At 39.1% G+C, this 70,476-nt stretch overlaps 6 protein-coding genes and 2 long non-coding RNA genes across 10 annotated transcripts in view; 4 read left to right on the plus strand and 4 right to left on the minus strand.

Moving 5' to 3' along the window:
• LOC110063029 (uncharacterized) overlaps positions 1-14,096 on the plus strand; it is a 15,375-nt gene extending 1,279 nt beyond the window's left edge. Inside the window, exons 2-8 of the mRNA XM_020769983.2 lie at positions 347-651; positions 2,099-2,236; positions 2,936-3,061; positions 5,309-5,505; positions 6,287-6,415; positions 6,925-7,080; positions 13,048-14,096. Of these exons, the coding sequence (XP_020625642.1) occupies positions 347-651; positions 2,099-2,236; positions 2,936-3,061; positions 5,309-5,505; positions 6,287-6,415; positions 6,925-7,080; positions 13,048-13,224 (1,228 nt within the window). The 3' untranslated portion in view covers positions 13,225-14,096. The remainder of the gene's footprint in view (positions 1-346; positions 652-2,098; positions 2,237-2,935; positions 3,062-5,308; positions 5,506-6,286; positions 6,416-6,924; positions 7,081-13,047) is intronic.
• A 900-nt stretch (positions 14,097-14,996) lies between these two features.
• On the plus strand, positions 14,997-25,825 carry LOC110063036 (uncharacterized). The gene is made up of 5 exons (XM_020769990.2): positions 14,997-15,119; positions 17,503-17,562; positions 19,371-19,663; positions 20,841-21,075; positions 22,754-25,825. Exons 2-5 carry the CDS (start codon positions 17,532-17,534, stop codon positions 25,132-25,134), a joined length of 2,940 nt encoding a protein of 979 aa, XP_020625649.2. The 5' UTR covers positions 14,997-15,119; positions 17,503-17,531; the 3' UTR covers positions 25,135-25,825.
• Positions 25,826-25,901: 76 nt separating this feature from the next.
• On the minus strand, positions 25,902-30,803 carry LOC110063021 (galactose-3-O-sulfotransferase 2-like). The gene is made up of 4 exons (XM_089282344.1): positions 30,488-30,803; positions 29,365-29,616; positions 27,843-28,287; positions 25,902-27,239 (listed from the first exon to the last, which is right to left on the minus strand). The coding sequence occupies exons 1-4, from the start codon at positions 30,649-30,651 to the stop codon at positions 26,550-26,552; spliced, it is 1,551 nt and encodes a 516-aa protein (XP_089138470.1). The 5' UTR covers positions 30,652-30,803; the 3' UTR covers positions 25,902-26,549.
• A 685-nt stretch (positions 30,804-31,488) lies between these two features.
• Positions 31,489-35,716, minus strand: LOC110063037 (uncharacterized). Its single transcript, XR_002298187.2, has 2 exons — positions 34,857-35,716; positions 31,489-32,435 (listed from the first exon to the last, which is right to left on the minus strand). It is a non-coding gene; the product is annotated as an uncharacterized LOC110063037 (long non-coding RNA).
• Positions 35,717-38,589: 2,873 nt separating this feature from the next.
• LOC149116612 (uncharacterized) lies at positions 38,590-39,370 on the plus strand. Its single transcript, XR_016205407.1, has 2 exons — positions 38,590-38,873; positions 39,196-39,370. It is a non-coding gene; the product is annotated as an uncharacterized LOC149116612 (long non-coding RNA).
• An 11,952-nt stretch (positions 39,371-51,322) lies between these two features.
• On the minus strand, positions 51,323-53,804 carry LOC110063034 (adenosine receptor A3-like). The gene is made up of 2 exons (XM_020769988.2): positions 53,698-53,804; positions 51,323-53,574 (listed from the first exon to the last, which is right to left on the minus strand). The coding sequence occupies exon 2, from the start codon at positions 53,340-53,342 to the stop codon at positions 52,425-52,427; it is 918 nt and encodes a 305-aa protein (XP_020625647.1). The 5' UTR covers positions 53,343-53,574; positions 53,698-53,804; the 3' UTR covers positions 51,323-52,424.
• Positions 53,805-57,113: 3,309 nt separating this feature from the next.
• On the minus strand, positions 57,114-69,788 carry LOC149116613 (uncharacterized). 3 transcript variants are annotated; one of them, XM_089282348.1, is made up of 5 exons: positions 69,590-69,788; positions 69,262-69,327; positions 65,652-65,702; positions 61,105-61,170; positions 57,114-58,534 (listed from the first exon to the last, which is right to left on the minus strand). In XM_089282348.1, the coding sequence occupies exons 1-5, from the start codon at positions 69,698-69,700 to the stop codon at positions 58,403-58,405; spliced, it is 426 nt and encodes a 141-aa protein (XP_089138474.1). In that variant the 5' UTR covers positions 69,701-69,788; the 3' UTR covers positions 57,114-58,402. The 3 variants fall into 3 exon arrangements, with proteins under 3 accessions (XP_089138474.1, XP_089138472.1, XP_089138473.1); XM_089282346.1 differs by having other exon boundaries at positions 65,637-65,702; XM_089282347.1 differs by having other exon boundaries at positions 61,120-61,170; positions 65,637-65,702; positions 69,590-69,787.
• A 296-nt stretch (positions 69,789-70,084) lies between these two features.
• LOC149116614 (uncharacterized) overlaps positions 70,085-70,476 on the plus strand; it is a 3,952-nt gene continuing 3,560 nt past the window's right edge. Inside the window, exon 1 of the mRNA XM_089282345.1 lies at positions 70,085-70,432. Coding sequence (XP_089138471.1) covers positions 70,085-70,432 — 348 coding nt within the window. The remainder of the gene's footprint in view (positions 70,433-70,476) is intronic.

The following is a 70,476-nucleotide window of genomic DNA, read 5'->3' on the forward strand; positions in this document are numbered from 1 at the left end:
GTATTATCGTTTGTCTCACGATGTAGTCACTTGAGATGTAGATCGCGACGTTTCGACTGCTTACTGCTAGTCTTCTTCAGGCGATAAGGTCGACTGATTGCACGGTATCATTTATATCACAAAGGTCGGCAAGTGACTACATCGTGAGACAAACGATAAAACACTTTGTTATTGCATCTACCACGATGAATAACAACAACCTTTTCCTCGACATAGACGTTTAAGTTTTTCAGACAACGCGCTCTTTCCAACTCTCACCAAACTATAATAACAGTCTTAACAAGCCTGTTGTTGACTGAATGCAAAAAGGATATATCGAATTATAAATCATTGAATGTTGTTTCAGATTGAAAACATCCCCGGAAGACAGCGAAATATTTGATGCTCAAATTCGTCCTGCGGGGGAGTATAGTCGGTTTTTTGTGCAGTCTCGCACACTTGGGGCCGAGCGGAAGACGTTTGGAGGGGACTCGTGGAGAGTGTACCTTGAAGGACCTTCGTATCTTGCAGGCACCGTCTTCGATCATAATAATGGAGTGTATGAAGTGTTGTTCCTGATCATGGAGCCTGGGGTGTACAAAATCAACATGATTCTAGATTATACGCTGTGTGATGGAGTGATTGATCCTCCAATGGATTGGTTCAAAAATGGTAAAGTAGTACTTTTTTATCTTCATTAAGTGTAGAACAGTCACGGACGGCAAATGAAGGTCAAGTCCTCGGAAGAGGGGGGGCCACTCCCTCACGAAAAGGACAGGGGTGCTCGTCGTGCCTTTTAGGGGTTAAAAAAGCGGGTTTGGTGCCTCTTAGGGTGTTCAGCTTCAAAAGGTCCACAGCGGGGGCTTTCGTGGTAACTTTGAGGATATTGAGCCGAAAGAGTCAATGTCAGTCAATGTATTGTTTTAGACTTGGTAAATCTTTGGGTGAATAAAATTTCAAGCCACGCCCACAAAACAAGATCTTGTCACTTTTAAAGCATTCTTTTCAAAATTTCCGACGCATGTCCTCCTCCTTTTTATCTTGGAGTTCCCCGGTTAATCAAGTATTCCCTTGGAAATATCAACAAAGCTAGAGCTTTCAAACATAGTTAATAGAGGGGACTGGTTATGAAGTCCGGCAAACATTAAAGGAGCAAACAAAGATGTCAAGATTTATGTTGGAAGGCCCACGACCGTGCACAATCTTTTGTTTTGCCCTCATACACTATACATGAATTACGTAACTAAAACGTTTCTATTAGTTAGTTCCCCAGTACGAAGTAAACAACTATTGAGTGTTGTGCGCGGTCAAGGCCAAAAAAGCGAACAAAAACATACTACAAAGAACTTTGTCGGGTTTCAAAACCATTCCCCTCTATTAACTATGTTTCCAAGCACTTCGTTAAAGTAAAAGAGCAACCACATCAAGAACGAGGACATCGCTGTCCGTGGATCAAAAATGTTGGTGCTAAAGTTTTTGTGGGCTTATGGCCTCTCAGCGCGTCTCCCCCACGACACTTAATTCTAAAAACCGCTCGGACGTTTTTATTAATTCTTGTTTGAATTTGCTGTGATGGCCAGATGTGATAACTTTGGTTTTGGATCCAAGTTGTGCTAAACTGAATCCATGAGAATATCGCTGCACTCATGAACTGTATGTATCTATTAACTGTGATAAAAGGATACCTGTATGCTTTTCGAGCATTTAATTTCAAATCGAATGCAAGTAAACAGTTAATACATTCTTGGTACGTGAGCAATGAAGAAGAATACTGAGAGTTATAATAACAAGTAATGACGGCTTTTAAATCTTGACCTCTTATTCTACATGAACGTAACAATAATTTGAGTACGATGTGAAACTTTGTCTTCAAGTTATTTTATCATAACCCCAAAGCTGATACTGATTTGGAGAGTGACGACGCATTGAACAAAACTCGCTGCATAATGTACTTGATTTTATATGTCTATATAGTACAGCTTTTTAAAAAAAAATGCAAACGGACTTTCCATCCTGAGAGTTCAACATGCTGCCTGCCATTCAACTCACAACTCGCTGCTTGTTTGTCTTTTCCCTTATTCAAGTTATTTACATCACTTTTTTGGATTCCTATTTACAGCTCACTGTTCAGGAAAGTTAAAGAACGTACACCTTAGCAATAGTCTCTTCTCAGAAATGACCGGTTACATCAACAAGCCTTTACTATCTGCTACAAAGAGAACAATCACAATCCCATGGAGACGTCTCAGTGAAAGTGGTAAGGGTTTCTTCCTCCTCGCTTCGTTTGCCTTCTTTCTTTCCTCCTTTCCCTCTTTCATTCCTTCTCTCTTTGATTCATTTATCAACTCATCGGTTTCTTTATGTAACGGTATGTTGAAAAACTAAAACATAGAAAAAACGAAGAGAGAGAAAGAAGCAAGATATGAAGTAGAGAGTTGGATAGAGCAAGAAAAAAGAAAGTTAGAAGGAAGAAAAGAAAGAAAGATCTAAGAAGGATATATGTCGCTTTACAATAATCCCTTCTCTCAATTTTAAGCACGAACATATTCTAGTCATAATATCTTTCTTCATTTGATTAAAATGCCAATTAAGTGGTACAATGGCTTAAAGTAAATATTGAATGTTAAAATGACACAGGGTAAAGCAATTTTTTTAAAACTCCTTTTAAGTTTAAGTGTACTTTTTTCGAAACATCTTCTGAACCTCTCAGGCTCACGTAATCACGCAATCATATACAAAGAGGAATGCATCAGTTAAAATATATCTGCACAGATTCCCCGGCAGGGGAGGGTTGGAGTAATATAACTAACTCGGATCTGTGGATCATTCCATTTGTTTTCACTTGATGTGTTGGGACCTTTTGTAAAGACCGATCAGAGCATGCGCATCAAATGGCCTAATCTCCACCAAAACGTAGACTAAATGTAAATATTCGTTTAATATTCCTTGTCATTAGAAATTCAAAACAACATGCGCGCAGCGGATAACGAGTGTGATATTCAATGTAACTTGATGTGGGATGGATTCGGAAGATGGGTGACTGGATTCAAATGGAAGCCTTACATGGACTTTACAAGAGAAGGTAACTGTTATTTTGTTCCATGAAGGGAGTCAGAAGCTAAGTCCAAGGCTACAATTTGGGCGACATCCATTCCTTGAGTTCACTCACTGTTTATAACCCATACTCCCACCAGTTGAGCCTGTTACTGTGAACTCGTAACTCATCTGGTCCACTATTTGTATCTCAGTTGACCTTAAACTGTTTATCTCTGTTAGTCCATTATGTTACAAGTGTTAGGCCCGGTTCAAACTAGCGACATAACGACATAAAATAAATAAATTGATAAATAAATCACTTTATTAAATCCATTTTGAAATCACTGGCTATCCTTGCAATCTGATTGGCTCTCAATGGTGCGATTTATTCACGAATCGCACTATTTTTTGCTCTAAATCACATCTTTTTCTCAGCCATTGAGAATGGGACAGTAAAACAAAACAACAAATCAGATTTCAATATTAGTTTAAAGTAAACAATAAAATTTCAGGAAAATGAAAGGCAAAAAGCCATTGTGTGGATAATTTAGCAACTAGTATTGCCAAAACTCTGTTGTTATTGTGTGTTTTTTTCCAAAAAACTTGACGAATGTAATTAATTACAGTTTCTAAATGACGATTATCAGCTCCTTCAGGCTGAACACCAACTTTAATGGAAGTTTCCAACTTTCAGTGTCCATTTTGACGAATATTTTGGCGATTTTTCTTCAACATCTGCTCAAAATCCGTATGATACCGAGTCCAGTAAAACATAAACAAACGAAAACCACTCAACAACAAATTCAGGGCCATCTCAAGAAGGTAGATGTTTCCAGGTTTCTGGTAGTTTCAAACGAAGCAACAAAAGAGCTCAACTCTGTCGCTGTGAATAAACATAGTCAAAATACGCCCCGCTCCACAAAACAGTGAATGAATGAACGTCTTACGAAGCTGGTGTTAGTCCCGCCATCTTGGAAATATCTTGAAACAAATGGCGCCGCAAGAACTTGACAAGGTCCTGAGTATTGAGTCCTTCGCCGAGGTCACAAAAAGAAACGGAGATGATAACGAGCTGGACTCCCTTAAAATCATGCCATTAAACGGTATGAAAGAAAAAAAACGTACCATCCACTGGGCATCGTGCACTCGAGGGAGTTTCACAACTCAAAAGAAATCCATCGCAGAATTACGCAGGATGCACCTTCAAATTCCTTCTCCAAAGACAATGAAAAATCTCAGCCTCAACCACAGAAGAAAGAAAGATCTTCCATCATTGATTCAACCGACGAGAATTGAACTTTTATACCTGAAGCAGACTATTTTCGTTGACTTCAAAACCGCTTGTTTGTTTGTCATGCTCGGATGAGTTTTCGTCACATGACATCGTTTTGCATACTAAATGAGACGTAAAGGCGTTTCCGGTTCCGCTTTTTTTTTTAACAAACCGGCTACTGGAACAATACACCAAAAGTCTAAAAATTAAGGCGATAAAATTGTGCGATTTCAAAATGGATCTAATAAAGTGGCAATTGAACTTCATGTCGTGCAATTTTGATCTGAAATCATACTTGTGATTTCAAATCGAACTCGCGCTGCGCGCTCGTTCGATTTTGAAATCACGCGTATGATTTCAGACCAAATTGCACTCCACTCAGTTCAATTACCATTATTTATTTAAGTGTGGAAGTGTTTATTACTGCTGTACTAATTGTGGACATTGAAATCAGCAAACAAATATTATCAATTAAACAGAAACTTGCTAAAAATCCCAACTGGCGGGAGGCTAACGGTTGGCTATTTGCAAGCGTGGAGGAGTTGAATCTGGGAACACCAAACACAAATCCAGTTATGATCTAGTGACAGGGAGGAGATTTGAACTCGAGACCTCTGGATTACAAATCCAGCGCCCTAACCAGTAGGCCACGCCGGCTCCACGAAGCGACATGGCAACATAATGACATAGTGACGTGATCGCTTATGAAGACATAACGAAAATATCAGGGGTTTTTCTTTCTTTTTTTTTTTTGTCATTATTTCCTCATGTTCATGTCGTTATGTTGCTATTATGTCATTATGTCAGGATGTTCACATTGGAAACATAAGGACATTACGTCATTATGTTGTTCTGTCGCTAGTGTGAACTAGGCCTTAGCAACCGAGCCTCTCATGATTTATTCATATCAGGGCAAATATCAATGCACTCGTCGACATGGGCATTACTAACGATATTATTACAACAAACCTAACTTTGTTATTTTGAAATAATTAATATATGTTTAATCCTTTCTTATAGATTATACAACCTTAGCAAATCAACGCAAGCAACACGATCACACAGTTGGTCGAGGTGTGTTCTGGGTATACGGCGATTCACTAAGTTATTACTTTTACATGTCAGTTAACAGTCCAATGAGAAGGCTTTGTTCATCGGTGTTTAAAGAATGCAACAACACATATAACTGGATATACCCCAAGACACTCTACGAACTGGTTAGTATATATCGCTTTTGTACTTTGTTACAGTAAAAAGCAATTGTTATCGAGTTTGCCAATGGCAAACCACCAAACCACATTCAAAGTGATTGCACTCTACTTATCAGGTTGTTCGCAGAAAAAAAAGTTTTCCGCGAAGTTACATTGGCGACAAAATATAACGCTTTGTTTTGTTGTTGTTGTTGTTTTTGCCTGTCTGCCTGAGCTGTCTGTCTGACGTCATCCTGTCTGTCTGCCTGCCCGTCTGTTCCTTTCTTTGTTTGTCTTCAAAATTTTTTTTGGACTCTAAAATGCATTTCCATTTAACAGCTTAAGTATATCACAATACAACAATCATATACTGGAAGCTGCAAGTGTCCAGACAGGCACTCACCTGGTACTCACATGGTATGGGAGGCGGAGTGGACACAAGATCGAGCGGTCTGGGTTCAAGCCCTGGGCGGCGACATTCGGTTGTGTTCTTGTGCAAGACACATTACTCTCACAGTGCCCCTCACCCAGGTGTATAAATGGGTAGGGCGAATTTAATACTGGAGATAACCCTGTGATGGACTACTATCCATCCAGGGGAAAAAGAAATACTCCTAGTCACTTTATACTACGGAAATCAGAGATAAGCGCCGGCGGTATGGACCACTTGGCACGACGTCAACTTTACCTTACCGCTTACATTACCGTATCTTACTCACGTAGTATAACGATAACATTTGGAAACATTGCTTTAGAAAAGATTTCAAGACTCTAATGAATTTTGCTGTATGATTGTTTCTTTTCACAGACAGAAACATGTGGTGAAGTCAACTTGCACGTCCCAAGAGTTTTAAATTTTTTCCGTCAAGTGATTGAGAGGAAAGATATGGACAGGGACAGCGCACTGCTGTTAAACGCTGGAGCTCACTATATTAAGGTGCTGAATTATTCTGAGACATTTTGAAGAATTGTTTAAACACAACTACCTTAGAGATAAATCAACTTCTTTTAAGAGACAGTACATTTAACTGGTGCCAATAATGGGAAAGATGAACAAAAAAAGCTCAAGTTAAACCGACAGATGTCGATAAAAACAAATGTGGATATCGGCCTTCCTTAGAAAGCACCATTTACATAATTTTTCCAAAAGATATCTTGGCGTTGATTTTTCCAGCCTCCAAGCAAATGCCGGATCGTTTTAATGCCACCAAAAGATATAGTGTGTATTTTAAAACTGATTTCTTCCAAAGTTTGTTTTAAGGTTGTACTGTAGTTGTTGGTGCTACTATTTCGTTTACTTTCCTGATGATATTTTTATCTTTGTTACTGTGCGTCTAACATGTCGAATCCATCGTCCCCCTCATTGAATTTGCTTCATATTTCCTCTTGTTCCTTTTTCACTATGCTATTAATCGTTTCTATTTTTTCTCGTATGAACCCCTGTAGACGACCAGTTTTCAGAGCTACCAACAAGTCATTGTTGCATTGATATCCGAGATCAAGAAACTGTACCATGGGAAACCTATCTGGAAATCGACAACCGCCATACATGGACAAACCGCTGATATTATGGGCGCATTCCGCAGATTCACGACCAACCACGTATGTATTCGACTAGACTTCATAAAGTAACCTACCACTGGGAACCACAGTTTATACGAATCATTGAAAGTATTCAGCGCCTTCCACGGCCTCTGCGGCCTCAAGCTTGTCTCGATGATCGATACTGAGGCAGCTTCCAGTAGGGGAAGGCGGGGGCAACGGGAGGGAACGGGGGTGGTGTCCATGTAGAAAGGTCGATGTTGCGTGATCGTTGGAAAACTGGATTTAGACCCCTAAAAGAGACATATCTGATATCTGGACGTGGCTTAAGCGATTTTCGACACCTAAAAATTTGATTCTACTCTACATTAAAAAAACGATCTCATGCCTGATCTGTCAAGAGCACCAACACAATATGATGGCTCTTAAGAGGCGCCCTCGGTAAATTTCAACTATGGCCATTTGGACCAGATAAAATCAAATTCCTCACACTTTCTCAGATGAATGGTCTAGATGAGTGATTCACAAAAATATAACTTTCAGTTCAATTCGATTCGTATTTTAGCGCTGGGGCCACCATCTTGGTTTTGCCCCTCTGAGAGGACTTTCAGCGGCCATTTTAGGGCACATTTTTAACAATTTGCAAAACAAAGAAAACGATATAAATCCGGGTAAAAACCCTTTATTCGAGACAAGCAAATGTTTCTTGTTACATTGAGAGGCTGTTTTGACAATTTGATCATCACCTGATTTTTTTTTTTTTACAGAATTTTAAATTTCTTCCCTTTCGGACTACTCATGAAGCGTCATAAAAAAGGCGAAATTTAAAGGAAAATATCGCCAAAAGTACATCACTTGAGATCCCAAAACTACCCTCCACTTAAAGAGCAATGTCTCACCTGTAAAAACATGCAATAAAATTTTGGGGCAGTTAAAACCGTAAAATGTTAGAAGAAGAAGTTTAAGCTGTACTTTTGTTAACAAAGACCGCCGTCCTAATTAGCATAATAACGTGAAAATAACGATGCACAGAGAAAATAATGATGTATTCCACTTGCCTTGCGACATGTCGACAACTGGATGTTCCACGATGCCTCATGTTATATTTCCAGTATGTTTCAGCCACATTTTCGGTGATTAGTGTACGAAATCACTCTCAGACATCGCCACGGTTAAGCAGATTTCAACTCTCCGAAGCCCGCTTCACAACATCTATCAATATTATTTGTCTTTCGTCTCATAAGCCGCCGTTTACAAGAAGTTTAACAATTTGCTGAGATCCTAACCGACCCAGAAGTCTGTTAACAGCCTTTAAAATCCTCCTCTTAATCGAGGATTCTCATCAAGAACTCGTTTAAGCTCAGTTCTGTTTTGATCTGTTGTGCAGCCGCCGTTATTCCACAGATTGCGTTATATTTGACAATGCACATTCCAACGGGTAGGGGTAGGGTGGGTAAGAAGTGAAAATGTAACCGACATTAAAGCCATTTTACGCATTTCTGTGACTATTTTTGCAGGGTAGGGAGGGGGGGAGGGGGGTCGTGTATTAAAAAAAAAGAAAAAGAAAAAACGAAAACGATAGACAGTATCAGGTCAAAAGATTATGATCTGTGTATCTTGATCAGCTTTATCAGTTCATCAGTGAGGCCCTATTAGGGGTTTTCAGGATACTGGATGTTTGGGTAAAAAGTTAATAGGGTGCAAGAAATTTGGGGGAAATATTAATGGGGTAGAGCGTGTTTAGATCAGATAAAACAGGACATTCATTGAGTAGGAAATCGTTGAGCTGGATTTAACAGGATACAAGATATTTAGGACAAAAATTAATAGGATAAGGGATACACCGACACCCCCCCCCCCCTCCCCCCTCCCACTATGGGGCCTCAACAATGGTCTGCTATTAAGGATAAAATAAAAGTTTGTCAACTGTTATAAGCATTTATTCTTGACTCTTAGTACTTATATCACGGTGGAATATGAAAGTTTTCTATCAGATTTTAGGGGGTTTGAGGTTAGGTAACGCAGCTCCTTGTTAGTAGTTTCGAAGCCCACACTTGTTACACTGAATAGATAGATAAAGACGGGGCTGGAGAATCAAGTGTGTCCCGAATTCTGTACCGTTTAACACGAATTTCTTACATGGCAACCTTTGTGTCTGCAAAGAGATCGAGGCACAACATTCCACACTATATTTGTAAACAACTATCCTAATCTCATTGACAGCCATTAGTTTTTGACGAGAATTTTCATTTATTACAAATAGAATACGGATAGAACTGCAATAAAAAGCGTCTTACTTGTTTTTTTTTTTCGTTCAGCATTGTAGTTGTGTCTTTCGCTGCCCGAAATGCCATCAAATGCTGCGAAAGGCAACAGACTGACTAGTAGTGCGCAAGAAGTAGTGATAAGCGGCGTTTTATTGAAACTCCTTTTGTAAGCGGTTCCACTTTTGCCTCAGATAAGGAAATACTCAGAAAATTACTGAAGAACAATTTACAGTACGGTTCATGTTGACTTGTTCCTGAAAGGGAAACCCTATTTACAAGGCCAAAATATGATATAGTGACAATCGTGGTGTTCACCCTGTCTTAGCAAATTCTACTCTTGCAGTCCCTGCCGAAGAAATTAAACCTATAGGCTGGGTCCTGAAAGTGACGAAAAAGGCCACTCGTTTCAATGAAAAACAAAAAAACTACCTTGAAGAAAAGTTTTTCTCGGGTCAGGAGACGGCCATAAAAGTCGAAGCAATTACTGTAGCACAAAAGATGAGGCGCTCAAAAGATGAGGCCAGAATTGGGCGGTTCACCTGTGATGAGTTCCTGACTCCTTGCCACATTTAATCCTTCCTCTCGAGAATGGCTTCAAAGCTCAGAAACAGACAGGAGAAGGTCCTCCAAGAAGACCCAATAGCCGCTGAGAATCAAGCTGCAGATATTTTTGACAAGTGTCAGTTAACTCATCCAATTGCTTATGACTTATTCAACTTGTGTGCCGTAAACGCATCTATAATGTCTTTAAAAAGCTAAGCGTCAACATTAGTGCTTCGCTTGATAGATGCGGGTATTTTAAAGCGCCCTGCATAGGGTTGAAAACTAGTCTTGTGCAGACATGCAGCTGTGCTCCATCACAGAACTGAACGACATTAGCGGCTGTGGGGTGCCTCAGGCTCATAACGAATGGTGCCTACAAAATACAAACGTGTTTCCGCCAAATTAAGAAAACGTGGAAAAAGTACATCTTAGCCAGGGTTATTAGAATCCACAAAGAAAACTAGGGGTAGTCATTGATTTTTCCGACATAATTAGCTACTGCTGACGGTAGCATTTTTCTGATAAAAAGGTAAAGATATTTCTTCACAGATTCTCCTAAGATTCGCCTTTACATGCAGAAAAATAAACATATTAAAAAACATCTTTAAACTACGTGGTAAGTGGTAACATAAAAACCACTTTTGATATGTATTTAATAACAGAATCGTCGCAACAGCGCTTTGAGCGTCCCTGGACAGCACTTCTCTGGCTTAGCCAAAATACAGTCTACATAACTTTTCCTCACAGCCAAAAACTAATGCATTGTTGAATAGGCTTGCCACTTCCAATTCATACCATAAAATGTAGCTGTAGTTAAATGAGTTGTTTCACCCTTTCGAAAACTTTGTCGGTGTTCGTTGCATTTTTTCCTGTTACTTCTCAAGTAAGTTAAACATTGACGTCTATCGCAGTTGTTTTGCGCGCGCATCATGCCATCTGCAGTTGAAGTTCAGTATGATTTTTTCTATGGATACGATAAAAGCTAGTTTTTCAGCTGGATGCCGTTCACAGTTAGTGCTTAGCGATATGCTGCTTTTCTGGTAATCCCGGTTTTAGTACAGGCTCGTAATTTTAGTGCGAAATTTGTTTCGGCCACAATAGGATTTTTTGTTTTAAGTCGCACGTTTGGTAGGATAGTTAATTACTCACTCGTTCCAACCCAAGCGCGCACCTGGCGTTTAAAGCATGCCTTACGTAATGCACAGACCGTGTGCCCACAAAAAAGAAGGGACCGTCCTTAATTGCCCTTCAATAATTTTCTGAGCATTTTCTTTTCCGATGCAAAAGTGAAACGGCTAAGAAAATGTAAGGAGTTTCAATAAAACGTCGCTTACCATTACTTCCTGCGCACTATTCGTCAGTCTATTGTCTTTTGCAAAATTTCACGGCACTTCCGGCAGCGAAAGACGCAACTGTCCCGCTTTATCTCATCTAAACATGTACTACCCCATCAATTTTTCCCCTAAATTTCTTGCATCCTATTTATTTTTTACCCAAATATCCAGTATCCTGAAAACCCCTAATAGGGCCTCACTGATGAACTGATAAAGCTGATCAAGATACACAGATCATAATCTCTTGACCTGATACTGTCTATCGTTTTCGTTTTTTCTTTCTTTCTTTTTTTTTAATACACGACCCCCCCCCCCCCCCCTCTCCACCTACCCTGCAAAAATAACCTAGAAAATGCCTGCAAGCAGAAGCTCGTGTTCAAATCATTCTGGTAAAGCCAGTTACTAGTTTAGCCACAGAAATGCGTAAAATGGCTTTAATGGCGGTTACATTTTCACTTCCTACCCACCCTACCCCGACCCGTTGAAATGTGCATTTGTCAAATGTAACGCAATCTGTGGAATAATGGCGGCTGCACAACAGATCAAAACAGAACTGAGCTTAAACGAGTTCTTGATGAGAATCCTCGATTAAGAGGAGGATTTTAAAGGCGGCTAACAGACTTCTGGGTCAGTTAGGATCTCAGCAAATTGTTAAACTTCTTGTAAACGGCGGCTTATGAGACGAAAGACAAATAATATTGATAGATGTTATGAAGCGGGCTTCGTAGAGTTGAAATCTGCTTAACCGTGGCGATGTCTGAGAGTGATTTCGTACACTAATCACCGAAAATGTGGCTGAAACATACTGGAAATATAACATGAGGCATCGTGGAACATCCAGTTGTCGACATATCGCGAGGCAAGTGGAATACATCATTATTTTCTCAGTGCATCGTTATTTTCACGTTATTTTGCTAATTAGGATGGCGGTCTTTGTTAACAAAAGCACAGCTTAAACTTCTTCTTCTAACATTTTACGGTTACAGGTGAGACATTGCTCTTTAAGTGGAGGGTAGTTTTGGAATCTCAAGTGATGTACTTTTGGCGATATTTTCCTTTAAATTTCCCCTTTTTTTATGACGCTTCATGAGTAGTCCGAAAGAGAAGAAATTTAAAATTCTGTAAAGAAAATCAGGTGATGATCAAATTGCCAAAACAGCCTCTCAATGTAACAAGAAACATTTGCTTGTCTCGAATAAAGGGTTTTTACCCGGATTTATATCGTTTTCTTTGTATGGCAAATTGTTAAAAATGTGCCCTAAAATGGCCGCTGAAAGTCCTCTCAGAGGGGCAAAACCAAGGTGGTGGCCCCAGCGCTAAAATACGAATCGAATTGAACTGAAAGTTATATTTTTGTGAATCACTTATCTAGACCATTTATCTGAGAAAGTGTGAGGAATTTGATTTTTTCTGGTCCAAATGGCCATAGTTGAAATTTACCGAGGGCGCCTCTTAATACCTTCCCCCTTGACTGCCAAACTTTATCAGCGTTCGGCCCTGAACACGTTAACTGATACCAAAATGTGCAATTTTTACTCCTAAGCCGAAGCACATCCCGGCCCTTTCACACCCTAGCCCTGGGGTGGGGAAGCTTACTTGACCCCAAAATGTCCCAGGAATTTAGGTTTTTCATGTTCAATGCGGCAAGCAGTGGAGAAGACGCCACGTAGGCTAACGGTGTGAGCCCTTACTCTAAAACTAAAGCTTAGTTGGACCACTGTGAATAATAAGGCTCCGTCTTAGATGGCAACACAGCCTGGGTAGAGCCAGATTAAAAAAATTTCAATTATAGAAAAACTATGTATGCTGCGAAGAAATGCAAATGATAATCGCAAAAATACAATTAACGTAGGACTGAACTATTTATATTTATTAATTTTCAGAGGATCCAGTTGTACAACGCTTTTGCCAACTCGGCAATGTGTGCAAGTGGTATCACTGTATTGGACGTCTATCCCATCAGCGACTCATACCCACCTGGAACCAAGGACGGCATACACTACAATAACGAAGCTTTCAACCCCGTCATAGAACTTTTGGAAAGATACTTTTCCTCGTAGCCTTAAAATAGCGATGATTTGAGAATTGACTTTTTAGCAAAATTAATAAATCCATGAAGTTTTGCATCTGCAAAGGTACAAACTTGTTCCCATGGCCTTTTCCCTTACCTGGGAAAAGGCCATGGGAACGAGGTTAGCATTAGAGAGCTTCTTGATGATCGCCATATTGCCATCACCGACATTACTGTACTTTATTATATCTCTCAGTTAGTACGCGCGCTGTGATTGGTCAATTCAGCGGGCCGTATTTTACTGTACGGCTCACTACAATTTAAAGCCGTTATTGTTGCCAAAGTTTTTCGTGATTTATCGCCAAGTTCTCTTAACTTTTTCAGCAAGTAAGAGTTTAAAACTTTCTTTTACTTCTGAAATTGTATATTAAAACCTGCTAGCGACGTAAGAGTCACTTAACAACGACTTCAAGCGTCAGAAATTTGAAGGCATTCTGCGTGAGAAGAAATCGTTCCCGAACCCGTCAGACACACGGTAGAAATATGATAAATATCTTACTAACCTCGTTTTCTCCGTCCGTACTGTAAGTTACGGAACCTCGTTTTCCCCCTTCGATTTATGGCCCAAGCGATACTCGCGCGATGGGGAAAAAATCGGTCCATAACTTACAGTACGGCCCGCGAACTCGGTTAATAAGATGTATGCATTCCCAGGATATTTTATTCCCGGCATTTTATACAGTGACGTCATAAGGGTGCTTTTGCTTTTTGCCTTTTATTGCTCAGGATTAGTTTATTGAACTCTGTTTAAGACCAAAGTTTTAGTTTTGAATTGTTTTGAATTTTTTTGTTTGTTTATTTGTGTGTTTGTATGTATGCCATGTGAAAACATAATTTCTAATAAAGTTTATAAATATCCAATGCCTTCGACATGATATACACCATACAAAAGCATACAATAATTCTACCGAGTGTGACTGAAAGCTTTAACGTTACCTTAACCAGTTAAGATTCCCCCTCCTCTGTCAGTTTTTCTTTTGCTCAGTTCTGGCGGTAGTAAGTAATTAAGAATTCCCGTTCTAAAATATTTGTTTGATACGTGACAAGGTCCAAAGTATTTCGCTGGTTTCGTGCTTCGCGCTCGTGGTCGCGCTCCGCGCTCGTGTATCGCGCTTCGCTTTAGCGTTTCGCTCTCGCCTGTTCTGCAGGCTAGGTTTTCAGTTGCTGTTTGTGCAAGTGTCTTGACATCTGAATAGAGGGGGTAAGTTTCTAAAGAAACTATGGTGCTGCTTCGATGGGCAGTATAACAAGATAATTTGGTTTTATTAACTGGGTTGATAATGTGAATTGGCCACCGTAAAGGGATTCGAAAGCTCACGTCTCGAGCGTTAGCCCTTAGTCGGAGCGAATCGTGACATCTGCCTAGTGTTTGACCCCTATATTGTCAGGTTTTTCACACCTTTAAATTACACAAAGTCGCATTGGACAGAATATTCAAATTTGGTTAGACATTCATAGAAATTTTTAGCAGCTGAATAAAAGATACCCGGCGCGCTACCGGATAGCTCGAGGGTTTTCGGCCGGAAAACTTTGATAGCGCGTTGAACTTTAGGACACTTTCGTAAACAAATACGACACGTGGAATACCTTAAAATATACAAAGGCTTTCTACCATTTGGATTGGTTATTGTCTACATGATTAAGGGATACATAAACAAAGAGTTTTAGCAACGTATTCGCCCATCCGTGAAATTGCTCTCCTCTCCCTCCCCTCCCACACCGGTCCATTTGTGTAGATTCGGGCTCAGTTTTCGCGCGGCCAACCTCATTTGCACACGAGATGCAAGCTTCCTTAGTGTTTTGAGTTTTGCTGTGGCGTTCGATCGAAAATTTGGCTTCTTTTTTACTGCTGCCGTTTGTTCTCCGTGAAACGATCTTCTGAAGGTAAGTAGAATCTTTGATATCCTCTTATTACCGTCTTATTACCTCTTATTATGCGTGGTAGAGCCATCGATAAATTTGATCCAGTTTCAAGAAAATGTCGACGTCCTCTCGCACACTTTCAACTTGTTTGATCGCCGTGTTAAGCTCATCCATTGTATTTAGTCAGATCGTCGTTGCTTTGCTGGCTCTCTTGGAGATATGTTCATTTGACTGTTAAATATAATGTACTTATAACTGATTTCAAAGGAGCAATTTATCATAACGTGGGGGCAAAATGCTTTCCTAATGACACTACGGTTCTGAAAGTTTGCAGAATAAGCTTAAATGTGTCAAAACTCTGACAGCTGAATTGTAAAGCTGTTCTTAGATCGCATTACAAAGGTAAGGACGAGAAGTTGAAGAAGTGAGGTCGAAGATTACAGTGTACGTTGTCTTTAGTCGAACATACATGCATCATCTACATTAATCTTATTAAGAGAGTAACCAGAGGTAACCAGGCTATTTCTGCAAGTCTGGTGGTTATCCAATGAATGAAAAGTTTAGGCTGAGTGAATTTCACCTGGGGTGAAAATGCATGTATTAAAAACAGGAAGACAGGTGGAAAGACTGCATGAACACCAAAACATGCCTGCAGCCTCCTTTTTTTCTTCACTTGCATTTGTTGGTTAAATGCGTTTAAACCTTATCCCGCTTCATCCATCGACTGCCCCTCAAATCTCATTATACCATGTGGTTACCCTTTGCAATTTTAGTATGTAAACTGGTTTGTTGTCACAGAATTCTTTGTCACAGCACACTAAAACAGCAGTAAACAGAACAGTGGCTGCTTTTGTACTGAATTGCTTAGCAGGGTTATATGGCTCGACTGGAGTCTGTAGTCTAAATAATAAATTGTATTTAGTTGGTCTTGGCTGTTGCCAAATAATCCTGAGCCTAACCAGCATCAGGAGGGAGTGTATCTGAGTGATCAGCACAATCCAACAGTCACGGGTTTGAGTTCCACTCTCACTACTACCTGGATTTGTTTCATTGTTGCTGCAAGTTCAAATCCTCTGCTATGTTTGTAAATTGCCAGCTGGTTTGCCTCTGGCCAGTTGGTATTCTTATCAATGTTATGTTCAATTTGAATTAGTTGTTTTCAGTTGTTTTCTCAGCCCCACTAGCCTTCTAGTTGTATTATACTGTAAACACTACCAAGGGTAACTAAAGGTTATTTTTTAGTCAGGAAAATGACCGGAGCCAATCCTATCCAAAAATAAACTATAGATTTTTATATACCAGTGCAATTGGTACATTGTATGATTAGTGATGAGTACTGATTAGTGACTTGTCTTCACATATGGATTGTAGTTATGTTGTTGCAGAGTGCTGATGGTAGCAGAAAATAGTAATTAGATTTATGACTTTCTGTACTTCTACAGTCCTGGTTTTGCTGAAATTAACAACAAAAATTAGAACAAACAAATAAAAGATATATCTTTATTATCTAAAAGTTAGTGATATAAAGAATAGTAGCAAATTAATAGAAACGATATGTGACACATGAGGATATCATTCTTATCCACACATGGGTGACATCATTTTTGAGAACATTTTTGTCCCCTTAACTGTGCTTAAATTTGTTAGCATATGATCAAAACATTTTCAGATCTTTTTTGTAAGTCTTGGCAATCTTCAATTACTGTGTCTTGGGAAATCTTCTGAAAATGCTTGGAAACATTCGCCTTGCCTTCAGACAACTTTTGGAGAATCTTTGGAAATCTTTGGAAAGTGTTCAGAAATCTTCGGAAATTGCTAAAAATGTTGTTATATATTATGAGAATTTCATGTTATGTGACAAAAAGAAAATTACATGTTGCTTGGAGATACAAAATTTCTCTTCTCATGTCGAAAAATGTTTCACTCATTTGCTGTGCTGACTTGTGAAATATTTTTCAACATTCAAAGAGAAATTTTGTATCTCTGCACAACCATGTAATATCCTCTATAACGCACACTGTAATACCACAATGTCGTACAGTGAACAGGGAGAGGTTATATTCTATACCCTATGGGCAACATTTTTGTGTTTCGTGTTTCAGTGTTGATGGGTTTACAGTTTTCATAGGAGGGGCTTAATCAGAATTACTGTATTTTTAATGTGCGAAATGTTTACTGTCTGCATGTACATGTAGGTACACATGTGGCTGATAATTTGGTTAGTTCATTCTCCTCACCTGTGTGCTTGTTTTTACATGTATTAACATACTCATGTAGACATGAGATATTAATAACAAAAGGCATGTTGCTACATGTAGTGGAGAAACCCTTCCTGTTGATTCACTTAGTTTTAATTCAAGAACATTTAAAAATATAGGTACATGTATTTATCTCTCCTGTTTAGAATTAACATCTGCTTGGGAAGGATCAGTCATGGAGTTTAGTCATGATGACAAATATCTTGGTGAGTTATACATGAACATGTAAATGCATGGCAAATTTATTCAATTTCATGCATACAGCTTCGCTACAGTATTTTCTCAATTACAGTGAAACCTGTATTAAGTGGACAGCCTCGATAAAGTGGAAACCGGCTTGAGTTCCAAAGTTTTCCTACCACATTTACTGTAAAATAAACCTGCATTCATGGGACACCTCTGTTAAGCAGATGCGGATGCCAATGTTAAGCCATTTTGCTGCACAAAACCTGCAGTAAGTGGACACTTCAAGGGTTTTCTACTTCAAAAAGCTCACCTCAGACTCCTTTAACATTGTTCAGCAATATCATTTCAAAGCTAAGTACTAGATTATTCCAGGTTGATGTATTGACTGACCGGATGTTGTGCTATGTGCATTCTTTGATTGGACAAGTGTCACACTGAGTTACAAAAGGGTTAATAATTAATGATTATTTTACAATATGTTAGAACCTTCTTAGAGCGGACACCCTGTATTAAGCAGACACTAGTGAAGGTCCCAAGGGTGTCTGCTTAGTACAGGTTTCACTGTAAGCATCACCAGTGTCTACTGTGCCTTGGTGGACTCTGTGTTTCTTTAATCCTGACGTTCATTAGACAAGTGTTTTTATTCATTACTTTTAACAGCCAAATGTCTCATGTTATTGAATTTTCAACCTCATATAATGCTTTCTAGCTTTCTGATCGGTTCACCGAGTGTGGTCTTACATCATTTTTGGAGGGAAAGCTAAAGTTCTGTTAGTCAGTTCGTCAGCTTATTGTTTTTAAAAAAAACCCTTAATGGTCAGCTTGATTATCATGAACATGCAAGAAATTATGGGCAATGCCATCCTGGTAAATTGACAAGGCCACAAAATTTTGCAACTTTACTTCTAGAAACACTGAGAAATTTCATTGAAAAGGCTTGTTTGTTTGTTATCATCTTATATAGCCAAAATACACCTTTAATGCTTATAAGACCTTGAATAAATCCTTGACGACCTGCTTTCATTGCATTGCTAATTGCGCATTTTTCTCAGTATCTTGATATTAGCGCATGACAGTACACACAGTGTTAGCTGTGAGTGTAATAATACAATGTAGTATGAATCTCAAATGAGCATCAAAATTCCCTAAAACAAATTGTAGTGATGTAAGATGAAGAACAACACCGACACTAGGGGAGCTACATGTATTTAATCCAAGGCAGTTTTATCATCCTTGTTATTGGAAGGATTTTGCACCTAAGTTTTGAAAGAATTGTATGGTACTTGTATCTGCCCAGTGGGATACTCCTCAGAGTTTTTGGTGGGGATGAGCACCCAAACATTGAAACATGCACCTTACAGTATTTCAGACCAAAATCTGTGATTAACTTTGTCAATGTATTTCAGAATTGAACAAAAACTGATACCCCATTTCAGACCTCTAAAATTAGTACACAACTCCAATGTATGACCACAGCTAACTGGAAATGGTTTCCACTGTATTTGCATAAACATTTGAGAAGGCTTACAGTAATACCAATGTTGATGTGGAAAAAAAAGATCCTTGTAAACAAAATACCTAATGGCAAGCCAGAGAGAAAAACAAACCGTTTTTTAGACCAAAATCACTCAAGAACCTTAGGGGGCCACACATACTGTACTGTACCTATGTAGCCGATATAAGGGAGTACCTTGCAGTGGGGGGTACAGCTGTATGTGACAATCTATATGTAGAGTAGTCTGGAGCGAAGCTATAAAATTTGTCCTGCACATCACCTTTTCCATTGCCATACATGTGACCTGTCATTCTCTATTGACTTGTCTCTCAGTCTGTGATGAATATTGCAAGCAATGTATATATGGTGACTGTCCAGATCATGGACCGTTAGAATGGGTTGCTGACTGCCTCACAGCCAGTGGAGCACCGCAGAAGAACCAAGCAAGAGCCACCCTCCCTAGCAATCTGTATCTCATGCCATCAGCAGTTGGACAAGACCAAATGGGTGTCTTTGCCAGGGCAAGGATTGAAAAAAGGGTCATGTTTGGACCCTACAAAGGACAAACAGTTTCTGCAAAGCATTTTGATGTTGGAGAGGGGCACAACTATATGTATATGTGGGATGTGAGTATCTGATCATTTTATAAAAGACTTTTTTATCACTGATGAGAGAATAGACATGTCAAACTTGTGTCAGTTCTTTTTGCCCTGCTTGGAGGTCATTGTAAGTCAGTTCTGTGAAGCATGTACAATGTAGCCTGGTACACAATCTACATGAAACTGTTGGGAAGAAATGCCTGCCTCTATAGGCTAGACATTCTACACATCCTTGGGCATAATGTATTGATAAGGAATTTGACTGTATTATGACTTTGAAAAAATGTCAGTTGTATTTTTGTAAATACAATGTGATTTGATGGGGTAGTATCCTTTTCATTAGAGTATGTCTAACCCTTAAAGAGGCATTTGAAACTGTTATACAACTAAACAAAGAATACAAAAGACCACTCTTTGGGTGCATGTGACAAACATTTCCAACTTCAAATATTATAGACCTTTTTTCCATTTTGCGCAAAGCATAGCGCAATAGCCTGTCAGCTTATTGAGTGATTGGAAGGCCAGATGTCATGTGAAAATATGCTGCTCAACGTCGTGGTATATGGACTGAGTGCAGCAATGTCTGTGCAGCATTCAGAGAAACTTGTTATGCAAAATGACTCCAAGCCAAATCCAGTGCATGTACACTGTATGGTTGCCACTGGCCAGACCTGGCTCAGTCAACAAGCCTTTTATTGTACCATGGTACTGTATTTGAAAATCTTCTCAAAACTCTCTGGCGACATGGCAGTATGGAATTATTTGGTCAAGGATACAGTGTAAACATACGAAGGGTCATTACAATTAGCACGAAGTTCTTGGATAACTTTGTTAAAACTAAATCCAAAAACATTGTGAAAACAATCACCACACTGTAGGTGGCTAAAAATACACAATTTGATGTGAAAAATACTCTAGTGGTGTATGTATAAGCAGTATTGTTCTATACTTTACCCTTACAATACTTGCACTACTTACAGTGAGATACACAATGTACTTACAAGACATACAAAAAGAGAATCAGAAGCCAGAGTGGATTGTTCAGTTTGTAGTCTGTTATACTGTAAGTTTACTGTAGAGATATTTACAGCATATAACAAACAAAACAATGCCAAACCAAATGCGTACATGTACTCTATAATTGCATGAACCAAAAATAACTGCAAGTTCTCACTAACTGATCATTGTAAATCCCAATTGCTAGGTTTTGGAAGGTGGTAAAGTCAGTCGCATAGTTGATGGCTCAGATGAACACAACAGCAATTGGATGAGGTTTGTGAACTGTGCACGTGACAACAAAGAACAGAACTTAGTTGCAGTACAGTTCCGTGGTGAGATCTACTACAAGACATGTGTCCCTGTGGAGGCTGGCAGTGAGCTGCTTGTTTGGTTTGATGACAGTGTTTCCTGTGGTAGCTCAACCCAGAAAGACCAGCTCGGTAAGCTCTCTATAGTAGCACGTGTAGGACAGGATTCAGTCATCATAATGTGCTTAACATGTACCTGTCGTGATCACAGAATGTTTCTACTATCCTAAATGCACTTTCCTGTACGCTTCCAATATCTCCAAAGCATTATAGAGTTTAAAAGATTTAGGTTCTACTGTTAGTCGTCCAGCTAATTAGAGACGTTAGAGGAGTGTATGATGTGATATACAATGAACTGAGCGGGGCATGAAATGTCATTGTTATACATCCCAACTCAAATACGTTTTCCGATCGGAGGAGAACGTGTCACTAACTTCCAAGGGCAAACAAAATCCACTAACACCCTAGGGAAACAACATCTTGAACTGTGGACTCGCACGTGATCAGGTCGTGCATCTTGAAAACGCGGCAAATTTGTATGCCAGCTGGCGTCAAGTAAATAATTTTTTCCAGTTTTTTTTTTTTCTCTATTTTTGAGTTGGGAGACATAAAAAAACACTTTACGACCAGCCCTACGGGAAACAGTGGGTTTTGTTTCCTCTCGACCTCAATGCTCCCCACAGCATTAAGGGTCTTGGGAAAACAAAACTCGCTGTTTCCCTTGGGGCCAGTTTAGGTGTTTATCGCACATCTGTATGTTACCGGTCAAATTTACATGTAGACTAGGGTATCTAAAAGATAATAATGCTGCGGCACATTCTATTGATAGCAGGTGACATATTTTACGCAGTGATTCATCTACAACTTCATGCATGATGACACATGGATGGCGAGGTGTGACAAGGGATCGTGACAAAAAAGCGCATAGTGATCTGACCCATGTTTGAACATAAAAAGATACACATCAATCTCCCCTTTACCAGATCGCGGAAATCGAAAGATGTGGAAGTTGTAGGAGCAGAAATCTAACTTATAAATTCTGTATTGATACGTATTAAATGTCTCAAGAATGTTCACAGACTATGTCGAGGACGCGTCCATCGCGATGTGTGAAAATGTTAAAGCCTCAGCTTAAATTCATGTTTGAATGAAAAGGAATAGATCGCAGCATATATGAAATTAGCGTGTTCTACGGTTTTCGTTTGTTTAACTTATTCTGCAAGCTTCAGGAGCGACGATTTCTCTTCATTTAAGAATTCGGCCAAGTAGGCGAGACTGCTAAGAAATGACATACTAAGTTTAAATTTAAGATGTCACAATTAATCGTCCAGATTTACAAACTGTCACATACTGCATGCATTAAGAACAAAAGCAAGAGTTGTGAAAGGAGGCACAATCTCCTTCACATCGTTTTACAGGTAAATCAGAGCAAAACACAACCACTTATCTTTCTCACTGGAATCCACGCGAAAAGGCGTCCTCCTGTAGTTCGTGGCGCAACGCACTCTGGTAAAAAGTGGCGCAGTGCATTCTGGTTAAATGCGTTGCATTCTGGTAAAAAGTGATGAATTCGAGAATTTGGATCCCTTTTATATATTCTTCTTAAATCCTGTTTATGTTGCTGCTCGCTCGCTACGCTCGCTCCGCAGCAATGAGGGTTAAATTTTTTAACCTAGGCTATTTGAAGGTATGTTTAGTAGATATTCTTAATCAAGCTTCATGTTTGGGGTTGGTTTTCACATTAGTTTAGGAGTAAGGGTTGCATGTAACATCAAAGGTGGTGACACATTTTTTTTTTCTACCATGTCAGGTCATGAGTTTGTGTGTGATGTATGTGGACTGGCCTTCACTGGTTCAACCTTTCTTCTAAGGCACAAGTCAGTTCGTTGTCAACGGCAAGACCAGACAAATACTTCTCAAGACCATGAAGGTCAAGTAGATACTCCCGCGGAGTTATTAGAGACGGAGAAAGCCAACGAAGAGGAAGCGACAGTGTCTTCGTGTGACGAAGAGTCATCGCTTACTATAGGTGACAATGGGATTGCTACCAGTGAAGAAAGTGGAGTTATCAAGGATAGTATACAGGCAAATCCTTCTCAAGACCATGAATTTCAAGCAGACGAGCCAGTGGAGTCAGTCGAGAGGACGAAAAGCAATCAGGAGGACGTTACATTTCCTTCTGATGCAGAGTCGTCAATGGTTGTGGTTGATATTGGAGCTACTAATAGTGAAAACAGTAGAACAGTTGTTGAGGAAAACTCGTCTTATCGTGTTGTCCTTGTAGAAACTGCGCCAAGTTCGGGGGTGTCAATAACAGGCAGATTAAGTAAAGAAAAACAGAACACGACGCCTCTGGTGAACGGCAAAACACCAAAAGTAGCGAACACTCGTAAACGTTCTGCAGAGAGTGTGGGAAAAGCAAAACAGATCGCCAGCAAACCAAAGCTCTCAAAGGCTCGAGAAACGTCTTCCTCAAATGGTACAAAAGCACGAAATGCTGCGGCCAAGAAGATCAAATCCTCTAAAGCGACGCCTGCCGGAAAGAAAAGAAAAGCGGCTTCTACAGCTGACGGCTCTGAACCTCAAACTAAAAAGACAAAAGTAACCAAACCAAATGAATCCCAAGGGCGAAAGAAAGCTAAAAAGAGTAAAAGCTCTGGCACTAAAAGAAAAGTGTCTAGTGGTAAAGTTGCTGTCGATGGAAGTATGGAAGTATCCGTTGTAGGCAAGGCCCTGCATAAGCCAAGAAAGCAATCAAAGACTCGGGAAGCTAAAAAGAAGTCCAGCAACTTGCAGTCATCATTACCTGGTGAAGAAGAGGGTGAGGCACCTGCAGCTGAAGATGGAAGAGCTGAAATGAGACCTCGTAAGAAGACACGTGGTAAGGCAAGAAACGAGCGAGATCCTAGTGACACAGCCAAAATGCCTTCTCCCACCAAGAGGAAGAAAACCGCGCCCGAAGATAAGCCCGTATTTAACTGCGAGCAGTGCTTAAGAACGTTCAAGTGGAAGTCTCAGCTTGATTACCACATGCGAAGTCACGCGACCGAGAAGGAATTCAAGTGTACGTTTTGTGACAAGGGTCTATCGCAGTTATCCTCCCTCAAGAGGCATCTGCGCGTGCACAGTGGAGAAAAGCCATACGAATGCGAGGAGTGTGGTAAGAGGTTCGTAGAAAAAGGAAAGCTCAAACTTCATCAACGCAAACACACCGGGGAACAACCGGAGAAAAAGTACAAGTGTTCCGTATGCGATAGAGCGTTCACGCTCAGTGCGAATCTCACCACTCATATGCGAACTCACACGGGTGAAAAACCTTATCCTTGTCCTCAGTGCGGCAAAGGCTTTAAACGAAGCTCGGATGTTATCAGCCATCTCCGGAGCCACACAGGGGAGAGGCCCTACAAGTGTTCACACTGCGAGAAGTCTTTCACAATGATCTCGCATCGTAACAGACACGAAGTGATCCACACTGGATTAAGACCGTTCAAGTGTGATCTGTGCGGCAAAGGGTTTACTCAACCAAACTCCGTGAAAGCTCACTTGAAAGTTCATGCTAAAAAGCAGGCTCGGCTTGAAGGAAGAGTACCAGGACATGAGCAGCAAGACAGAACTCACAGAGATGAAGAGATGCAGACCAATGGACAGCAGGGAGTAGATGAGCCGCAGCCGAGTGTCCGTCAAAACAGTGACTCCGAACAGCTGCAGATGAGCGGTGCAGAAAGAAAGGGGTGCGAGGAGGAGTTGCAAGGTGTAATAACAGAGCTAATGGAGCCTGAGCATTTACAGTTGGACAACTTACAGGAGGATTCCACACATACACAGAATCATCAAGAGAACGGAGAGGAACTGTCACACTTAGATAGCACACAAGGATTACAACAAGAACACCTACAGTTGGATAGCGCTGGAGTTGATGATATGGAAGACCAAGAGATTTCCTCAAGTGATGGAACAGAGCTTACGACAATCGCAACAGAGCAGTTACAGTTAAGCTGCACTACAATAAATAGCGTCAGCGAGCAACTTAATACTGACAATACTGTGGTCAATGAGAAAGAACTCCTGCAGCTTGGAAGTGCGACTCAGAGCGAAGGTGCTGAACATGTACAGTTAGAGCTGACTCCAAGCAATGAACAGGACCAAGTTCAGCTTGGTGAAGGAGACGACACAACTCTTCTTGCACTGTAGTTGACTAACACCTTTTAACTTGGACTTATAGCTCGGACTTCGGTTGTTAAAAAGCGACGAACCATGATATGGTTCCTTTAATTTACACTTAAATTTAGCTGACGAAATGGAAACAAAGGATGTAGAAACATTAAGCTCTCACCGCAGGCTGCATGTTCGACTCCATGGGCACTGAATTGTTAAATCTGTTGCTCTTCGTACATTTTTATGACCGTGTAATTTCTAGAATCCCGTTGAACGCATTTTATTTTTATAAAATGGAACCATAGAATTGTGGAGCTTTATCAGTCAGAAGGAGCCGAAACAAAATAATTTACTGCGTTTTAGTGGTTTCCCTGGACTAGGAACCGTCCTCTCGTCAATTCCCTTTCTTGATGAGAATCATATACTGTATTTATCATTTTCCAGTTGGACGAAAAGATTATTTCAAAGCAACAGTTGGAAAACCGGCCTCAAGAGGTCCTCATGGGCTCGATGAATATGAGTGAGTGAGTGAATGATCGAGTGAACAGTTAGTAAAGACAGAGTGTGTGCCACCGTTGTTTTAGTTTCATTGTAGTTCAAACGAACAAACAGTTGTTTTGACTGTTTTGATAAACAAGGGAAAAAGTTAATTACTTCTCAGAGGATTTCATTTCAGTAAAGGTGAATGTAATTTTGAAAAGCGAAAAGAAACCTCATGTTTTAAAAAGTGACGTTTCAATCTACGTTCCTACCGCGCGCACTCAAACACTCCAACACAGATGCACTAATGTGCTTTCCAGAACAGAAGAAAATGCGCCAAAGGCCATTTTTATTAGACAACTAAATATTAATGGAGTGCATATTAACGGGACACAGACCCGTCGGGTGTAACATTTTTCCCCGGTGGGGGAGGGGTACTCCGATGCGAAAAGGTCGGGGATGCTCGTTGGGAAATTGAATTAAACCCCTAAAAGATATTAATCTAAGCGTGGCTCAAGCTTTATTTGACTCATTAAAGACAACACTTAAAACGTAATAAGCTTGAATCGCTTGATTACCAGCCACTGTTAAAGAAGGGAGCCCGGGCTAGTAGACCGGACTCAGGAGAACGGCAGAACTGCAAGCCTAAAAACGGAGCGTTTTTTAATTGTTACCTCTTCGAGTGCAACTCTAAAAGACAAAAAATAGTGGCGTTTCGTCATGTACACTAAGTGAGACCAAAATCCTTTATTTACACCCCTAAGCGAGGCGACGAGGATCCCCGACCTTTTCATATGGTTCTGAACGTATAACTCGTTTATTTTAGAGGCCTGATTGTTAAAAATACGTTATACGTTAAATTGTTGTACGTCATAAAGACTCGGATTCACTTTTTCCCATTCGGGAAGGGCTCGGAAAACGAAAGATGCCTCGTAATAACAGAGCATTTTAATTTGGTTCCCGGTCCTTGGTCAACGACTTGAAACTGAACTTGCATCTGTCTCATTTGTGAGTAAACTTGTCTTTTCTCCAATCCTTTCATGTGCATGCTCCGAAAATATCCTCGTCCCATTCCCCGAGCCGGCAATGCCGTTCGTGAGAGTCTTCCTTTTGTTATTTTCCATCTTTCGTCGAAAGTAGTGCACATACTCAATCTCTCCAAAAAGCATTTTTTGACAAAAGTATCGATTTAATGATGTAACATTTGCATTTAGCGCAATTTTCTCCAAATTCAGTTGCAGTCCCAAACAATCTCTTTCCATTTCTTCGTGTTTAGTTCTAAACTCACGAAGTTCCTCCACGAAACCTTTTCCTTCGAAGTAAATTTCATTCCAAAGCGTTTTGTTGAAGTATTGATACAACATGGCGTCCGCTTTGTTCCAGCGGTAAATTTGTTCTGTGATGTTGCTATTGATATTGTGAAGTGTGTTTTCACCGTGGAGTTGATAATGAAACTTTAAATATAACACATCATCGAGTTCCCAGCACAGTTTTCTTTTCATCAAAACCAGCGACTCGTCCAAATATTCATAAATTAGCACCAGGGTGAACTTATCGTCAATATCCAAAATGGCGTCACGTACCACCTCTGTCTTGTGATAATCTGTTGTTCGCAGACCAAGATCAAAGAACATTCCATTCTTGATAAGGTTGAGAGAATCCTAAAAAAAAGAATTCAAGTAATATTTTCCAAACTTAGTTTCAGGCCCTTTTCTTTCTTAATAACAAAACCGACCCTACGTTCACGCCCAAAATGTTTCCACGTACAGAATTTTTTGAAAACTTGCCATGTAGTAGGGTAAAGATCAACTTTGTTAAAAAGTAAAAAAGAAAATGGGGAGTCACCGTGCTCGTTTTCTAATTCAGTCGTTTTCATGCGTTTTTAGAGGCTTTTATTATTTTGTAAGACGATATTAGCAACTGACGACTATCAGCAAGAAAAGGAGCTACGTTAGGGAGATTTAGATCAGGTAAACGTATTCAATTCAACACAGCTAAGTATTGTTAAGTAAACTTTTGCAGCTGACTTCAGTCGTTCCTTGAGGTACGATAGGCCTGGAAAAAGAATCTATATAAAGCCTTGCCGGTCCACATTCGAAGAACGGACAGATTTTGTCTGTTTTTTTTTCGGTAAAATGGAGAAAAGCAGTAAAGGCAGGAGCCATCTCGGTAGATTTCACCATATGACTCTTCGAATATTAAGGTGCTATTACAAGACATCACTTTGCACTGCCTAAAGGCCAAAATTTAAAACATTATCCTACCTTAAACCTCTTCCGCTGTATTGCCCTACCGATGTATTTTCCAGGATTTTCCAAGAACGTCAAATAGGGTTGCCCAAGGTCCTCCATTTCTAAAATTTCCGCGAAGTTTAAGTTTCGAAACGTTACTTCAAAATGTGACATTGGATCGCGTAATATGGTGATGAATGCGGTTTGGGGCTGCATAATCTCGTCCATAACTTCACCATTAAATCGAGCGTGATTGCAAAGTATATTGGGAAGAGTGCCGTCCAGTAACATGATATCCACATATTTCCAGTGGAATCTTGAAGGCCAATAAAACGTCGACAGGCCTCCGCTGGGAAGAGCAATGCGCAGGCCACGTAGATCAGCAAAACGACTGAGGATATTAGCGACGACGTCACTTCCGGTGTAGTGCGTCTTGAGAAAGAGAACATTTTGGATTTCCTTCTTGCAGCTTCGGATTCTAAAAAGTTTTAAGAAATATAACCCAAAACTTTAGACAAAGATGCAGTACAGTCAACTACTTTTAAGACGGACGAGGTCGCGAACAGCTCTGACTGTCCGTCTTGGAGAGGAACGTCTGGCTTACAGTGAGTCCAGACAACAGTTATTCTGATATAATAAAGCTTAACCTATGCACAATGAATACACGTCTGTTTGAAGTCTATTTAAAGTCGTTCAGTTAGTTCATCACAGTCTTCTCAAATTGTGAGTAGCTCATATTGCCAACTGGAACAATACATGTCTATAAAACAGCAGTAAAAAACACCTCTTCGAGCTAAAGTTGAGAGTTTTTACAATACCTTAAGTAGAAAACAACGACATCTGTGGTGCCGGTTATCAGAGAAGTAATCCGTTACAACGGAATGTTTTTGGTGAGAAAGTTTGGCCGGAATCCTCAAGGCGCTTACTAACTTTGCTTAATGTACGCCAACGAGAATTTCATCTTGCAACGTTGCCAAAGCAAATTTTTTCAAGACATCAGCAAGTCTGCGAGTTTCGGTGGTGGATTTCATAGCATAGGAGCCGGTGGTATTTTAATAGTTTTTACTGAAAAAGCAGTCTGTTGACGGTTTCAAAGTGTTTCCAGTTGTTCTTTTTATAGAGAGTTTTGTTTGAGTAAAATGACTGAAAATCGGCGGGACCAACAACAAGTGTCCGTCGCATAACTTTGGTGTATTGTACAGAGCATATAAGTTGTTAAGACAAATTTGAAATAAAGTACATGCAATCACGTATTGCATTTCAAAAATTATAATACACGCAAATAACGTAATCAGCCAATCAGAGCTCGCTGCCAAAATGTGAACTGCGAGAAGCTGATGCGAACAAGGGGAAAAGAATATAAGCGCTGCCACTGTTATTTTTGGTTTTACTTCAGTGAGCACAGGTTGCGTCAGGTTTTCAACCAGTAAGAGCGCTCAGCAAACGCAAAAGCAAAGAAATACGGAGCTTATTACGCCGTGATCAAACGCTCTACCTCGCTCTTGCTTGTATTTTCAAATGAAATATAGAAGTTTGAAATAAAGATTATTCTCACTTTCTGTTCACTTGTTTTTTCGTGGGCTCCAGATATCCTTTTTGCCACAATATGTAATCTTCCACACCTTCCAGTTCAAGATACCTTCCCTGCCCGTAATCCAGCCCAGTGTCTTGTGCAACTGACGGGGGTAACTCGTCATCTGTTTGGTTGGTAGAGTCGAGTTTGTCCAAAACAATGGTGCTACTCTTTCGAGCTGTGCCTCTGTAGTCTATATCGTCCTTCCACACCCAGCCTTCAGCAACTCGGAACCTAAGAGAAGAAATATCTTAACCTTCTCACTGTATGATAATTGACAGTATCGACGAGTTTCTTTATTCTCGTGACTTGTCTGTTGACCTGATGTGCTAACCTTTTAAGGAGAATTCAGATGTTGATCCACGCATGGTATATGACATTTATCCGTGGTATAGGTTGACAACATCGAACAGCGAAAAGATCACAGTATGTACTGAGTTTAGCACTAGGGATTGCTGTTGAGATGTTCAAACATTCGTCCCATGCTCCTTCCTCTTCCTACGTTTATCATTTTTTCTGTGCTTCCTGCGTAGTTAACTATTATTCCAATGTTTTGTTAGCCGTGAAAAATTCCAATTAAGAACAGCATAATTTAGCCCCTTGATTCCTAAAAGGCTATTTCTTTAGCAATAATTATTTGAAAAGGTTAATGGCATGTATGCATTTATTTGTTTTTTACTATGCACAGGAGGGAACTCCAGTTTGTGTTTGTAAGGCACTGTACAGTTTTCGAGCAGCAACTATGTTTTGTTTCTGCGAAACCAGAAAGGAATTGATTTGTACTGTCTGACCAGATGAGGGTTTTTAGTAAATTTATCAGCGGTATTCCCGAGAGAACGAGGTGAAAAATTGCTTGGCAGTTACTTATGAAATTTAATTTGGTCAGCAGTAAGTTTAAATATATAGCCCGGCGTTAACAGTTTTTCTGCTTTGCCTTTTGAATGAAGACTAAATGGAAAAGTATTTCAAACGTCAAGTAACCAAAGCTACCAAACATTAATAAAAATTAGTTCAATGACTCGGTCTTTTAATGTTAGGCTTTGAAAACGTTTGAGTGATCACACCTAAACAAACTTCTTTATGTTGTTATGAAAGTTCAACGTACCTCAAGGGAATCTCGACTACCCGGTCATCAAGCTCTGGAGCCGGTAAGCTTATTCCAAGGTCTTGATACAAAACAATATAAACAGCGCAGAATAGAATACCGCAGAAAACCAGGTGAACACGCCGAACCCTAAATCGGCGGGCGATACGGCGGGCAGATCTCATCACAGACCGGCAAGACGGGAAATCGAGTGGTGAAAGAAAACAGCATTTTTGCTGGCAACCATGTAGAGTTTGAGGACATCAGCTAACATTTTGGGGTAATTCATGTAAGTTTTAAATCGATTCATTGATTATAATCCAAAACACATGTTTGAGAGCCGCCAGGTAGCTAACGGGTAAAGCATGTGACGTCACACTGGCCATTGCATGGTACCCGCGTCTTGTTTAAGAAATACTGGTACTAAGTTTCGACGCCAGCCCCTTTTCATTCCTTTTATTCTCTTTTGCGTGACGTCACGCAAAGCAGACTGCGGTCTTTTCTATGCACCTCGTTCCCGCGAGAAAAAAAGAAAAGACTTTTGTGAACAAGATTGTTTCCTGATTCTGCCCCAGTCTCTCTCAGCTCATCGTCGAAATAAAGACCCGATGTGTGACTCCATTTCACTTATATAAACTATGCCTTTTCATAGCCGTGAAAGAGTTTGACAGACTTTTGTCTATTTGATTTTGCAAGCAATTTTTACTGACCGTGTTGCACTCCAACGGCCGAGTGATTGTTTAAATGGGATTAACATTGGCAGTGACGGGCACAATATATCTTTTTAGCTGAGCGGCGCTTTCTTTTCCCATTTCAGACCACGTGATATTCTCTAGGGAAATGTTCTTTTTTCCATCTATAAAATTTTTCATTCATATAAACGCGACTATCTGAAAATTTGAAAACAAAAATTCTTAAGTTTTCCATCACATGATCTGACTGATGGGGCAACAAACCGCGTAAGCCCGCGTAAGCTAAAAGGGTCCATTGTGACGCATACGGTAGTTCTACATCGATAACGATTTGGTAGAGTAAAAGCATTTTTATTTCTACATTACAGAATCAGATTAGTGACATATACGACGAACACGTTATTTGCCAGAAGTCACGCACCCTTTCAGAACCTGTAATTTCATAAACGTGCTTAATTATAGTTGACATGCAGCTGAGAATAAAAAGTATGAAAATGCTTACCTATCTACAAAAGAAAATATATTCATTTCAAGACATGATCAAAAAGGTTTAAAACAGTTAAAATAATCTTGTTTTGTCGTTGATCGATTCCAGCTCTTTTCACCTGGTACTGTTAAAGCTTCTGTAAAATAACTTCAGATGTCTTATCGACTTCTGATTACCTATAAATAATTATATTGCAAAAGTGTTTACAACTGCTAATTCTGGTATCAGCTAAGCTTGCTTATTGGACAGTTTATAAGCTGGCACAACGTCCGGGCCGTCAGTGATTTTGAATGAAATGATTGTGTATGATATTGCTTGCACTGGGTACCCAATTGCTGATTTACACGCAACCACCGTACATACAATGTGAATCTTGGCCATTGTTATCTTCTATCCACACAATCCAAACACTGTTTAATTAACTCCTAACGGTGATCAAAGTCAAATTTCTCCGTTCAACATCAATTCATTGCCTAAGCAAACCAACAAGAGAATTGATATTTCAAGCTTGGAACGGTGAAAACATCTATTCCACGGAATTTCTAGATCCTCTTCTCGTTGTGTAAATATTTAAAAGACTTTGAAAGTTCTCTGCCTGTAAGAGGTCCTCCATCATGCAAAGTGTCATGGCGTTTCGTCTTTTCCTGTATCGCCTCTCGGAAAGTCTCAATGAATCGTGCTGTTGTCCTTCGTTGTTCTGATGCAAATCTCGTCGGGAAGTACTTGAGGTATCTGGGGTTGTTGAAACTTTTTTCCACCCCATTTACAAGACTGGATCAGTCCAAGAAACCTGAAAATTTCCAAGAAGAGTCTGCTTAGAATCGCGTGTGCAATCCTCCGCAAGAAAGAAACGATGGCTGCTGTACATTTTACCACAACACCATGCGAGCCTTACACAGCCCATAAACTACAAGGAAAGCCACATTTTTGCAATATTTGTTCCTGTGCTGACGACATTGTGTGTAATTCTAGGTTTGAAGCTTTTAGAACTTTTCTGTACGTTTTTATGAGCGTCTTGAGAGTTTTTGTGCGTTAAAAATTATGAGTAAATGTACCGGTCGCCATCTTTTTGTCCTACGGAGTGTTATTTCCCTCAGTGTAAACTGAATTTGAGAGTCTGATCGAGCACAAGATTAGCTGCTAGGTTACTTTTAACTCTGCATGTATCGATCACAAAGATCAAAATGTCATCATCGTCCGAGCTATCCCCGTCGACAAAATTTCGTTCTGTCGCGGTGTCCCCATGCAAGGCACAAGAATAGCCTGCGAGCAGGCTCACGTTGGAACACAAGCGCTGTAGCCGCGAGACGAGACTCTCGCTTTGCTCTTCGCCACTCGCGCGTGTAACTCGAAGGTGAGCTTGCACAAGAAGTATTCAGATTATTATGATTCACATTCATACTGTTTTTCTTTGTCCGGAATAGGTTACCTTAACCGATGACTAGCTGGGATTCGTGTTATATACTGTTATTACATCATTTAGAACCTTAAATTAGCATTATTTGAAAGCTTTATGAATGCAAGATAAGAGGAAAACATCTGTTGTACAGTTCATCTGTTCAACCTCGTTCCCAGGGCTTTCCCTTAGAGATCTCTACTGTTCACAAATCATAAGAAAGCAAACATTATCTGATAATAATCTACCAGACTTATTGCCGCATATCTCTATATGTGGCAATAAGTCTGATTCCCTTGAAATATTCAGTTTTGTTGTTTAAAACACAGTAAAAGAACGGAATGTCGTTCCCAGAACTAGCTGGTGTTTGTGTCTTCTGGTGCGTCTTATCTGAGAACATTTGTTCGTTTTCGCAACGGACAAGCGCCGCTACACTGTCGGCGTCCAGCAAAAATTATATTACAAATATGAGTTACGACCATTTACCGTTGGTAAGGGTGCTAACTGGTTCCAATATGACCTAGTATTTACATATTCTATAGTTTATATACATGTACAACGTAGAGGTTGTTCAGACACTGGATGGAGAAGTTCCGATTCAGTCAGTTTAACAAGAGATCGGCAGCAGAACCGGGTGACATTCACAAAGACTCAACTTTTTTCTAAAGTTCTTTTGAGGGTCGCATGTGGTCAAACAGCTGTCTGTGACACTGATCTTATAACACTGAAGGGAGTCTAGCTTCCTACTCACTTCCTTTAACTTTCACTATCCACTCAACAAGGAATATGTCTTGTGGTCATGACCTCATCGCGTTACATCTTCCTCCCATGACTTAAGTGTGTTGTATCACGTGTTTCAGCTTATTTTGTCAAGTTGAGAATGGCAGACAATGTTATGGTTAAAGATGTCAGCGGTGACGCTCGCTCGATACAATCATTGTCCCTGTAGATGTTCTGAATTTGCATTTACAACCTGCCTTAGGTAAGCCCCCATGGCGAAATATCTTCAAATTTTAGTATGTCCAGTATCAATATACAAAGCTGTATGGCGGTTAACTTCATTACATATTTTTTCGCAAAATAATATTTTTATTTCCTTGTCATTTGTTTAGTGCTACAAATTCGTTGACACGAAACGGAAACAGATTCGAAAATTCCAGTTTTTCATCTTGTCGTCAATGTAACTCCTTGCCCGTCGAAAACAACCTGCTATAGGTAAGCTCCGTAGGAGCAAAGCATTGGACATTTCAGCTGGATGGCGAAATATCTTCAAATTTTTGTACGACCAGCATCAATATACAAAGCTTTGTGGCGGTTAACTTCATTACATATTTTTTTCGCAAAACAATATTTTTATTTCCTTATCATTTGTGCAGAGCTGGCAAATTTGAGGACTCGAAACGAAAACAGATCTAAAAGTTCCTGTTTTTCATCTTACCCACAACCCGTCGATAAAATAATATAACGGCAAAATATGATGAAAACCATCGAGCCAAGGAAAGTTTATTGCATCATGATACTTTCGTGGATTTTAGGGGTATTTTGAATATTTTATGTTCTATGTTTAATGGCGAATTTGTGCAAACTCCAGAGTATGAGGCTTATAGTTGCCGAAACATCAACGAGTTGAAAATTGTAACGTTGCAATAACTGTTAATTAGTATCGATTGCCGGCGAAAGGGCACAAAAAGAAGGCTCTCTACAAAGCGTAATATTATTGCAAGGTGCACAATTGTGTTAAAATATATTATGCAGAAACTTGGTCCATACGACCTTTTCAAAGATATAAAGTAACAGTATTGAATTTAAAAGTACCTCTGGATTTTGATCAATCGCCTCTTCTTCGAACTCTTGAAGTTCTTGTATTGTGGGTTGTAACTCGGTTGAAAACTCGGCTGTGGAAGTTCTGTTAACTGTCTAGCGGTCTTTGCCTTTGTAAATTTCTTGTCTGCATGTCAGCATGTTTTCCGGTCTTTAATAATTATATGTTGATTACGTCAATGTTACGTCCAAGCGGCCTGATGTCAAATCACTTCCCTGTTTGTAGACAACAGGTCCTCGAGATTGTTAGTCTGTTTTGATCCCTCGCACTTGAGCATTCTACCCTGGAGAACACCTCGTTTAGCATGACAGAACGCTAAGCGCACTACGCGAACTTGGATCGCAAGACGAGTTTTTATCTTCATCTTCGCTGCTCGGCTTTATCATCGCGTATCGTGTTACGCTTACGGGAAGACCTCTCTGATGACGTTGAATGGGTTTTCCCTGCGACCAAAAATAAACGTCATTTCTCGTTCATTTGAAAATCATTCGTCTGTAAATCAGCGGCTTTTCCAGTCGCTCGAAAATATAGTCGGTAGTTAAACATCTGAATCAAGAAAACTAGCGAAAGAAACGGCTTGTGGCTGAATAAGGCGTCGTGTGTTCACAGAATGATATGCGTAGGCCAAACTCAATGTATGATAAATAATATCCAAATGCAAATTCAAAAACTTCGTAAACTGAAAGCCGCGACTAAAATGAGCTCCCAAGGTTATAAATTGCATTTCTCGTTCAATAATGAATAGTTTGTGTTTGTAATTTGTTACAAATGATCGTGGGCAAGTTGGCGTGTCTATGCAGGTACAATGCCTTTGCATGTTATTGTTATTACGTCACAAAAGCCACTTTCTCTGGCTTCCATTCAAGTGCTAAAAGTTTTGGACCAAGTTAAAATCGGTTCAATTGGTTGACAATTTTTTTGAAAATCCCTTTCCAACGTTTTGAAGCAGGCTCTATCGGTCACTAGTTAGCTCACGTGGCAGTTTTCCTTGCTGAAGATTTATTTAGGTTACTCTCTTGTCAATGATCGATTGACCTGACTGTGACAACTGACCTGACTGTGAAACTGCTATGAACTAATAACAGAATTGTTAAGAAATTAAGAACGACCGGGTTAAAACTACCGTGACGCTCGCACTCAGTGTAACCCTGTCAGCTGACCGGTTGATTTGCACGCGACATCAACAACGATGTCTTGTTTTCAGACTTACCTTTCAGTGTTCGTCAGGCTTTCCCCAGTGCCTATTATTTCTTTAATCTCCTAACCTTAACGTAGTTCAAAGAGCTTACTTTTGCAGAAGCTGTGTTTCGATTCCGACGCGGTTCTGTTGTGACGTGTTTCGCGTGCCGTGCGTTACCATGAAAACTTCACGCCGATTTAAATATGTACCCCAAATTCTGGGATCGTTGAGTATTCATATATTTGCGCTATTGTTATTACTCATCACTTATTCATAACGATAGGCGACATGTTTCCGAAGAACGCATACTCTTTGATGTAGGTGAGATATTTTTCTCTTATTAACAGAGTAGGAATAAAACCCTAGGCACTAAGTTCATTGAATGTGTGCCACAGCTGGTGCAACTATTCTTGCCAAACAGCAGAGCTTTACCGCAGACGCTCTCGTGGGAAGTTCGCGTGATGCCAAAGAAAATGTGCTTACAATTGGCAGTGACAAAGAATAAAAATATTTTCCTGTTAGTATTAAAAGCACATGTCCCGCTATGGCATAAATTTAGTCTCTTGAACGTAAAAAGCATGCATAAGGTTTGACAACTATGGTTTGATAGTCCTTAAAATACATTCTATCGCCATTAAACATTTCTGTTCTACCGTTATATGTACACAGCTTTCTTTCTGTGGATCTAATATCTTGGTAGAAATCATCGCCCATTAAATGTAATTGTCAATTATTATTATACAACGAGGTATCACATAATGAGAACTGCCATTTAAGTTGCAAAAAGTATTTCAAATATAAGGGAGTCTCCAGCTAGCAAGACTGTCGCCCTTTTCGGGTTTTCTAACCGGGCCCGTACAGAGGGTCACTTGATCAGCTCGCGATGGAGTTTTTCATGCTTAAGATTTATTTAGCTTACTCTAATGTCAATGGTTTATTGTTCAATAAATCCCCTATTCAGTTGATTCAATGAAGAAGAGGGTCAGGGGTCAAGAAAATATGATGACTATCAGCTTTTTTTTCTAGACAATGCATCTGTCGTAAAGGGCTAACTCCCTTAGGCCTAAGTGACGAATTTTACTCCCACGCTGCCATCACGGCTTTGCAACTTCCCTCCACGCTCATTGCTATATGTTCTGTTTCAAAAATGTTTTACAGCTAACTTGCAGAGGATCTATAATGCCAAAACCAAAATATCTTTCAGTAACTTTCATGTTATTGTCGTAAAAAGCTTTCAAAACCAGCCTATAGCTGCCTATGGCCTGGAGACTAGCAACTAAGAAATCTTTGAAGACGAGATCCAAGTGAAGATTACGCTTTAGGAGTGGCAGAGATCCTTCCATTCCTGTCTGGCTTTTGAAAATTGAATTACGGCACGTAGGTACCGCAGTTTCCTTCGCTTTCTGAAGCAGCGAACTTGTTTGTACCGCGCGCTTAGTCAATGCCATCGATTTCCGCGTTTTCTCTACACTGCCGTTGATTGCCCTGGTTGTCTCGTCGATAAACGGTGCCCAGTTGTCTTAAAACATCTCCTCTAAGACTACAAACCGTCAAGGCGTTTCGTCTTTTGTTATTACACAATATAATGCGTTCTTGTGCTGGCAAGTTTTCTCGCTCATGACTCACGTCACGGCGGCCATGCTGTTGAGCCGGTTTCCATCCCATTGTTCTGATTTGTTAATGGGAAATGGACCCAAACGACATAAACAACACAACTATTTGCATTTATATTTTGCTCATTCGAGTGTTGATTCAACCTGCTGTAGCTCGGTTTTCGCAAAGTATTCATAGTACCAAAAACAATCTGACTGTGGAGCGGGTATGAAATAATAAAAAAATCTGGTAAGAAATTCGCATTGTTACCTGAAAAATTAATATAAGCTTTTGATCCGCGGCTAAAACTATGGTGACTCTCGCAGTCGGCTGACCGGTTGATTTGCACACGACGTCAACAACGATGTTTTGTTTTCAGATTTACCTTTCATTGTTCGTCAGGTTTTCCCCAATGCCTATCTTTTAATCGTCTAATCTCAACGCAGTTCAAAGTGCTTAGTGTTGAGTTGTGTTTGGATTTGGGAGCAGCTTCTGTTGTGACGTGTTTCGCGTGCTGTGCGTAAGAACTTTTTACATCATCGTTTATTTTGAGTATAACTGCTGCTTGCAGCGTACCGTAAGAAATTCGATTCTTCTCGCTCTGTCTGCTTTGTCGTGTTGCCTTACTTCTCGATTTCCATGGCATCACCGATACTATTAGAGCGTAAGCAGGAAAGATGTAAATTCATTTGCTACGAGCGTAGGACAAAGAGAAACCTGATGACAATCGGTGACAAATCGGCACTGCTGGAGAAGACCCAAGCTCAAGCTGTTAGCGATGGTCATCTTGCGTACATCATCTTACGCCATGGTGAAATAAGAAGACTTCGACAGGGAATTAGTTTGCAGTGCAGGCGTTATTTTGGAACGGGACGCTCGATAAATTCTGATAAACCAGGTTTTCGATGCCGCCATCTTGGATTGTAATTGGATGCTTGACCGGTAATTGAAAAGACAGTTTCGTTCCCCTCCCCATCCCCGCTTGCCCATCACTTCACGCCTACTCCCTCGGCAAATTTTTCCTCGCCCTAATCCTCCACAGTTGCCAAATCCAAGATGGCGGCCTAATACGAAAGTGGAAAAATATAACGTCCGGGCGGAGTATGGGGTTTCGACGCCTGGATGTTGCTTATGCAAGGTAGACGTGTTAATAAACCGCTGTACATGTTTACCTTGCTTGCTTGCGGTTAGCACGGTTAGGTTTGCTTGCGGTTAGTGTCACTCCATTTTGCTTGCGGTTAGCGTCACTCCATTTTGCTTGCGGTTAGTGTCACTCCATTTTGCTTGCGGTTAGTGTCACTCCATTTTGCTTGCGGTTAGCTTTCATTTGTATGTTAGGGTAACTCTATATTAATTTATATTACTATTCATTATATGTAGTTTAAATTTTAGGTTTTCCGGCAGCTAGCAGCACGGTGCTACAGTGGTAAGGAAGGGCTCAGTGGCCCGGGTTCGACTCCCAGTGAGTTCAAAATTATGTAGTTCTTTTTCGTCATAAAATAATTACAAGACTTAAAATGTTAAGTCATATTTAGTTGACATAGTGTTTCTTCGTTTAGGAACCCGAGAGGAAGTCACCCTCAATCTACGCCCGTGAGGAAGAAACACCCTACGAAAATGTGCACTCGCACGCCCAAAATACGCCGGCACTGCAAGCTATATGGCCGGAGTATTTACGAGAGATGTTAGGAGGTACAAATACTAGAAAGCTCCTATTAAAACGTCCTATCTCAATTCCACAGCGTGTTGCTTTTTTGTCTGTTCGCTTTTCCTTCTGATCTGAAGCAATTTTAGCGAGTAATCGCTTCCTAGGTTTCCTGTTCCGAAGAGAAAGTCTTTCTCTGTAGGAAACCTAGAAAGCGAAACCTCGCTAAGTGGGTTTTCATTCAAATTTTCCGACGAACATCCCTGACCTTTTCACATAGGAGTTCTCCCTATGAAATACGTATATTGTTGTATATGCGTTATGAGAAGTAACAACTAGTTAATTAGCTAGCTAGTTAGTTGAGGTTCTCAATGCTGAAAAGGCAGGAAAAGGAAAAGAATAATTCGTGAGCTGTTTACCCACATCGAGGCGAGTAGTCATGCCGCACACAAAAAAAAAAAATCTGTGCATTCATCGAACCTAAAGTAGCCAGCGATAAAATGTTTTGGGGTTAGGTACACTTTAACAAAATAACCAAACTGTTATGCCAGTTATCAAGAGCCTGAAGGCTTTGTCAGTTTTCCAACAGTAGATCATTCCAATTCAAAAAAAAATGACGAAGTCTCCTACACCGTAATATCTTGATTCCTTTGTGCCAGGAAGGAAAGTGAAAATAGCTCCCAGACAAAATCTCCCAGACTGCAGAAATGTAAAACACACGCTACATCCAACAACTGGACGATTGGGTGTGGTCGCAGGGCATTATTTACACCTTCAACGGGAAAAGTCAAACGCATTTCTCTCAGCCAGCGGTGAATCCCTGCACAAAAGCCCATTTTGCGGGGTATGTAACATGTAACATGTAAAATCAAGAACAGATCCAGGTTCGTTGAATGCCCGTCTACAGTAACATGAATACTTTCGTTTGAAGCACCCACCTCATAGTCAATATATTTTTCTCTTCTTCTTTACGATATATCTTTCCCTGTTCATCCTCGGTCAGGAAATACCATAGAAAAGTGAATACGGTGTGAGACATTACCTAATTAACATTATCCAACATGATCCCTCTCATTAACATGAGACATGAACCAATTAACAATTGTTTAATTTTTTTGTAGGTTTTTAAGGTGATTCCTCACATTTGCATTGGGCATCCTTATGTTGAAGACCTAAATGTAATAACTGACCTTAAATGTAATAAACTCCTAAATGTAATAACATTTGGCCTTAAATGTAATAAACTCCAAAGTGTGACAACATTTGGACTTAAATGAAACAACGTTACACAAACGTCATCATTGACGTAACCACCTCGTTGTTTAGTAAAATAATCACGTGACACTACACACAATCCCTGTAAGCGGGAATCCTTATTCCAGCCTTTAAATTCCTTCTCATACAAACAAATTTCGATAGGTTGGTAATAGCGTGACGTTTTTGTTTCTAAATCTACTTGTTAACCAATATGGTTCCGCAGAAAATATTTTCAAGACGCCAGCGATTAATCAGTCCGTTCTTGAATCACAACCTGATCAGTCCAAACAACAATTCCAGACAAAACTATCACAGTGGTACCGGATGCCGTGATGACAACGTCACCAGGACGCGACGCAAGGTGCATTTGAAATAGCTGTTGTCGTTTCATGGTTTAAATGCCTTTTATATCTCGATTTGGCTCTCTTGTGAGACCACACACAGCGAGTCTGGATAGTTCGATCCTTCAATCTGTCTCCTTTTTTATATACGTAACTGTGTCTGGAAAAAAAGGTCTCAGAGTCCGATATTTTGGTCGTTTACAATTTTCCCAGTAGGATGATGTGAATCGGTAGGTTGGAAAACCAGAATTCGGAATTCGGAATTCGGAATTCGGAATCCGGAATTCGGAATTCGGAATTTTATTAAAAAAAAATAAAAAAATAAATTAAAAAAATAAATAAATAAAAAATAAAAAAATAAATAATAATAATAATAGTAATAATAATAATAATAAATAATAATAATAATAATAATAAATAAATGTAAAGAAAAAATAAATTATTAATTTAAAGTGATAATAAAACCTAGAATCTGAACTCTGGACTCTTGCGGCTTGACAATCAGACGGTTGCAGTTGAGTCACGATATGTGGTCACGCAATACCTTACTTTTAAATTATAAAAAAATATACAGAAAACAAGAAAAAACCTTAACAAGAAACACCCTCACATTCCCTGTACTTTGTTCTTTGTTTCTGAGTAAAAGGTGTGTCACACAAGAGATTTGAAGCTTTGTTAAAGAAGTTATGAATTTGGACGAGAAGGCATAGTGATTGGAATTCGGAACATTGGCTTTTTTTAAAAAAGGTTTAATTGTTCTTTCTTTGCATGATAGTACATTGTACATTGAGTTTTCTTGTCTTCAATTATTCCTAGCGGCCTATATTAGTAACGCAATCCTAAATAGTTAAGCTGGCTGTCACGCTATTGAAATATCGTTTCTCCGATTCTCTCCCATAGCTCTTGTGCCATGGCATTAGAAATAATAAGTCCTCCCTCCATCCTGCTTAACAAAGATGTTAAGTGAGATATTGTGAAGTCGTGGTTACGGTTCTTCAGACAGGGCAAGTTTATGTGGTAGTAGTGGTTTTGAACTCTTGACATTCTCCAGCACTTTGATCCATCTTCATAAACAAATGGATACCAGTCACTCTCTTTCCGCCCAATTACGGCAACAGAGTCGATAGTGTTTTCCGGTAAATCCTTACGAAAGAAACCCTCACACCCTTTACAGCGCGCAATGTTTCCTTTGAGTTTTGTTAAAAAGTATGGGTTGTGACTGGGTGGAATGGGAGGTTTTGGTGGTAGTGGAAAACCTGGAGGTACAGCGACATGTGGATTAACGGATGGGGTTTGAATAGGTAGTGAATTTAAATATGGATAAGTGGGTGGCGGATATCTGCAAGATTGAGTAAGCCCAGAATGTTGTACGGGGGGAGCTGTAGGAACCGATAAAGAGGGTCGTATGGGTGGATGTAACGAGGCCGATGATAACGAGACGCTGCACGATGGTCCTTGGTCGGCTGTGATTTGTATTTGAGGAAGATGAGGTGTGCTTGATACAGACAGGGAACTTGGCGGCAAAGAAGAGCTATATATTTGAACGTCAGTTTTTGCTTGCCTTCGACGTCTTGGGGCGCTCGGTTTCCTTCCGGAAGCTTTTACGTTTACATCTAGCGTGGCAACAGCTGTTAAGTTGTTAGGTATCTTTTGTTTCAGATACCACTTGACAAATTCGTTCAAACTGTTTTGTTTTTCGGCGACACTAACAACATGCGCGCAAATCTTTTTAGGTTTGAAGTTTTTGCACGTGCAAGTTATTTTCCCATTGCTGGAAACTTGAACAAAGTTTGGCGCGTCACCAAATTCTGATAACACCGAGAATGCTTTTAAAGAATTATCTCTAGATGGGGCTGGAAGAATGGTATCCTCTCGTGAAAGAAGTCGCCCAGCTTTCTCCCATATGTGAATTGCAATGTGGCGATCAAGTTGATCTTGCACTGAAGACGCGGGCAAGGAAAGATCGTTTTTAGTTGATAAGTGTACTACTGTACTAGATCGTGCAGAAAACATGCGACCCTGGCTCTGATTATCTCTTTTTTTTTTTAATTTATTTATTTTTTTAATTTATTTTTTTATTTTTTTTAATAAAATTCCGAATTCCTGGTTTTCCAACCTACCGATGTGAATCTGCTTTTTCTTTAAAAGTATCAATTGTATTATGCCCCATGGGGTAATATTTCGCAAATGACGAAGCATTTCCAAACTGTAGGTTTGAAAAACTGTTTAACAAAGAATTCCTGCTTTAATGATTGCGTTTGATTAACATAATTGGACACTGCATCCAAACTCGACAAACATTTTGCCTGTCTTGAAATGCAAAATGAAGAGCGCTATCCAAGGACCAAAAGTGCGAGTTAATTAGTTTCCGATATCAGGAGATAAGATGTTATCCCTGTTATCCTTATCACCACTTATCAGTAATCCTTGTTTTACTAAAATGAACAAGTTGGATAATACAGCAAATTGAGTTTGATCAAACACTTACATACTCAACAAATGTTCCACAGTTGCAATTATAATTAACATAAAATAACATTGTGAAAATATTATTAAAGAAAATTACTTTCATAATTTAAAAAAGAACACCAACTCGCCGATCGCAGGCCGCTCGCCGGTTATCTTCAAAGATCACAAATGTACATTGGATGTCCAGACACTTAATTGATATCTGTCTGAAAAAGCGCACGTGCTGAATACCGTCATTTTGCTTCAATTAGCTAAGAGTAATGAGTCTTTCTATTTGATTCAACATGGGTTATACCGCTTTCGCTATAGCAGTTGCATTGGCATTATTTTTGCATAGTTCCGTGGCCTTAGATGATCGTGTAAATTCACAAGGAAACAGGAAGCCTTCTGTGTTACCAGACGACATTTATGAACCCGAAAACACATGTTACTCGTTGCGATAAAAGAACCCTTTTAATGAGATGACAGATGGTGCAACAGATCACGTGGTTTATGCAATAACAGTGAGTTGATTAATGACGCCTTTGATGACGTCAATGATGACGTGATTATAAACCATCTCATTTAAGTCCAAATGTTGTCACACTTAGGTGTTATTACATTTAAGGCCAAATGTTATTACATTTAGGAGTTTATTACATTTAAGGCCAAATGTTATTACATTTAGGAGTTTATTACATTTAAGGTCAGTTATTACATTTAGGTCTTCAACACCTTAATGCGCATAATTCATGACGTCATTAGCGAGCGCTCGTGCACGTGCACATTGAAAACATGGCGGATTTGCCTTGACATTGAGTTCTGTCAGATGAAAAATAGCTATAGCTCACTAACGAGCTCGGGCACCCCAAATTTTTTTCCTTCATTTTAATCAACTAATCATTAGCTTTACAAGTTGCGTGAGAAAAGACTGATATGATTTCTATCGTTGAAAATGGAATAAATAAGGAAAATAGCAGCTGCACTGTAGTCTTTTCTATTTTGCAGTTTGATAGCCGTAGCATGTAGTTTGGTTCCAATATTTTAACAAGGATTCAGCTGTCTGTCAAAATCAAACTTAAAAAGTTTATTTGTGTTTTCTTTAGTCTGGGCTCACAAAGAGTTTACAATAACGTGGAATGCGTTCTTGTAATAAGCATTAAATAACGCTAAAATGGGACATTTTCAATGCCTCACTGCTCCTTAACGAGCATGGGCACCTCCCCTTTTTATTTTATAATTAAAGTTCTCATATGATAGATATTCAGTGGACAAAGTTTGAACAAAAATCTAGTTACAGTTTTATTTTAGGGGGAATTACCTTAATTACCTCGATCGGTCTTCATCAGAGTCTGCCGGCGTGACCGTTTGCTACAAACGTCTTGGAGAATTTACTATGAAAGAGCTTTTTACTTGTGTTTGAGATTTCAATGGGAAGAAATTGGTACATTACGTCGAAATTTTACAGTATAAGGTTGTCGCATCCAAAGGGTACTGTCGTGAAATGTAATAACGTCGTGTATTGTGATTACACTTATCTATACCATGCCATAGAAAATACAGCCAATCAGAATGCAGGGAAGCTGTTGTATATTTCAGTATTACACACAACCTTCCCGTCATGCGCCGCGCATACGCCACAGTGATTGTATATTTTCAGGAGCCATAATCAGGGACGGAGACCGTAAGTCTTGGGATCCGCGCGCACCTATGATATGGGACAATTTTTCTATTTTTAGAACAAATTGCGCCATCCTGACGTCATATATCCGCGCGGATCCACGCACGTGTCGGGAGTTCGCGCGTGGATGTTGTCACGTTGCGTGATCAAATGGTGAGAGTTGCGAGATTCTCTTGCAGATTTTTCACAGCGATGACAGGGAATAAGGCAAGGAATTAGATCCAGGGCTCTTATATTTAGTTTTATGCTCTGAGCTGATGGAAAAGGTGAGTTTTTCAGGGTCGAAAACAAGACTTGAATTTCGCGCTGTGAATGAATAATAACATGTGCCCACGCTAGTTGAACGCGTAAGCTTTTGCGTTTGTTCTGTAAAGAAAAGTTATGAAAGAAAACTCTTTACCCTGGTATCGAGTTAGTTTGAGAGTTTCCCAAACAATGCTTAATCATAAGCAAACCCTGTTTTTGACAGTTTCTTATTGCTTCTGTTTGTTTGGCGAGTTTGCAAAAGTTTTTTAAAGGAAAGTCTGACGCGTACATAAGTAGCTCATTTGCATAGTGCAGCGCGTGCACCTTCAATTTCAATTGTCAACAAATCTTGACAAAGATTTCTTTCGTTGTCTTTTGCGCTGAGATGCTGCAACAATTTTCACCAACGCCAAAAGGCTACTAACATCATGTGTATTTCTTTAACATAGTGAAATTTTACACTGCGAAAATAAAATAGACAAGGAGTTTTGCTAACTCAACCAACGAAATCGAAATCGTTTTTCGAGTTGATTAAAGACGGAAAGCGTCATCGTAACTTTGTTGATTATTTCTGCTGTATTCACATATTTTCAGCTAAGCTTTTAATATGTTATCAAACATTTATCAACCTTAAATATATTTAAGAACTAGAGATGTTATATGAGTTCGATGTACGTTTTCACACGAAAGTGGGGAAGTCCAATTTGTCATGTTTTACTGACTGTACAAAACACGCATTGGCGGGCGCTCTTATTCATCGACAACAGACAATTTATTGAATTTTTACACGAACAAAATTGAGCAGCATCTACAGACATAAACTTTATTGTCACTTATTGGGTCTTGATAAAGCATCAAGCATTGCTTCAGTACAAACGAAACGAAACTCAAACTTGCAATTACTTTGTTTTACTTTTCGGTCGAGATAGACTCTGGTGAAATCCTCGCAAACGTGTGGCAAGAGGAGGGAAACTTTGAAGTCCTGAAACGGTGCTGTATCCAAATATATCCAACTGGTTTTTCGCTGTGTCATGGAAAAGCTGTTAATCTTCAACATATGTGAAACGTAGAGTGGAGCAATGTGGAGCTCTAGTAAAAGAAGCAGCGGAACACAACTTGGTCAGCGATATAAAGCGGGACATAACTAAATTCGGTACTGTCGTGCTTCACTCAAACTGGAGCAGCTTACGACGAAAATACTGAAGCAAAATTCCAACAGACATGAACGTATTGATTTGTGGGCCAAAAGCATCAAACATTTCGGGAATTTCGGACGCCATTTCCCCGCGCTATATCCGCAAAAATCCACGCAGCACGTACGCGCGCGTGCCGCACATGATGGCGCAATTTGTTCTAAAAATAGAAAAATTGTCCCGTATCATAGGGACAGCCCCAATACTAGAAATAGCGCGCGCTTACGGTCTCCGTCCCTGATTATGGCTCCTGATATTTTCTATGGCATGGTATATTATTGTTATGCAGAGCTCTCGAGTGGTATACCATGGAATATCCTACTTGTCAGTTGTATTTTTTTAGTATACACACTCGCCTAAAGACTCGTTTGTATACCGAGAAAATACAAATGTTCATGACTCGTGGGACGTTCATGACTTTGTTGAGCGGGCGAGACGTGGTGCTGTCCTTGTGATATAGTGACTCTACGCTGAACGCATGTTTTGCATTTTTCAATTTCTAAGATGATAAAAAATAAAAATCACTAATACTGGCTGGGGAAATAAGGAACGAAAAAACTGAGAAGAATGAAAATGAGAATTATTACTTGCTTTGGTGATCGGAAAGAAGCGGTACTTTCTTTACAATTGTCTCGGTGTCTCGGACGAGGATAACTCGGTCTCTCGGACCGATAACTTCATGAAAGTTTTCAACAGTGTTACGTCTCCTCGTGTACTCTCTTACCGTTACGTTTTGCACTATTTCTTAACAATGCCAGTGGGCTCTTGCTTAACTTAACTTAAGCTACGGATTAAAACCTGAAGTCAGTGGCATCAAAATTGTCACTGTTTACGGACGATCCATTTTCCAAGTTGAGTCGCTCATAGACACTTTGATTAATAAGTGGTTGTCCCCGCTTTGAAGCTTCTTTAAAAACCTGTATGAGCGAGTTATGATTGGTTTTGGTTTTACTTCTGATCGGGATGACAAAGGGGCGAGATTTTTTTAAGCCAATTGCTTAGCGTAAATGTAAAGTAAATGTGAATTACTTTCGATACTCTATTGAAAACTACTACATTATAATTACAAGTTCCTTACATTGAGGTCAATTTTCTAAAAAACATTCAGCATAAGCTCATCCTTCAACACTAGAACGATGCTTCTACTGCCATGGCATAGATTGTAATACAAGTGGAGTGGTATTGATTGAATCTCCTCCCCCTTAAACTTTCATCTCAGAGGGGTTTTTTGGTATTAAGCGGATAACCATGAGCTAGCTGTTGTTGTGACTGCAGATAAATTTACCAACGCAATAAAAAATGAGGGGACAGAGAGAGAGGCTTCTAGTCCGGGTTTTGGGATATGTCAATTCCACTTAAGTTATTTGTTGATGGGTTGTCGACGGAAGTCTGTTTTCCGAAACGTCCGCATCAAGGTCAATCTCGATCTGATGTTCTTAGTGAAAGCAAAATAATGGCGGACAGTGTGGAGATACAGTTTGTCGATGAAAGCGAGTATCAAAATGAAGGAAAATGATATTTCTGGACGGACCATTCTCAGAGGGAAATAGGCTCCACAATTTCATTGGATTCCAATGACTCGCTGTCGGGCATATCTGATTTTAGCGCAGAAGTTGAGTCCGAAAACAGTACATGTAGCGATTCAGATTATTCGCACGTTGGTGGTGCAAGCTGTGAAAATGACACGGACAGTGAACATGTTCAGGAACTCTCGACATCAGCGGGCAACAGGAGAGGAAAGAAGAGTAGAAATGTTGTTCAGGACGATTTCACGTAATTTAAAGACCACAAAACGGTAAACCTTTTGAGACGATTTATTCTCAAACGAACGACAACAACGTAATACGATACAATCGCTCAAAAAGATACAAAGGTCAGTCGATCACGTGTAACGCAACGTGTCACGTGCGCGTGTTTTGGCGCGAACAAATGTGAATCAGAAGAGAAAAAAAAGATTCCTCTGGTGGCAAACAGGAGATAAATGCTCGTCCTGCCAAAGGTAAAAGCGCCAATTCGAGTAGGGCGGCATCCAAAAATAAAGGCAAAAAGGATAACGTGGCGAATCGTAAACAACAACCTGGGAAGAAAAAACCAAAGGCGCTCACTCAGAAAGACCTGGATGATCTAGGAATTAAGTTGGAAGCCAAACGTCCCATGTGTTGGGACTACTTTCAGAAAAACTAGGAAAGCAGCACGAAACACATGGTCAGCTTGTTCAAGAAATTCTTGATGTTCGTTGCAATGAGCTTCGACCTAGGACACCACGTGTTCTTCCACTACATTCAGCTCGTCAGTTTGAAATTGCGAACTATCTTCAGAAAGACAGAAAGAAAGGCTCACTTTTCAAAGCGCTGGATGACAAGTTTGAACAGCTACCTGGATCGTTCACGCAATAATTCAAAGGTATGCAGTGCAGATTTTCAGCGTTTACAAATGAATATTCATCGAGTGCAATACAATACAAGAGATGAATTTATATAGCGCTCATTTCCAGGGCTCAATAGCGCTTTACAATGTTTGTAATTAAAATTAAAACCATTTCTACTTAAAATTACAATATCATCTTACGAATTAAAAAATAAAAAAGTTCCAATAAAACAAAAATGTAACTAACTGTACCATTAGGGTTTAAAATTATTTAAGATCAAAACTGCTACTACTCTACTACTATCGAGTACGATTCGGGCAGTCACAGGAGTCTTGCATTCTCTAGTTTAGGATTTTCCAAGAACAGAGTCATACAATTTTTTCGGCTGCTTCATATTCAGCAGGACATTACATCGGATGATGATATCGTCCTATTCCGAATGTCTGCCCAGCTCTTTGCCAAATGATTGAGAAAAGATACTTCATCAGAAAAGAAAAGAAAACGTAAAATGCAAAACAACAATTCAAAGCCGAAGTCAGATAGAAAGCGAAATCAATTTTCTCATTAAGCTAGCTGAAAGAAACTGACAAAAGCCGTCTTCCAGAGGCTCTCAAGATTGTTCACGAAGGCCATTTGTTTTCTGTCAAGAAAGAATTTCTTAACTTCATGAGAGAGTTAGATTTGAACTTCAGAGAATCGGCAGGTTTCTTTCACAGGTCACAGGTCACAGGTCACAGGTCACAGGTCACAGGTCACGGGTCACGGGTCACGGGTCACGGGTCACAATCAAAAAGTACTCAGAAAAACTCGCTATGTAAATTTTACCCGAGATTCCCAAGAAGTTTATCGATGTTTCCATGCAACAAACCCTAACTAAAAATGTTTTACAGTATAATTTTAATGACAAAAATTTCTAGGGGTGATATATGTACGAAATGGGTTGAAATGTAGCTTTCAGACATGTAGTTTTACATATATTTTATCGTAATAAGATAATTCATTATGATAGCAAATTGAACTGTTTTATTTCTCTCTTTTTTTGAAATCTTTACAACGAGTATGTACTAAACAGAAACAAGACGGTCCCCTATACCTCTTCTGAAAACAATTTCACGCATAAGTAATTGGCCTTTTCACGCATCACAAAAAATTCGGAAAAAGCTTCACGTTCACAGAAAAAAAGAAGCAATCACTTTTCACGTAAAAATGCACAGGCTAAATCATGTGTCACATAAAAATACAAATTCTATCCACCTTTCGCAAAAGATATACAGAGCCCTACGTTTTGATGCATCAAAATGCCGTGTGTGACACATCGTGACAGACTAGATTCTAGGCCCCCCTGGTTCACTGTCAACATCAGTGTAAGCCTCTTTCGTTTTCATATTATATTGAAAGGCTACAAACAATTTATATTTTCAACAGAAATAACTCTTGGCTTTCTTTGGATCAATTTTTTTTTTATTTCAGTGCTACAGCTGATTTCCCCTATGCGTTTTTTTTTTTTTTTTTTTTCAGAAAAGAGCTGTTATAGTTACACTTGGGACGCACTTGTATGCATCTGTTTTATGACGTTTTGGCATATTTTTTGGTGACCTGTGAAAGAAACCTGTCGTCAGGGAATATGTAAAAGAGCGAAGTTTGAAGAAATACAAGAGCAACTTTTTGGAAGCTGTTCACTTCAATGTTTACAATGATCATCAATTGTTGAAATCCTTCAAATGGTCAGCGGAGAAGTGTAAAGCATCAGTTAAGGATGTAGAGTCTAATGTAATCGACAAGGTTTAGAGTGACATGCCTCATAAACTGTGCAACACCAGAACAAAGGAATTCTTCAGAGGAAAATTTGAAAAGGACTTGGCCACATCAGGTAAAGTTGTGGCAGCTGACCAGTCCCTACGAGATAATCTCAAACATTTAGCATTGCTAAAAAGAGGTAGCCCTGTATGCATTGTAAAGCAGAAGTTTCGGTTAGGTTATACATATATCGTACATGTCTCAGCAGCTTCCTCTTGATGTCAAACCCTGGTAAAATATAGGCCACCTATATATGAAGGGGAAAGCTTAAAAGAGGAATTCTCCTAGATTCCATTTCTATTGCACAAAGGCATTGACAATTTAACTCAATCAGCCCTGTGAATTTATATTATACCTTTACAAACTGTTAATCTCTGAGAAAGTCTTGAATTGCTCAAACCATTGGCAAAGACCCCTTCCAGACCCTCTCTATTTATTACATATTCCTAAGAACTGGAAGCTGGTGATATGTGCATTAACACTTTGGGCTCCTTTGTTCAACATAAAAGTCGTCCTTAATTGTCTCCATACGTTTCTTACACTACAGGTGAATTGCTTCAACTTCAAGGCAAGTTGTCAAATGTTGATTGTTTGGTCAATTTTCGTGGGTTTTTTGTCGATGATTATGTATTGGTTTAGAAAGGGAAAAACTTGATTTTGATTCCTCTTGGGACTATAGGGTTTTAAATTCAAAGACCCAAATGCAATGCTTCAATTTTAGATTACTTTATTGAGTTGTTTTTGAGTTGTTACATTGTAGATGGTCATTATCTACTGATCATGTCTAACATAATTTTTATTTAATAAGTTGAGGAATAATATTATTTTGATTTTGTATTTACACAGTTCCAGACTATAACTAAATGTACATACTTGTTTACCAATGCATACTTTCTCGCTGTTTTAATTTGTGAGAAATAAAGATTATTTGATTGGACTTTAAATATTAGTGGTCCTTCACTTAAGACGCATTACCAGTACACAAGGAATGATAGTGCCATACCATGGAAAAATGTATGACAGTTTTGATTCTTAATAAATAGGTAGTCTGAATTTCTCTTTGTCAACTGGTGTTGTCTTGATTATTACAGACCAGGCCAGTTTACATCAATAGAAATTCTAACAGTAAGAAAATTTTCTGGTACTTAATAACCCATAATGAAAAGTAAACAAGAAAATGGTACAATAAGCCCTGGATATTAATGGGGCTGTGGACCCAATCAATACTGCAACACGGCTTCAGTAACAACAAGAATACTTAACCTCCGTTTCAAATCATAGAAATTGCGCCAACGCTAATCATTAAAAGCTAATCCAAATTGGTAATGACGCGTACAAATGAAAATTGGAAAATTAGTGATTAAATAAAGAAGAATTATGTTAAAAAAAGATAAAACATCCTGCTTAGCTAAAATTTGAATTTGTGGTTGCCATGGCAATGTCGTATATCATGGATACGAAGTTGACACATAAAACCTTCCGCGCAAGATAAACAACTGAGCTCCTGGAAGTTTTAGGATAAATCCCTTCTTCCAGCCCGTGAGCCCATTCATCAAATATTTTTACGTTTATACAAAAGAAAACACATTACCGTTGGTGGGGCTAGTCTGTTCATAAGCCCACTATTTTGTCCTGAGTTCGTCGAGATCGTAAGCAAAAGTATTCAAGGGGGTGACCCTGTGGAAAGCCGCTCTCGCGCGCTCGCTCGCTCGTGCGCTCGAAGAAAAATAACTCGCAGCAAAAAAATAAACGTTTGTGGACAGATTAGGTATAAAGCCGGGCTAAGTTAAGAAATGAATCCTGGTTAACTGATTAATCCGACAAGCATAATGCCTGTCTTATCGTGATCTTAACTGCTTGCCTCACTTGTTTCATTTTCCAGCAATAAAGAAGCGGGTTTAAAGATGAGATTAAAAAAACAAGAATTCCTGATAGCCCCCACATTGTTCGTAAAAGTGGAGAGAGGCCATAAATTGAAAACAGAGCCGTGACTGCAATATGTGGGAGATAACAGGCCACCAACGTTATCAGGACCCACACTGCAGCTGATAATGTTTTTCTGTATCGCTTTATGTTAAGTGGTATTCCTCTTCCATTCGGTTGACCTTGGTGAACCCGTACTTGCACCTTAGTTTTATGATGTCGGAGTGTAAGGAAGATTTTCGCGTAGCAAAACGCCGACACCACAAGGCAAACTGATTGTAAAGTGTACCCACAGATTTTAGCAATACTATAATTCCATAACGGCATCATCAATGTATACGAAATGCTGAGAATCCAAACACAGACGAGTAATACTTGAATTCGCTTCATAGTTACAACGTGTCTGTATCTCAGCCCTAGCGACAGAGCGAGAAGTCTGTCCACACTTATTGCTGTCAACGTTATCAATGACACTAAAGTCAAAATTGTGAAACTGAGAATGCTGATGGCGGCAGAGTACGCACAGAGGTCCACCATCTGGCCAATATCAATACTCCACATAGTGAAATGTACAGCAGCGGCTGGCCCCACAATCAGACCAACCAGAAGATCAGTGACAGCGAGGCAGCTGTATAGAAGCTTTGATGGCGAATTGAGAGACGATTCTTTGCGCAGCGCAGCTAGGATCACTGCATTCCCTAGAACTGTAGCAATAGAGAGGAAAACGTTTATCGTAGAAAAGAAAAACGTATACCCTCTCGATAAATAACCCGAGCAAAGCAGAGCTTGCATTCTGCCAGCATCCATAGCTATATAGCTTTGCCTATAGTTTCCCTTAGTCAATTGACAACGAGGCAATGATAGCAATGTAGAGTCGCCTATGTCTTTCGTGAACAAGCTTGTTAGGTTACCTTAGCAAGGTACCTCTGTAGAGACGTTGAGGATAACGCATTGAAAAAGCAAGCAGCGATGTTACTAATGGTTCACACTAGTCAGAGAGATCCGAAATCACTCTTGGAAACGCTTGGCTCTTTGAAGTCTGAAAAAAAAGGTTTGATCAGTTAAGTTGAAGCCAATAACGATTGCTTCGTTGAGGTTAATGTTAGAAAATACTAGCTACACCGCATTAATAATGGTGTAGATCAAAATTAGATATATTCACCTTCTAAACACTGATATCATTTAGTCCTGCGCTTATCGAATTTTTGATGTCTTTTTCTGTGTAGGTAAAATGGATAGAATTGAACGTGACGAAAAGCTGTTAATTGTGGTGCCAGATGTCTTCACTTTTTTATTAAATAAAGAAAAGTAAAGTTGAACATGAAAATTTGTGTCACTTATAAGAGGTACAGTTAATGACTTTGCACTATTCATCGCCCTGTGAATTAAAACATGCCATTCATCTCGTCTATTAAAGTGGAGGCGTTTAAACAAAAGTGAAAATTCGTCATTATTCCATCGCGATAATTTACGGAAAGGAAAGTCTGAAAGGGTAAATACATACACTGCGAACGTTTATTAGCTAGTTTTTTGTAGAAAATTACTTAATCTTTGAAATGGCGTTCATTGAAACAAAAATGAACGTGAAGTTGAGTAACAGTAAAAAAATCTTGGATAACTATTTTTTAGCCTCGGAGTACACATGAGGGGTGACCATTCGTATTCATAACACCTACATCAAAATGAATTATCAAACATGCTACATTTATAGCAGGAAGCTACTTTACTCTAAATTAAATGATGCTTGATGGGAGCAGAATCAATTAGCTTATTTTCATATTGTGAAATGTTCGTTTCCCAGCTACACTTTTTATCAAAAGTCTAGATTTGAAGCTGAGGCCAAGGCTGGACATTTTCATTTTTCGCAATTTGAGCGCCGAAACGTTCTTGAAAAGTTCTTAAGTACGTTACCTATTACTTGTCAAATCCACACGGACGTGGCCAAGACGCTTGCCAAACAGCTTTTTCCGCCGTAATAAACTGTCAAGTTGTTTGATCTCTGGAATTGGATCAGTTCGATATTGGGTCTTGCACCAGTAGACTATTGATAAATAAGTTATGTCCGCAAACCATTAACCAATCACAGTAAACTCGCTGGCTCTAATCTGTCGGCAACCGATTTGACATTCTGATGATAAAAATAATACACCAATATCGAAAAATCATATGAGCCTCTGTGAAAAATGTATCCAAAAGATTTTTCTTATTTACAGAAAGACAAATAAAGAAGTAGCAAAAAGAGCAAAGAATATTGTTGCTTTGAGTTGCATCCTAGGGTATGTTACCGGCGCCGCAAAATGTAAAGCCTGGTTTTCGCCACTACATAAGCGCAAGCATAAGCGTAACGTTGCTGAGGACTCCCATGACACAAGCATAAGAAAGATCACAAGTAGAAGAAAGCTTTTTTTCCTTCCTGTGCTAGAGGTTATGCCTATCGAGAAGGTATGGAACCGAAAATAATTCTGCGCATGCTTGCGTGCTTACGCTTGTGTTGTTGACATCCTCGCCACAAGCTTATGCTTGTGCTTGTGCCTATGTCGTGGTGAAAACAAGGCTCACCTAGCAAATAAATAAAATGTATCAATACCGGAACTTCAACAACTTCTTTAACGCGAAGCCTAATACCGCTGAAATATGAAACATTTTTTCGATAGATGATCACCAGTAATTCTTAAGTTACATTACTATCCTTAGTGCCTGGTTGTGTCTAAACTTTTAGCATTTGTCAGGAAAACGTACCTTTCAGGGGCAGATCTAGGGGGGAGGTTGCAGGGGGTGCGCATCTCCTCGGATATGAAGCATTCTTCTTCGTATTCGCTTTTAAAATTTGCTAACCTCACCAGTCAGTTAAGCCATTCCTTTGTGGAGCACCCCTCCAAAGAAAATCCTGGATCCACGCCTGCCTTTGATATTCTAAACCTGGACATCAGCGTTGTCTGTCTACTCGGCGTATGTACAATGAGTCAGTTACAATGTACAATGAGTCATTTCTTTAATCCTGTTATTTGTAAGGTCTTCAACGGTGCCTGAGAGGTCTTACAGTAATGATAAGTGCGTCAGGATATGCTATTTAGTTTTGTTGTTATTGGTCTTGTTGTTTGTTTGACATGTTATTTGAGTTCGTTGTTGTTATTTGTTTATCTTGAACAAGATCAGTCAAGGCAATCACATTCCTTGCAATGGGGCATGGAAGGACACGGACTTGGCGGGACAACACTAACATATTTTGTAGCAAGTGACATAAGTACAGCTGTACGAATCAATGTTATAATCTTCAGTGCAATTAAACGGTAAAAAAATTTAATCGAGTGATTTAACCGATAATGCAGTATAATTTGGCTGACAGTAGTTGCTTGGCTTGATGTGAGACCATAATGCGTTTACGTTTCCTCGTTTATATTTAAAGACCACTTAAGTGTCGACAGTAAGTCGCATTTTCTCTGGTTTTCATTATCATGCTACGCGATTGGCTTAAGAAAACTCGCGCCACACTTTAAGGTGCAATCAGAAGTAAAACCAAAACCACTGATGGCTCGCTCACACGCCTCGCGTCAGTTACATGTATTTGCTTGGGATTTGATTGGTTGACTGGATTGTCGGTGTCCATTGTGATTGGCCAGAGTGCATAGTCTGGTTCTGGTTTGACGATATTCAACTGAAAAGCGCTCTGTTACAGTTTGCGTTAGTTCTTACACTTTTTGACTTCAGTGAACCTCCCAGTTAATTGCACAAATGGCCGGGAAACACTTACTGTGCTATCAGAATTTTAGAGAAAACAACATTAAAGACCTTTGAAGCTCTCATCAAATCAGTGCATGCTTAGCGAAATTTCTTGCAGTGACCTTAGCATGTTCATCCAATTTTGGTCATTGTCAGCCTCAACTTTCTTGTAAAACAGTTTCTTCAATAGTCTACTACATCAAAGTATGGGTGAAACTGCTTCTTCTAGAACACTTTTATTCAGTGCCAATTTGGCCCGTCTTTAATTAAAATTCCTCTTTCCGCAACTCACGCTTTTTGCCCATATATTTAAGAATGGCGCTTTAGTAATTTTTGAGCGACCTTCAATCTCCAAAGTTTAAATGATTAGCCGCAAGATTGCAAGCTCAGTAAAAGGAACTTTCTAGCTAGAACAGGCCCTTTTTTCACATATCGAGTAGCGATGCCGTATATCTGTGCCCAGCGATGAAATCTAAAACTTATCCTGTCCTTTAACAAAGTAACCGACCTTTTATGCCAGTTGTCAAGAGTCTGGGTATGGCATTGTATGAAGTCTTCATTTCCAACGGTTCGAAGCGAGTTTGACAAGCATTCACAGACCGAGTTCAGATCAAGCAAGGGATCTGTCACAGAAATCAGTTTATTTTGAGAGGGAACAGGTTTGAATCATTCAAATTGTCAAACAAAGATGTTTCCTACATTACTATCGTCTTGATTCCTTTGTGAAAAGAAAGGAAAGTGAAAAGAGCTTAAGCACCACCCCCCCTCAAAAAAAAGAAAGAAAATATACGACTTGAAGGTATAACCAAAAAAGGCAGGATGAGTAATAATGTTGCTTTATTGAAAGGGAGACAAAAGTTTCTCTTAGATGAAGGCATTTATTTAAGTATATTTTGATACAAAGCAACGTGCATGTTTTGCATTTAACTGCAAAAATCTGCGACAAAAGACCTCATCTAAATATCAAAAGCTGGAAAAGTTACAAAAGAACTATAATAATAATAATAATAATAATATAAAACATATTTATGCAGGATGACCATTTCAGTTATAAGACTGTTATCAACATAGGTCCTGTGTAAATTAAATAAATCAATAATAAATAATTAAAAAATAATTTTAAAATATGCAAAAAATCTAAAAACCTACATAAAAGTCTTAAAATATAAATATAAAAAGAAATAAAAAGACGGCAACTAACTTTATATACAATCATTAAAAATATCTGCCCCTTTATAAAAAAGAATGCTCTTTTAATCCATTCTAATTTAACTTTACCAATAACTAGTTCGTTTAGTACGGAGTGCGTTTCTACTTTAGCTGAAAGTTATAATTGTGAATTTGCATGAAAAAGACTAAATGCTAATAATATGCAGAAAATAGTGGTAAATTTATATGACATAAGAAAGAGGTTTTCTTGAACGGAGTCAGTCTCAGAGCGTTTTCAAAATAGGGATAACACTCCTCATAGGTAGCATCTTGCAGGATAAGCAGTCAAATATCCCTTGGCTCGTCCCAAAGGCCAATACAACACAGTTCTGTTTTCCTTCAAAATTTGCGTTTTTTCTTCTAAACTAACAGTAAGATTTTCAACTTCTGCAGAATTGCCTACAAATTGACTTTTGAAAGTTTACGACACCATAAAAATAATGCAATAAATTTATATAGCACCCAATTCCAAAAATTCATTGCGCTTCACTACAGTGTTAAGAAAAGCTACAAACCAATCCACACTTTTAATTTATAAGGATATTGCTCTTCCGGCCCAGGCAGAATATTCTTATTTTGCTGCCGATTTTAAGCTGAAAATATTCTTGTGAATATTCTAAGTTGACATAATTTTGGAACCAGACTGCGGGCAATAAAGCCTTATAAAGACGACGCATATACCTTCTTGCAGAAATGTTGTAAGCGTCGAACATACGACTAGTGCAGTTTTTGTTGTTTTTGGGCTAGTCATCAGTTGTCGTTTCGAGAAAGGAATAATTTTATACGGTTTAGTTTAAAAAAAACATAGTTGTACAGCGTAGTTACAAATTTTCAACACACAAAATTACATTACTCTAAAGTTACCATTTTTAATTGAATTCTGACGCACAAGAGGGTTAAAATCATGTGTAATTTCAAGACTGACTGTTTGGATTTCGCTATTGCTTTGTGGATAGTTTGTTCTTCTCAATCTTTGCGTCTAAGGCGTCCATCAGCATTTTCCATCCCTCTGTTTTCTTGAGTTCTTCCACGGTAATCCCTCTTTCTTCTTCTTCACTTGATTCTGATTCCTAGCGTTAAGAAGCAGTGTTACTTTGGACCAAACCCTTCAACGTAGGCAGCGTAATGCTACCCTTCAAAGCGCACTTAGAGGTATATAATATGAGAGATTTTCATATATAACCTTTATTTACTTTCGGCAATGTTTGTAGCACAAGTGCTATTGGGACCGAGCAAACAACTAAAACAAATAATTCAAATTGAACATAACATTATATACATAGCAATGTTTAGCATGGGTAACCAAATAGTGACTTCCGTTTTGTCAAAATTTGAAGGATTTTCCTAGCCTTAAGGCGATTTTGGTGTTCTTGGGCAAAACACTTTACTTTCACAGCCACTTCTCCCACGTGTATTAATAAGTACCGGCGACTGAAATGCTGGGTGCTAACCCTGTGACGGTCTAGCATACTATCCAGGGGAAGAGTAGAAATACTCCTAGTCGCTTCATTGTACTGAAACCGGACATAAGCGCTGGCCTGATGGGCCACTTGGCTCATAGCAGACTTTACCGTTTACCTACCTAGATGGGATGCTAGTTCATCCCAAGGTAACCCTAACCCCCAGCATTACTGAAATTATTCAGTACCCATACGTATAATAAATAATCCGCTGATTTACACGCGCCCCTTGCTCAAGTCAAGAACATATCAATTATGCCGGATTACATTGTAATCGTCTTCCTTTCGGTTATTGTATTTTCAGTTTTCACTGGATTTCAAGTGAATAAATGTGGAATGAATCGATGATGGAAGTCTCTGTTTAAATAAAGCCTTTCTCCGATGCGGCGTTGGTTCTGGTTCAGTGCGGGAAAACGTACTGCGTAGCCCTATCCTACTTGCGTGCTCAGGTAATAATGTAGGCTGCAATGGTGGAAAGAACGGAGGACTGTAGTAAGATACGCGAGGATGTCGCTCGGATGATAACTTGTACTTGGACAAGCATGAATTTTTTCGGCATTTCACTGTTAAGAAACCAAGGCTCCCCTGCCTGCTAAGAGGCTCTCTTGCTCACGGCAGTGTTTGCTTACATGGATGCAATGTGTAAAGAGTCAGTGGAAAAAATGTCTTCGCACCGAAATTTATATAATAGTTTAGTATAATTTCCAGAGGTGAATATAAGAATTGGACATTCTGATTGGTCGAAAAGCTCATCCTATGACGCTATAGTTTCCCTGCTAGAGTTTGGTTACTAAGCTCGCCATCTTTGCCATCTCGGCAAGTAAATATGGCGGACAGTTGCTGAATGAAGTTTTTATTTATTCGAAAGACATCACTCTAAGTCAAGGATATTTGAAAGGATGGAGAATTTTCACAATGACTGTTGTCGTTCTTGGACCAAAAATCTTTTCAAGAACTCGTATTCAAGGTTTTTAAGAATCGTAAACGCAGTGGCTACGTTGATTGCCAGTAGGTCAGATCGATTGACCAAAATTTATTTTTCTTCAAACTAAGTCTACTCATTTTTAGGCGATGATGACAACTGTGAATGAAGTCAACAACGATGAAACAAAGGCAACGGGTGAGTTTATTTTTCGTAGTGTTTCGCTCGTTTGTTTTACTGCTGAACTCGACGAGTAAATTGATTGATAATCGATGTACATGTAAGCTTAATTAGTAAAACTACGGCTGCACACGTGTATGCACACGAACAATTGCGTCTGTGTTTTTATGTTTTAGTCCGTTATTTTGTAGTCCTTGATATTCAACTCTGAAAATTATACTAAAACAATTATTCGCCTCAGGCTCAGTGAACATTGGTGAATATTCACCAATTTTCACTTGGACTTTGGCGAATAATTAAATATAATATTTATATACTAATTTATAATTGTATACTGCAGGGAAATAAAGGATTCTCAAACCTTCTTTAGGTTAATTTTGACCGAAAAAAATTGATTCCCCACAAAAGCAATGCACCGGCTTTCCATTACTGACGTTAAAATATTGCTGCTTACCGAGAAAATTGAGAAAGCGTATAAAGTTCATAACTTTTTCTGTTTACACGATCGACCATATTCTCACCATTTCAAACTTAGAGCCTGGCGCACAGCCAAAACTCGCGCATGCTTATAACGTTTTTTCGCTCTGAAGAGTCAGCCCCACTACAGACTTATTTGTCAAGATTTATCAGGTAACATCAAGGCGATAAAGTAACCGACAAATACGCTTTTATAAGTAGTTTTCCGGTTGCTGGCAATTACATCTGTTTCTTTTTTTCCAGGGAGTAACGTGTCTGAAACTTTCTTTTCCCAGTAAGCTCCCCAACAAAATCTCTTAGCCAGCAGAAACGTAAAAAAAAAAAAACAAAAAACACACACACCCACCAATTTCCCAATTGGGTGTGGACAATGGGCATTATTTACGCGTTCAGTGAGGGAGTCAAACACATTTCTCCCAGCCAGAGAGTATTTTCCGCACAAAAGCCCATTTTACGGGGTAGGGTTATTCGGTTCATTATGTAACATCAGGTTATTTACTCCTGGGTTTTCCAGCCGGCAGGACTTAAACTGGGAAATAAATGTTTAAGCGAACAGATCTAGATCTGTTTAAAGCCTCACTACAGTAACATGAATACTTACGTTTGAAGCACCCACCTCATGTTCAAAGATATTTTTCTCTTTACGATGTATCTTTCCCTGTTCATCCTCGATAAGGAAATAACACAGAAACGGTGAGTACAGTGTGTGACATCAACTAACTAATAATTGTTTAATTTGTCTAGGTTTTTAATTAGCTCTTATCAACCGAGCAGGAGGTCTGTATGGGAGAATCTTGACCGAGGTCGTGAGTACAGACCGAACGCAGTGAGGTCTGTACACACGACCGAGGTCAAGATTCTCCCACACAGACCGACTTAGCTCGGTTAATAACATGTTTATTATATGGCAAAGAAGAAAACTTTAATTCGTTTATTGTAACTGGTTTGTACTAGCTGACATTTTGCTTGCGAACGGCGATGAGCTTAACTTAAACCTGCCGAAATTTGCTTGTCCTCTCTACTTGTTTTTGTCATCAGGCTTTTTGGCACTTCCATAAATGATTGAGAAGAAAATAAAATAAAATGGTGAACATTTTTGTATTTTATTTTGCTACTTTTTCAACGTAACATGAAACCGGTCTGGACGTCGGTCTAGATGGGAAAATCTAGATCGCGGTCAATATCGATTTCAGCCAATCAAATTCGTGAATTCGGTAGTTACCAGTCCTTGTGAGACACAGCCATATAATAATCGCCTGTATCGACCGTCATAAGAGTCTACCGGGAACGTTTGCTACAAATGTCTAAGGGTGTTTATTATAAAAGAGCTTTTGACTTGCGTTTGAGATTTTAAAGGGACGAAGACTGGTGCATTACATCAAAATTTTACAGTTTAAGGTGCTCACACAAATTGTCGTGAAATGTAATGAGGCCGTGTACTGTGATTACTTAACAATTATTCGCCGAAGGCGAAGTGAACATTGGTAAATATTCACCGAGACGAAGTAGAGGTGAATTTTCACCGATATTCACTGAGCCTGAGGCGAATAATTGTTTAAGTATAATTCTCAGAGGTGAATATCAAGGACTACAAAATAACGGCTAAAACATAAAAAACAGTAACACTGCGTTTACGATTCTTAAATGCCTTCAATACGAGTTCTTGAAAAGATTTTTGGTCCGAGGGCGACAGCAATCATTTTGAATATTCTCCATCCTTTCAATATCCTAGACTTGGAAGGATGTCTTCCGAATAAATGAAAATTTCATTTAGCAACTGTCCGCCATGTTTACTTGCCAAGATGGCAAAGTTGGCGGGCTTAGTAACCAGGCCTCGAAAATGTTCTATTCACCGCCTAGCGCGGTGAATATAGCGTCATAGGCCGAGCTTTTCGACCAACCAGAATGTCCAATTCTTATATTCACCTATGGATATTTATGCTATGCCATAGAAAATACAGCCAATCAGAATACAGGAAAGTGTTGTATGTTCATCGGTATTACATCCAACCTTCCCATCATGCGCCGCGCGTATGTCGCATTGATTGTGTTCGCCACTGCATCTATGGCATGGTATAAAATAGTTATGCAACGCTCTCTCGTGGTATACCATAGAATATCACACTTGTCCCTTGTATTTACTTGGTATACACACGAGTCTTTAGGCGATTGAGTGTACCGAGAAAATACAAGTGACTCGTGGGATATTCCATGGTATAAGGATAAGGTGGAAAACCACAAGAAATAAGCTTGGCAAGAGCACGGATATAAGAACGCACGATCCCTTGTCACTGTCGGCCAAAGTTTTTCTCTTGCCTTCAAAAAATTCCGCTTTTGTCTTCTTCTTAGGTCCTGGCTTCGATTTTTTACGCTGTTCGAGGACTTTTCTCATCTTCTTTAGCATGTTCATGACCTCAACACCATAAGGAGTGTGAGATAGGATGGAAGAGCGAATTGATTCGAGAACCAATTGAGTGTAAACAAGAAAATGGTAATCAGGCCCTTGTTGTAAGAGCTCTAGGATAAAGCCGCTTCGCGTTCAAAGTCGACGCGCTATGAGGATTATGACACCTATACTCTCTCTTCTTTATAAGAAAACATTTTATAGGAATATCGAGGCTGAAATTTGCGAAATTTTACGAATATTTTAAGAATAAACCCGAGGCTGGGATTTTGAAAATAATATATTTAATACAATACAATTATATCAAGGCTTCGTATGAGCACGAAGTAAGATATGGTTTTGATGAACCACACGGTGTTTTAGAAGTTCATTATTTAATGAAAACAATACATCTTTCGGATGAGACATCATGCATCGTCAGTTGTACAGTGAAAAAATATAAAAAGAATATGCAATAAATAGTATAACAAAGTGAGACATTAACAAGAATAATTAAGGATGAGGGCGCGAACCATAAAAAGGATAAAACTATTTAAGCTAAGAAAGGAGACTAATTAATATGAAAGGGATAGAAGTTTAATTAAACATTTCTGCAAGAAGTTATGTGCGTCATATCTGGCTTTATTGCCTGCAGGCTGGTTCAAAAACCACTTTCAATACCATCCAGACACCAAATACATTCAACTGAAGACAGAAATGTCAGAAGCTACAATCTAAGAATACTGACAAATCATTTTCAGCATAAAATCGGCAGAAAAATGGGAATATTCAGCCTCGGCCGGAAAAGCAATATTTTTATATATAAAAAAAAAAAAGAGTGCATTTAGTTTGAGTCAGTAAACCTATATTTGACCTTCATCGAAATTAATTGTTAGTTTAGAAAAAATACATCTTTTCCATTTCTCTCTTTTTCCAATCAATAAAGCCTTTCTCCGATGCGGCGTTGGTTCTGGTTCAGTGCGGAAAAACGTACTGCGTAGCCCTATCCTACTTGCGTGCTCAGGTAATAATGTAGGCTGCAATGGTGGAAAGAATGGAGGACTGTAGTAAGGTATGCGAGGATGTCGCTCGGATGATAACTTATACTTGGACAAGCATGAATTTTTTCGGCATTTCACTGTTAAGAAACCAAGGCTCCCCTGCCTACTGAGAGGCTCTCTTGCTCACGGCAGTGTTTGCTTACATGGATGCAATGTGTAAAGAGTCAGTGGAAAAAATGTCTTCGCACCGAAATTTATATAATAGTTTAGTATAATTTCCAGAGGTGAATATAAGAATTGGACATTCTGATTGGTCGAAAAGCTCATCCTATGACGCTATAGTTTCCCCGCTAGAGCTTGGTTACTAAGCTCGCCATCTTTGCCATCTCGGCAAGTAAATATGGCGGACAGTTGCTGTATGAAGTTTTTATTTATTCGAAAGACATCACTCTAAGTCAAGGATATTTGAAAGGATGGAGAATTTTCACAATGACTGTTGTCGTTCTTGGACCAAAAATCTTTTCAAGAACTCGTATTCAAGGTTTTTAAGAATCGTAAACGCAGTGGTTACGTTGATTGCCAGTAGGTCAGATCGATTGACCAAAATTTATTTTTCTTCAAATTAAGTCTACTCATTTTTAGGCGATGATGACAACTGTGAATGAAGTCAACAACGATGAAACAAAGGTAACGGATGAATTTATTTTTCGTAGTGTTTCGCTCGTTTGTTTTACTGCTGAACTCGACGAGTAAATTGATTGATAATCGATGTACATGTAAGCTTAATTATTAAAACTACGGCTGCATATGTGTATGCACACGAACAATTGCGTCTGTGTTTTTATGTTTTAGTCCGTTATTTTGTAGTCCTTGATATTCAACTCTGAAAATTATACTAAAACAATTATTCGCCTCGGGCTCAGTGAACATTGGTGAATATTCACCAGTTCACTTGGACTTTGGCGAATAATTAAATATAATATTTATATACTAATTTATAATTGTATACTGCAGGGAAATAAAGGATTCTCAAACCTTCCTTAGGTTAATTTTGACCGAAAAAAATTGATTCCCCACGAAAGCAATGCACCGGCTTTCCATTACTGACGTTAAAATATTGCTGCTTACCGAGAAAATTGAGAAAGCGTATAAAGTTCATAACTTTTTCTGTTTACACGATCGACCATATTCTCACCATTTCAAACTTAGAGCCTGGCGCACAGCCAAAACTCGCGCATGCTTATAACGTTTTTTCGCTCTGAAGAGTCAGCCCCACTACAGACTTATTTGTCAAGATTTATCAGGTAACATCAAGGCGATAAAGTAACCGACAAATACGCTTTTATAAGTAGTTTTCCGGTTGCTGGCAATTACATCTGTTTCTTTTTTTCCAGGGAGTAACGTGTCTGAAACTTTCTTTTCCCAGTAAGCTCCCCAACAAAATCTCTCAGCCAGCAGAAACATAAAAAAAAAAAAAAAAACACACACACCCACCAATTTCCCAATTGGGTGTGGACAATGGGCATTATTTACGCGTTCAGTGAGGGAGTCAAACACATTTCTCCCAGCCAGCGAGTATTCTCCGCACAAAAGCCCATTTTACGGGGTAGGGTTATTCGGTTCATTATGTAACATCAGGTTATTTACTCCTGGGTTTCCCAGCCGGCAGGACTTAAACTGGGAAACAAATCTTTAAGCGAACAGATCTAGATCTATTTAAAGCCTCACTACAGTAACATGAATACTTACGTTTGAAGCACCCACCTCATGTTCAAAGATATTTTTCTCTTTACGATGTATCTTTCCCTGTTCATCCTCGATAAGGAAATAACACAGAAACGGTGAGTACAGTGTGTGACATCAACTAACTAATAATTGTTTAATTTGTCTAGGTTTTTAATTAGCTCTTATCAACCGAGCAGGAGGTCTGTATGGGAGAATCTTGACCGAGGTCGTGAGTACAGACCGAACGCAGTGAGGTCTGTACACACGACCGAGGTCAAGATTCTCCCACACAGACCGACTTAGCTCGGTTAATAACATGTTTATTATATGGCAAAGAAGAAAACTTTAATTCGTTTAATGTAACTGGTTTGTACTAGCTGACATTTTGCTTGCGAACGGCGATGAGCTTAACTTAAACCTGCCGAAATTTGCTCGTCCTCTCTACTTTTTTTTTGTCATCAGGCTTTTTGGCACTTCCATAAATGATTGAGAAGAAAATAAAATAAAATGGTGAACATTTTTGTATTTTATTTTGCTACTTTTTCAACGTAACATGAAACCGGTCTGGATGCCGGTCTAGATGGGAAAATCTAGACCGCGGTCAATATCGATTTCAGCCAATCAAATTCGTGAATTCGGTAGTTACCAGTCCTTGTGAGACACAGCCATATAATAATCGCCTGTATCGACCGTCATAAGAGTCTACCGGGAACGTTTGCTGCAAATGTCTAAGGGTGTTTACTATAAAAGAACTTTTGACTTGTGTTTGAGATTTTAAAGGGACGAAGACTGGTGCATTACATCAAAATTTTACAGTTTAAGGTGCTCACACAAATTGTCGTGAAATGCAATGACGTCGTGCACTGTGATTACTTAACAATTATTCGCCGAAGGCGAAGTGAGCATTGGTGAATATTTACCGAGACGAAGTAGAGGTGAATTTTCACCGATATTCACTGAGCCTGAGGCGAATAATTGTTTAAGTATAATTCTCAGAGGTGAATATCAAGGACTACAAAATAACGGCTAAAACATAAAAAACAGTAACACTGCGTTTACGATTCTTAAATGCCTTCAATACGAGTTCTTGAAAAGATTTTTGGTCCGAGGGCGACAGCAATCATTTTGAATATTCTCCATCCTTTCAATATCCTAGACTTGGAAGGATGTCTTCCGAATAAATGAAAATTTCATTTAGCAACTGTCCGCCATGTTTACTTGCCAAGATGGCAAAGTTGGCGGGCTTAGTAACCAGGCCTCGAAAATGTTCTATTCACCGCCTAGCGCGGTGAATATAGCGTCATAGGCCGAGCTTTTCGACCAACCAGAATGTCCAATTCTTATATTCACCTATGGATATTTATGCTATGCCATAGAAAATACAGCCAATCAGAATACAGGAAAGTGTTGTATGTTCATCGGTATTACATCCAACCTTCCCATCATGCGCCGCGCGTATGTCGCATTGATTGTGTTCGCCACTGCATCTATGGCATGGTATAAAATAGTTATGCAACGCTCTCTCGTGGTATACCATAGAATATCACACTTATCCCTTGTATTTACTTGGTATACACACGAGTCTTTAGGCGATTGAGTATACCGAGAAAATACAAGTGACTCGTGGGATATTCCATGGTATAAGGATAAGGTGGAAAACCACAAGAAATAAGCTTGGCAAGAGCACGGATATAAGAACGCACGATCCCTTGTCGCTGTCGGCCAAAGTTTTCCTCTTGCCTTCAAAAAATTCCGCTTTTGTCTTCTTCTTAGGTCCTGGCTTCGATTTTTTACGCTGTTCAAGGACTTTTCTCATCTTCTTTAGCATGTTCATGACCTCAACACCATAAGGAGTGTGAGATAGGATGGAAGAGCGAATTGATTCGAGAACCAATTGAGTGTAAACAAGAAAATGGTAATCAGGCCCTTGTTGTAAGAGCTCTAGGATAAAGCCGCTTCGCGTTCAAAGTCGACGCGCTATGAGGATTATGACACCTATACTCTCTCTTCTTTATAAGAAAACATTTTATAGGAATATCGAGGCTGAAATTTGCGAAATTTTACGAATATTTTAAGAATAAACCCGAGGCTGGGATTTTGAAAATAATATATTTAATACAATACAATTATATCAAGGCTTCGTATGAGCACGAAGTAAGATATGGTTTTGATGAACCACACGGTGTTTTAGAAGTTCATTATTTAATGAAAACAATACATCTTTCGGATGAGACATCATGCATCGTCAGTTGTACAGTGAAAAAATATAAAAAGAATATGCAATAAATAGTATAACAAAGTGAGACATTAACAAGAATAATTAAGGATGAGGGCGCGAACCATAAAAAGGATAAAACTATTTAAGCTAAGAAAGGAGACTAATTAATATGAAAGGGATAGAAGTTTAATTAAACATTTCTGCAAGAAGTTATGTGCGTCATATCTGGCTTTATTGCCTGCAGGCTGGTTCAAAAACCACTTTCAATACCATCCAGACACTAAATACATTCAACTGAAGACAGAAATGTAAGACGCTACAATCTAAGACTACTGACAAATCATTTTCAGCATAAAATCGGCAGAAAAATGGGAATTTTCAGCCTCGGCCGGAAAAGCAATATTTTTATAAAAAAAAAAAAGAGTGCATTTAGTTTGAGTCAGTAAACCTATATTTGACCTTCATCGAAATTAATTGTTAGTTTAGAAAAAATACATCTTTTCCATTTCTCTCTTTTTCCAATCAAGCTAGTTTGTAATGGAAACAGTATATTAAGGCCAGTTCAAACAGGAATATCACTTCAAAGTTCTCTCATTCTGCCACTGGCGTCAATGGGGCTCGCAAAAAACCTACACAGTATCGTACTCTCGAAGACCTCTACAATACATCTTTGACAACGATTATGTTAAAGTTATGTGCGTCACATCAGGCTATAATGCCTGAGGGCTGGCCTTTAAAATTACTTCAACACCATCCAGACACCAAATACATTCGAAAACGAATATGCCATATGCTATAATCCAATTAAGAATATGCAGAGGAAGTCTTTCAGCCTAAAATCGGAAAAAAATAAAAATATTCAGCCCCGACCGGAAAAATAATATTCTTACATAAAAAAAAGGAGTGAAACTGTTTTATTAACTGTTATTAAAATTTTGTTTTCTCAATAATTCGTGCGCGTTTAAAGATTTTACTTTCATTTTTGGGGAAATTTTATAGGAACCTTTTTTTTTTGAAAAAGAAAAATTTCGACAAAAGCAGCCCTCTGAAGGTATTGTGTAACCTTAAACGGTGTTTAACCACATTTCCAAACACCTCGAAGTGCGTCAAAGATACTCCGCTACGCGTCTTATTTTCAACTCCCTTCAGGGTGTTTGGAAATGTAAAATACACGGTCTTGAGTGTTTGATATATTTCATACAAAACCTTTTAAATTATTTAGTACACTGTTATAAGATCTATTGAATGTACGTAGTATGCGATTAGACTGCTTCTGGAGTAATTTTAATTTTCGTGTTGATGGTGAATTATGAGCGCCGAAAAATTTAAATTTAGCTGGCATAATATGTTAGAGCTTGTTAGGTGAAATAATTTGAATTCCTTGCATGTAGTATTATCAGCTATACCCTTGCGTGAGCTCTTACATCTTACCTGTTTTGAACTTGTGCTGTCAACTTTTCCTTTCACGTTGTTATTTGTTTCCGTACGTGGTAAGATCTAAAATTCAAAGTGAAATTAAAAGAATTAGCCTCAGGCAAGGCACTCAGTTTCAAATCTTTCTGGGGGGTTTTTTAAGAGCGGTTTAGAAAAGTTCTTCAAGTGTTATTTAAAATATGTTGTTGGTCAAATAGTTTAACCAAAGTTGCCAACCTAGTCAGTCTGTTTCAACCAAGAGATATCACTCTTACAATGACAAAAACTATTTCAACAGGTTAAAAGAAGTAGGAGCACACTAATACTGAATTACTCTAGTTCTTACCGGAGGGGCTTTCGGTCTTTTTCTCAAGTTATACCGCTCGCTTATCTCACAACCTTCTTCAGTCCTCATCAGTTCCCTTTTGGAAGACGCACTCATGCACTTTGCTGCCATTGTCGAGCTATGATGTGGAAAGGCACTGTGTGACAAAACCTTCAATTTAGTCGTGTTTCTTTATCTGTGATCTTTAATCTTTAATATTTAATGAACTTTGCGACAAATGTTTTCTTCTTTTTTTTCAGTGTAGCTATGGAAACACAGCTTCATAAGAGTGGGTGTTTTCCATTAGAATTCTTTATCCTAATTGTTCGAAGCAATTCGTCGTCTTAAGATTAAAAAACTATTCAATAATTTATATTGTCTTCCAATTTTTGGTTAATTTTGTCTGTCTTTTCACCTGCTTTATCATATACATATACATAAAGGTAATTAGAGGGACACTCGTAAGACTAATCTACTGAAGCATTCCGTTTGTTAACTGCAACTGACGGAGTGTAAATGGACGAGCAGAACATAACAGATCTTGCAAAAGGAATAAAAAACGTCGAAAAACGTTTGAACCGCGATGTTGCAGAGATGAGCACGCTTCTAGAAGCGCTTGCTAAGGAGATCTTTGAAAATCGTCCAGGGCTACCGAGGCAAGACGCAGAGTTACTGAGAAAGCATTTCCATAATATCTACAAGAGTTTGAAATTACACTTGGTGTTTCACTCAGGCGCTGATTTATCCGGCTTTAATTCCCTGGGTCGTGCGATCGGGCTGACCGATGAGGAATTGCAAAGGCAACCAGACGAAAACTCCGCCGTCGAATATTGTGCAGACCCTTGGAGCAAACTTCTGGAAATTGTAAGTACGCATTTTCGGATGGTGTATAAAATTTTCCTTATGTA

Source organism: Orbicella faveolata, unplaced genomic scaffold (genome assembly GCF_042242905.1).
Source record: "Orbicella faveolata isolate gen_17 unplaced genomic scaffold, um_ofav_v1 contig_12, whole genome shotgun sequence".
Classification (NCBI taxonomy): Eukaryota; Metazoa; Cnidaria; class Anthozoa; order Scleractinia; family Merulinidae; genus Orbicella; species Orbicella faveolata.

What these genes read in the sequence shown, in the direction of transcription:
- LOC149116613 (XM_089282346.1), bottom strand. Translation starts at nt 69,700, where the DNA reads ATGGCAGCAAAGTGCATGAGTGCGTCTTCCAAAAGGGAACTGATGAGG. An exon ending in AAAGACCGAAAGCCCCTCCG is followed by an intron (nt 69,328 to 69,589) that starts GTAAGAACTAGA and finishes TTTGAATTTTAG; the next exon opens with ATCTTACCACGTACGGAAAC. An exon ending in ATGAGGTGGGTGCTTCAAAC is followed by an intron (nt 61,171 to 65,636) that starts GTAAGTATTCAT and finishes TTCCTTATCGAG; the next exon opens with GATGAACAGGGAAAGATACA.
- LOC110063021 (XM_089282344.1), bottom strand. Translation starts at nt 30,651, where the DNA reads ATGAGATCTGCCCGCCGTATCGCCCGCCGATTTAGGGTTCGGCGTGTT. An exon ending in AAAAAACAAGTGAACAGAAA is followed by an intron (nt 28,288 to 29,364) that starts GTGAGAATAATC and finishes AAAACTTTTTAG; the next exon opens with AATCCGAAGCTGCAAGAAGG. An exon ending in TACAGCGGAAGAGGTTTAAG is followed by an intron (nt 27,240 to 27,842) that starts GTAGGATAATGT and finishes TCTTTTTTTTAG; the next exon opens with GATTCTCTCAACCTTATCAA.
- LOC110063036 (XM_020769990.2), top strand. Translation starts at nt 17,532, where the DNA reads ATGGAGTTTAGTCATGATGACAAATATCTTG. An exon ending in ACTATATGTATATGTGGGAT is followed by an intron (nt 19,664 to 20,840) that starts GTGAGTATCTGA and finishes CCCAATTGCTAG; the next exon opens with GTTTTGGAAGGTGGTAAAGT. An exon ending in AACCCAGAAAGACCAGCTCG is followed by an intron (nt 21,076 to 22,753) that starts GTAAGCTCTCTA and finishes CTACCATGTCAG; the next exon opens with GTCATGAGTTTGTGTGTGAT.
- LOC110063034 (XM_020769988.2), bottom strand. Translation starts at nt 53,342, where the DNA reads ATGGATGCTGGCAGAATGCAAGCTCTGCTTTGCTCGGGTTATTTATCG.